At 47.4% G+C, this 72,089-nt stretch overlaps 2 protein-coding genes and 1 long non-coding RNA gene across 3 annotated transcripts; all 3 read left to right on the top strand.

Moving 5' to 3' along the window:
- The first annotated feature begins 32,295 nt into the window (after positions 1–32,295).
- On the top strand, positions 32,296–36,224 carry LOC114881624. The gene is made up of 6 exons (XM_046286372.1): positions 32,296–32,338; positions 32,412–32,705; positions 32,933–33,156; positions 33,226–33,906; positions 33,991–34,481; positions 34,733–36,224. The coding sequence occupies exons 1-6, from the start codon at positions 32,296–32,298 to the stop codon at positions 36,222–36,224; spliced, it is 3,225 nt and encodes a 1,074-aa protein (XP_046142328.1).
- A 1,455-nt stretch (positions 36,225–37,679) lies between these two features.
- On the top strand, positions 37,680–41,008 carry LOC114881267. The gene is made up of 4 exons (XM_029198005.2): positions 37,680–37,842; positions 40,239–40,442; positions 40,519–40,839; positions 40,925–41,008. The coding sequence occupies exons 2-4, from the start codon at positions 40,284–40,286 to the stop codon at positions 40,931–40,933; spliced, it is 489 nt and encodes a 162-aa protein (XP_029053838.1). The 5' UTR covers positions 37,680–37,842; positions 40,239–40,283; the 3' UTR covers positions 40,934–41,008.
- A 481-nt stretch (positions 41,009–41,489) lies between these two features.
- LOC114881268 lies at positions 41,490–42,492 on the top strand. Its single transcript, XR_006829552.1, has 3 exons — positions 41,490–41,561; positions 41,653–41,766; positions 41,872–42,492. It is a non-coding gene; the product is annotated as an uncharacterized LOC114881268 (long non-coding RNA).
- Positions 42,493–72,089: the final 29,597 nt, after the last annotated feature.

The raw sequence follows: 72,089 nt of genomic DNA, 5'->3' as shown, positions 1-72,089 counted from the left end.
CCACTCCCCGGCGCAACATTGGCGCAGTCGGTAGGACGATAAGAACTCGATCTTCAGCCGGGGACCAGGGTTCTCCGGAGACTTTGGAGACGCTTTTCGAGGGCTTGCAGAGGAGCATCTCGACGCAGTTTAGGGAGCAGCAGCGCGCATTTAACTCTCGATGGGAAAAGGAGCGCTCTCGCGCGGAAGAGAAACAGCAAGAGGAGAGAACGGCTTCTTCAGCGATCCAGAAGGTCTTGGAAAGGCGGATGACAGCGATGGAGAACAATTATCAGGTGCTATCGTCCAATTTCCAACTATTTTTAGAAAAGTTTTCGGCCACGGCAGTCCGTGATGAGGATCGCGAAGCCCTTCTTGTTAGTCCTTCCACTTCTGCTGGTCTCGCGATACCCCAGCCCTCACCTCCGGTCTCTCAACAGGAAATGTCTGGTGTGTCGCGGAACGTTTCCAATTTAGGCTACGTTCTGAAACCACCAAAGTTTGATGGTAAAACTAACTGGGAGGAGTTTAAACTCCAGTTTGAGGCGATTGCAGGGGCGAATCGTTGGGATGAGCCAAGAAAGGCCTTGGCCTTGGTTACATCACTCGAGAGACCGGCGCGGAGTGTTTTGACTTCTCTTTCCGTTGAAAAACAGACTGATTTTCCTGTGTTAATTTCGGCCCTTGCGTTCCGTTATGGAACGAAAAATTTTGAGAACCTCAATTATGTTAAGTTTCAAAACAACGGAAAGGGGAATCTATTTCCGATTTAGCCACGGAGATTGAGAGGCTAGCACAGGCCGCTTTTTGCGAATGCCCTTTAGAAATTAGAGACAAGCTTGCTGCCTCAGAATTTGTTTCCTCGCTGGCTAATGAGGAAATGAAACGGATGCTGAGGCTCGGAGGTTTCACATCTCTCAGGGCTGCTGTTATCAGGGCTCTAGAGATTGAAGCAGTCGAGTCAATGGCTAATGCGCCCGTTACAAAAAAAGAAACATTTACTAAACCGGTTTATTCTTCGGAGAGGGATTCCGGAAGGAGAGAAATGAGAAGACCGGTAAAACGGAAGCTTGAAAGACAGGAGATGGAATGCTGGAATTGCAAGGAGAAGGGTCATATGTGGCGGAATTGTCCGAAAAAAAGAAAAGAAGAATTTTCAACGAAGAAGGGAAACGGGAAGAAGTCGGCGTAGAGGGGCACCCTCCGGCTTCACCTTTGTTCGCCCCCGTCGTACGAAGAGTTGCCGGAAATGTTTTGTCCTGCGTCGAGGGATTCGTCGCAGAAAAGGAGTGCCCCATAATACTTGACACGGGCTCAAGTTTAAATTTACTGGATGTAAAGAAATTTGGAAGTAATAACAAATTTGGCACGGCGGGAACGGAAAAACTCTATAGTCCCCAAATTTTCTCCATCTCTGGGGAGAAATTACCGATTTATGGAAAACAGCGATCCTTGGTAACAATCGGTACTTTGAACTCCGAAGAAGAGTTCCTCCTTATTGATATGGCGGAACAGTGTATTCTGGGAACAAATTTCCTCAAAAAGCATTCTTGTCAGCTGGACTTTAACTTGGGGAAGCTTTGTATAGAACACCATGGAGAAGTTGATTTTCTAAAAAGAAATTTGATGAAGAAACCGTTGGCATTTAGCACAAGAGAGGAAGAGGATTCCGTTCCGGAGTATCTTCAAGAACTGTACATACGCAGTGGAAAAGATTTGAATGAAGAACAACGGTTTGCATTCAGGAATCTGCTTCTTGAATTTAAAGACATATTTGCCAAAAATTCGGAGGAAGTAGGAAAATGTAGTGTAGTCCAGCATAAAATAGACACGGGAACTTGTTCGCCGATTAAACAACCCCCACGACGTTTACCGTTGCACCGCCGAGACGAAGTTGAGGAACTTCTTATGAAAATGGAACGGCAAGGGGTGATTGAAAAGTCAAAGAGTCCATGGTCTTCGCCAATTGTCCTGGTCAAAAAGAAGGATGGAAGTACCAGGTTTTGTGTGGATTATCGTCGTCTCAACGAGGTTACGAAGAAGGATTCTTATCCGTTGCCAAGGATCGAGGACACTCTGGATGCGGTGGCCGGTTCAACGTGGTTCACGACGCTAGATTTACAGAGTGGATATTGGCAGATTTTAGTTGATGATGAAGACAAGGAGAAAACCGCCTTCTGCGTTGGCACAGGACTGTGGCAATTTAAAGTCATGCCCTTCGGACTTTGTAACGCTCCAGCCACCTTCGAGCGTCTGATGGACAATGTTTTACAAGGATTGAACTGGAAGATTTGTCTTGTTTACTTGGATGACGTAATCGTTTTTGCGAAAAGCTTCGATCAAGAGATTGAGCATATAAGAGCTGTATTCTCCCGTTTGCGCGACGCCAAACTTCTACTGAGCCCGAAGAAATGTAATTTCTTTTGCCGGGAAGTCAGGTATTTGGGGCACATAGTTTCTGAGGATGTAGTGAAGACGGATCCAGAGAAGATTTCAGCGGTGCAGAATTGGCCGATCCCGAAGAACAGGACTGAGCTGCGAAGTTTCCTGGGTCTCTGCACCTACTATAGGAAATTCGTGAAGGGTTTCTCTTCCATTGCGAAACCTTTGCATCGTCTTACTGAGGACAAAGTGCTTTTCCGTTGGTCAGAAGAATGCCAAGGTGCTTTTGAAGAATTGAAGAGACATCTTGTAGAAGCTCCAGTTCTGGCCTACCCTCAACATGAGATGGATTTTATTCTTGATACGGATGCTTCGAATGTTGCAATTGGAGCAGTCCTATCTCAATTCCAGGAAGGACAAGAGAAGGTTATAGCCTTTTTCTCTAAAACGTTGGGAAAGGCTGAGAGGAATTATTGTGTGACTAGAAGAGAGTTGTTGGCTATTGTAAAATCCATAGAGCACTTCCATCATTATCTTTATGGACGAAGGTTTCTGATAAGAACTGATCACGCTTCTTTGAGATGGCTGTTCTCATTCAAGAATCCAGAGGGGCAGACTGCGAGGTGGATTGAGCGTTTGCAAGAGTATGATTTTGAAATTAAGCATCGAGAGGGAAAGAATCACGGGAATGCGGACAGTCTTTCGAGAAGATCCTGTGAAACTTCGCAATGCAAACCTTGTACTCGTCTGGAAGAAAAGGATCAGAAAAAGGGAAATCACATCCTCAGGACGGTTTGTAAACCCGAAAATTTTGAAGAATGGATAGAAGATCAACGGAAAGACGAGGAAATTGGTTTTATCTACGAAAGAAAGAGAGAAGGACATAAACCAGATTGGCAAGAGGTTTCCGCTCTTTCTTCTGGGGCAAAGCTTCTCTGGGCACCCTTTGAGAGGATCGCGCTCGACGTTGTTGGTCCCTTACCAAGGTCTTCTTCTGGAAACAAGTACGCGCTGGTTGTGGTGGATTATTTCACGAAGTGGCCAGAGGTGGTTCCGCTTCCGAACCAGCAGGCGACGACAATTTCCACGGCCCTGATGAGGGAGGTGATAAGTCGGCATGGAGTACTGTTGGAGCTTCATTTTGATCAGGGTCGCAGTTTTGAGTCGACTGTCTTTAAAGAGTTGATGAAGATTTTGGGGATAAAGAAAACGAAAACTACTCCCTTGCACCCTCAGTCAGATGAACTCGTAGAACGGTTGATACGGACCTTGATGCAGTATTTATCCCAATTTGTGGCGGAACATCAAAAGGATTGGGATGAGTGGATTCCGACGTTTTTATTGGCCTATCGTTCTTCTCGACATGAAATTACTCAAAATAGTCCTTCAATGCTTCTGATGGGACGAGAGTTACGTTTGCCTTTGGATCTGCTCAGAGGAACTATTGCCTCGGAACATAAAGAAGAAACTGTTTACATCGAGGAAACCAGAAAGAAGATTGAAGAGATTCACAAATTCGTTCGTCATCGTATGCGAATTTGTGAGGAAAAGACAAAATCCTGATATGATTCTTTTGCAAGGCCAATTTCCTTTATTCCTGGGGACAAGGTGTGGTTTTACAATCCCCGAAGAACGAAGGGAAAATGTCCTAAACTCCAGTTTGATTGGGAAGGACCGTATGAAGTGATGAACCGGTTAAATGACTTAATCTACCGCATATTTCGCTCCCCAAAATCTAAACCGAAGGTGGTTCACGTGAATCGTTTGCCTCCATATGAACATTCACGGGGAAGAAACACCTAAATAGGGAAGGATCAAGAATAGGAGACTGAGGAGGGTGTTTCTGACGTCCTCGACCTAGAAGAAGACGCTTCGTCGCACAAAGCCAGGGTGAAGTTTCTTTCGGCCACGGTAAACTTGCTGGCTACGCGTGTCTAAACGATGGAGGAAGTGTTGTTCTCTTCGGAGGAAGAGGGCATCCCCTCAGCCGGTGTCCCGTTTATTTTGATTTTTGTATTCGGGGTTCTGGTCATCGGACTGCGTAGTTGTGGTGTGCTCCGGACCACCAGTCCATCGAGGAAAGATTTTGCTTGATGGCTGGGGAGCATCCCCCGGTAGAGTGGACCCGTTGGACTGGAATTTCTTCATCCGAGAAGACTTCGAGAGGAAGGCGTGAAGGCCCAGGAATCAAGAGGAAGGGCGAGGAACTGTCGGGACTTCCTCGAAGAAAGAAGAGTGCTAAGAAGAATTGGAAATCGAAGAAAGAAGAATAGGAAATTGGAGCGGTTTCTAAGTTGACTTGTTAGCACTGAACTGGCGTCTTGCTCAGGGTTTTTGAGTGGTTTTCCCCTGGGACGAAGGACGAATGTCAAGACGTTAGCTGCCTGAGAGGGCCACTTAGGTAACTGTTACGCTTTTGCTTTTAACCTCCTTTCAGGCAGAGGTATTAAAGAAGAGGTTAGCATCTATGGAAGACTGACAGCCCGAGGTTAGAGACTATGACTTGATTTGGCTTATTGATCGGCCTATGTGAAGATGGTTACAAGTATGAAGATGCCCGCGGTCGGGTCGACCGCTTATTGAAGGAGGGGAGCAATGTTGCGACGGCGAGAAGTTCCCGCTCTTTCGACGCATCGACCGCTTCTTGATGTATCGAAAGAGCCATCGACTGCCCCGTCCGAAGCTGTCGTCGAGTCATAACGTGAAGCTATCCCTTGTTTCGAGCGGAAACACGTCACCGGATGCTTGAGGTCTCTTAGACAACCGCGCGTCTTTTTAAATATCAGATTGTATCGGGAAGCCGAACTGTACGGATCTATTGCTAAACCAATTGTGTAACTGAAATATAGACAGTCTAGTTTGCTCCTGGTGTATTCATTTAACTATGGAAAGCGCGAGCTCCACTCCCCGGCGCAACATTGGCGCAGTCGGTAGGACGATAAGAACTCGATCTTCAGCCGGGGACCAGGGTTCTCCGGAGACTTTGGAGACGCTTTTCGAGGGCTTGCAGAGGAGCATCTCGACGCAGTTTAGGGAGCAGCAGCGCGCATTTAACTCTCGATGGGAAAAGGAGCGCTCTCGCGCGGAAGAGAAACAGCAAGAGGAGAGAACGGCTTCTTCAGCGATCCAGAAGGTCTTGGAAGAGCGGATGACAGCGATGGAGAACAATTATCAGGTGCTATCGTCCAATTTCCAACTATTTTTAGAAAAGTTTTCGGCCACGGCAGTCCGTGATGAGGATCGCGAAGCCCTTCTTGTTAGTCCTTCCACTTCTGCTGGTCTCGCGATACCCCAGCCCTCACCTCCGGTCTCTCAACAGGAAATGTCTGGTGTGTCGCGGAACGTTTCCAATTTAGGCTACGTTCTGAAACCACCAAAGTTTGATGGTAAAACTAACTGGGAGGAGTTTAAACTCCAGTTTGAGGCGATTGCAGGGGCGAATCGTTGGGATGAGCCAAGAAAGGCCTTGGCCTTGGTTACATCACTCGAGAGACCGGCGCGGAGTGTTTTGACTTCTCTTTCCGTTGAAAAACAGACTGATTTTCCTGTGTTAATTTCGGCCCTTGCGTTCCGTTATGGAACGAAAAATTTTGAGAACCTCAATTATGTTAAGTTTCAAAACAACGGAAAGGGGAATCTATTTCCGATTTAGCCACGGAGATTGAGAGGCTAGCACAGGCCGCTTTTTGCGAATGCCCTTTAGAAATTAGAGACAAGCTTGCTGCCTCAGAATTTGTTTCCTCGCTGGCTAATGAGGAAATGAAACGGATGCTGAGGCTCGGAGGTTTCACATCTCTCAGGGCTGCTGTTATCAGGGCTCTGGAGATTGAAGCAGTCGAGTCAATGGCTAATGCGCCCGTTACAAAAAAAGAAACATTTACTAAACCGGTTTATTCTTCGGAGAGGGATTCCGGAAGGAGAGAAATGAGAAGACCGGTAAAACGGAAGCTTGAAAGACAGGAGATGGAATGCTGGAATTGCAAGGAGAAGGGTCATATGTGGCGGAATTGTCCGAAAAAGAGAAAAGAAGAATTTTCAACGAAGAAGGGAAACGGGAAGAAGTCGGCGTAGAGGGGCACCCTCCGGCTTCACCTTTGTTCGCCCCCGTCGTACGAAGAGTTGCCGGAAATGTTTTGTCCTGCGTCGAGGGATTCGTCGCAGAAAAGGAGTGCCCCATAATACTTGACACGGGCTCAAGTTTAAATTTACTGGATGTAAAGAAATTTGGAAGTAATAACAAATTTGGCACGGCGGGAACGGAAAAACTCTATAGTCCCCAAATTTTCTCCATCTCTGGGGAGAAATTACCGATTTATGGAAAACAGCGATCCTTGGTAACAATCGGTACTTTGAACTCCGAAGAAGAGTTCCTCCTTATTGATATGGCGGAACAGTGTATTCTGGGAACAAATTTCCTCAAAAAGCATTCTTGTCAGCTGGACTTTAACTTGGGGAAGCTTTGTATAGAACACCATGGAGAAGTTGATTTTCTAAAAAGAAATTTGATGAAGAAACCGTTGGCATTTAGCACAAGAGAGGAAGAGGATTCCGTTCCGGAGTATCTTCAAGAACTGTACATACGCAGTGGAAAAGATTTGAATGAAGAACAACGGTTTGCATTCAGGAATCTGCTTCTTGAATTTAAAGACATATTTGCCAAAAATTCGGAGGAAGTAGGAAAATGTAGTGTAGTCCAGCATAAAATAGACACGGGAACTTGTTCGCCGATTAAACAACCCCCACGACGTTTACCGTTGCACCGCCGAGACGAAGTTGAGGAACTTCTTATGAAAATGGAACGGCAAGGGGTGATTGAAAAGTCAAAGAGTCCATGGTCTTCGCCAATTGTCCTGGTCAAAAAGAAGGACGGAAGTACCAGGTTTTGTGTGGATTATCGTCGTCTCAACGAGGTTACGAAGAAGGATTCTTATCCGTTGCCAAGGATCGAGGACACTCTGGATGCGGTGGCCGGTTCAACGTGGTTCACGACGCTAGATTTACAGAGTGGATATTGGCAGATTTTAGTTGATGATGAAGACAAGGAGAAAACCGCCTTCTGCGTTGGCACAGGACTGTGGCAATTTAAAGTCATGCCCTTCGGACTTTGTAACGCTCCAGCCACCTTCGAGCGTCTGATGGACAATGTTTTACAAGGATTGAACTGGAAGATTTGTCTTGTTTACTTGGATGACGTAATCGTTTTTGCGAAAAGCTTCGATCAAGAGATTGAGCATATAAGAGCTGTATTCTCCCGTTTGCGCGACGCCAAACTTCTACTGAGCCCGAAGAAATGTAATTTCTTTTGCCGGGAAGTCAGGTATTTGGGGCACATAGTTTCTGAGGATGGAGTGAAGACGGATCCAGAGAAGATTTCAGCGGTGCAGAATTGGCCGATCCCGAAGAACAGGACTGAGCTGCGAAGTTTCCTGGGTCTCTGCACCTACTATAGGAAATTCGTGAAGGGTTTCTCTTCCATTGCGAAACCTTTGCATCGTCTTACTGAGGACAAAGTGCTTTTCCGTTGGTCAGAAGAATGCCAAGGTGCTTTTGAAGAATTGAAGAGACATCTTGTAGAAGCTCCAGTTCTGGCCTACCCTCAACATGAGATGGATTTTATTCTTGATACGGATGCTTCGAATGTTGCAATTGGAGCAGTCCTATCTCAATTCCAGGAAGGACAAGAGAAGGTTATAGCCTTTTTCTCTAAAACGTTGGGAAAGGCTGAGAGGAATTATTGTGTGACTAGAAGAGAGTTGTTGGCTATTGTAAAATCCATAGAGCACTTCCATCATTATCTTTATGGACGAAGGTTTCTGATAAGAACTGATCACGCTTCTTTGAGATGGCTGCTCTCATTCAAGAATCCAGAGGGGCAGACTGCGAGGTGGATTGAGCGTTTGCAAGAGTATGATTTTGAAATTAAGCATCGAGAGGGAAAGAATCACGGGAATGCGGACAGTCTTTCGAGAAGATCCTGTGAAACTTCGCAATGCAAACCTTGTACTCGTCTGGAAGAAAAGGATCAGAAAAAGGGAAATCACATCCTCAGGACGGTTTGTAAACCCGAAAATTTTGAAGAATGGATAGAAGATCAACGGAAAGACGAGGAAATTGGTTTTATCTACGAAAGAAAGAGAGAAGGACATAAACCAGATTGGCAAGAGGTTTCCGCTCTTTCTTCTGGGGCAAAGCTTCTCTGGGCACCCTTTGAGAGGATCGCGCTCGACGTTGTTGGTCCCTTACCAAGGTCTTCTTCTGGAAACAAGTACGCGCTGGTTGTGGTGGATTATTTCACGAAGTGGCCAGAGGTGGTTCCGCTTCCGAACCAGCAGGCGACGACAATTTCCACGGCCCTGATGAGGGAGGTGATAAGTCGGCATGGAGTACTGTTGGAGCTTCATTTTGATCAGGGTCGCAGTTTTGAGTCGACTGTCTTTAAAGAGTTGATGAAGATTTTGGGGATAAAGAAAACGAAAACTACTCCCTTGCACCCTCAGTCAGATGAACTCGTAGAACGGTTGATACGGACCTTGATGCAGTATTTATCCCAATTTGTGGCGGAACATCAAAAGGATTGGGATGAGTGGATTCCGACGTTTTTATTGGCCTATCGTTCTTCTCGACATGAAATTACTCAAAATAGTCCTTCAATGCTTCTGATGGGACGAGAGTTACGTTTGCCTTTGGATCTGCTCAGAGGAACTATTGCCTCGGAACATAAAGAAGAAACTGTTTACATCGAGGAAACCAGAAAGAAGATTGAAGAGATTCACAAATTCGTTCGTCATCGTATGCGAATTTGTGCGGAAAAGACAAAATCCTGGTATGATTCTTTTGCAAGGCCAATTTCCTTTATTCCTGGGGACAAGGTGTGGTTTTACAATCCCCGAAGAACGAAGGGAAAATGTCCTAAACTCCAGTTTGATTGGGAAGGACCGTATGAAGTGATGAACCGGTTAAATGACTTAATCTACCGCATATTTCGCTCCCCAAAATCTAAACCGAAGGTGGTTCACGTGAATCGTTTGGCTCCATATGAACATTCACGGGGAAGAAACACCTAAATAGGGAAGGATCAAGAATAGGAGACTGAGGAGGGTGTTTCTGACGTCCTCGACCTAGAAGAAGACGCTTCGTCGCACAAAGCCAGGGTGAAGTTTCTTTCGGCCACGGTAAACTTGCTGGCTACGCGTGTCTAAACGATGGAGGAAGTGTTGTTCTCTTCGGAGGAAGAGGGCATCCCCTCAGCCGGTGTCCCGTTTATTTTGATTTTTGTATTCGGGGTTCTGGTCATCGGACTGCGTAGTTGTGGTGTGCTCCGGACCACCAGTCCATCGAGGAAAGATTTTGCTTGATGGCTGGGGAGCATCCCCCGGTAGAGTGGACCCGTTGGACTGGAATTTCTTCATCCGAGAAGACTTCGAGAGGAAGGCGTGAAGGCCCAGGAATCAAGAGGAAGGGCGAGGAACTGTCGGGACTTCCTCGAAGAAAGAAGAGTGCTAAGAAGAATTGGAAATCGAAGAAAGAAGAATAGGAAATTGGAGCGGTTTCTAAGTTGACTTGTTAGCACTGAACTGGCGTCTTGCTCAGGGTTTTTAAGTGGTTTTCCCCTGGGACGAAGGACGAATGTCAAGACGTTAGCTGCCTGAGAGGGCCACTTAGGTAACTGTTACGCTTTTGCTTTTAACCTCCTTTCAGGCAGAGGTATTAAAGAAGAGGTTAACATCTATGGAAGACTGACAGCCCGAGGTTAGAGACTATGACTTGATTTGGCTTATTGATCGGCCTACGTGAAGATGGTTACAAGTATGAAGATGCCCGCGGTCGGGTCGACCGCTTATTGAAGGAGGGGAGCAATGTTGCGACGGCGAGAAGTTCCCGCTCTTTCGACGCATAGACCGCTTCTTGATGTATCGAAAAAGCCATCGACTGCCCCGTCCGAAGCTGTCGTCGAGTCATAACGTGAAGCTATCCCTTGTTTCGAGCGGAAACACGTCACCGGATGCTTGAGGTCTCGTAGACAACCGCGCGTCTTTTTAAATATCAGATTGTATCGGGAAGCCAAACTGTACGGATCTATTGCTAAACCAATTGTGTAACTGAAATATAGACAGTCTAGTTTGCTCCTGGTGTATTCATTTAACTATGGAAAGCGCGAGCTCCACTCCCCGGCGCAACAATATTATATTATATTATATTATGGGTAATTATGCAGATGATTGACGATTTTGATGACCTTGAAATATATTGTCAAGGTAATCGAAATCCGTGAGGTTGTCAATCATCCACATAATTGCCTATATTTCTTGGAGCGGGAGGCCCCTGCCTTAGAGTACGAAAATAATTATTTAAAAATAAATTGGTATTAGTTAGGGTAGTTGTCACGGGGGGTCTGGGGGCGCAGCCCCCCAGTCAGCAAAACGAATTTAATATGTTACTGTTCAAGTCGTGAATGACGGCAGTAAAATTATTTTTGCGAATATCGGGAAAATGAAGAAGTCTAAAGTGAAAATGAGCGATGAGGAGCGGTCAACTGAAATTGATGAAACGGATGAAAACTTTGCGTAAAAATTAATATTTTATATCTTTCCGCGGATTAGTTTTTTGAATAAAATTCATTTTGAATCTAGGTTTATTGATTTCATTCGTAAAAATCGCCATTTTGTTGTGGGGGATAAACTTAAGTTATTCCATTTTCAAGAACAATTCCGGTTACGATAACGAGAGGCGGCCCCACGAGACCGTTGGTCTTGGATGTTTTCCCCCTGGGACCGTTTCCTCTCACTGCGTACTAATTGTTCACCGAAATCCCCGCTCGAATCATCTTAAAATTCTGTGTCTTACGATTCAATAGATTTCATTATTACCTAATTTCACTTATCTTGTTAATATATATATAATTTTCATTTTTCTGTATTTTCAAAAGCTCGTACTCACTGTCAACCAAACCATTTTTATTGTTATGCTTTTCTTTTTTTTGAGGTTATACTTTCTGTTACACATAACTAGTTTCACATTCATTTTTGGTTCACACACACTTTCTTCCTATACGTTCACGTCTACCTTCTTCGGACAAATTCGCACGAGGGGCCCGTATGGGACCAGAGCATTGACGGACTCAATAAATAATCTTTTTATAATCTATCTCAATAATATTGATTCTTTTTAAATTGTTCCAATCGTTACCGACCTAACATCCTCGAGCACGATTGGAACTGGTGGCAGCGATAATACCGTTCTCAACCGCGGATTAATCACTCAGAAAGTAAAAGAGATAATAATATAAATAAATATCAGTTTCTTTTCTTTTTATATTTTGTACGTCGCGCGCCGTATCACGCTCGCGACGTAACATGTATATTACATATCTAATGTAGATATAGTAACAATGATATTGTTACTAAATGTATAGTACATTATATCTAATGTAGATATAGCCATAGTGATATTGTTATTAAATGTATATTACATATCTGATGCAGATATAGTAATAATGACATTGTGATTAAATGTATGTCACATCTTTTGTAGATATGGTAATAATGATATTGTTATTAAATGCATCTTAGATTATTCCTGATATGCAAAATCTTGTAAGGACGTAAGTGCCACGAGACCCGTCTATTGTATACACCCCCTTATCCGTTTCCCTTTTTCGATTTTGATCGCCACGAAAAGTGGCTGGCGCCCAACGCATTGTGATCGCGATTTGTATTTGTATAGAAAGTGAATAAAGTGCACCCACGAATAACTGGTCACAAATTTAGGCCCAACGTGGGGCCTGGAAAATTATAAAATTCAAAAACTCTTGTGTAGAGGAAAATTATTTGCGATTCCGCCGTTAAATTTCGAACATTCCCGAAACTACGATGCGGAAGGTGCCCGTTGCCGAGAGCCTCCTGTTGTCGTTTTTTTCTTCAAGTGTCGCCGGTCGAACCCGGCGTGGTGTTTGAAATTGGATCCTCGAACGTCCTAGAGGACAATAAACACTTATCAAACCGAACCGTTCCTGTTATTGAAATTGGTGAAACGGAATTATTATCTGTGCCGAAAACATCATTCTATTGTGTGTCCTCCCAAATTCAAAAGTTTTGCTCGCGGTTTGCCGTTATTGAGGGCCCGGCCGTGCCTTTGCCGACCGTGAGCACTCTATCGAGCCTTTTTCGATTTCAGATCTTTCTTTTTTTTCAGTCCCATTTTTTTTCAGATCCGATCGCCGAATACCGTATTTTGGGTTTTCAAAAAATTTGTTGCAATAAAGCCGGAGAATGTTGTGTTGAATTGCCTTGTTTTCTTCCCATTGTATCCCTCTTTTTTTTCTTTCAGGATCCTTAAACCTTTTTGCTTTTCTCCCCCGTTTTTGGTATCGTTGCTTCCGTGAGACGCGTTACAAGAACCGCAAAAATGGAGTCAGAGGAAGCTTGCGTAATGCGAGAGCATATCTGCGAGCTTGACATGGTGGAGCTGATCCAACTCATGGATGACGCGCGGTTAAATATTCGGGGAAAGTTAGAGGATCTCCGAGACCGGTACGTTCGCGCGGAAGGACGGCGCATATACGGCCCGGACGCCGCGCCATGGGATGTGACGCTCGATGCAACCGGGGATCGCCTTCCGTTTACCCTTTTCACGGCATGGGCGACCCCGACCGTCGATGATTCCCCTGCACATCCCATCGCCGATCCTCCTTCCCGCCATCCGGACGAACCTGAAACCGAAACGACCGATCCACCAGCTCCCGAAACCTCCCACCGATCTTTTTCCGAAATACGACCCCAACCTTACATCCCTAGTCGCGCTACCCTGACCTCAACCACTACTCCGACCACGACTGTCACCGTAACCTCAGTTTCCCGTCCAACTCCCGCTCCACCCTTACTGATTGATCTCAATCAGTCCCCTTCTGTCGGGGAACGGCGCGAAAAGGTTACCTTCGCGCCCGATCCAAGTCCCGGCGAACAATCCACTCTCCTACCTACACCTCCCTTTAATCCTTTTGACCATCCTCCAATGATACCAGTATCCCAGTGTCCGCCCCTTAACCCTCTTCCCAATCTTTCAAGTACATGTAATCCATACCGTAATAATCCAGAAGTAGTTCCGCCTTTCCTTAGTAGCACCCACATCCCACGACGAGTACCCGAACCACAGTATCTTTTCCTCCCACCACGGCCGATCTTTGTACCGGCACAGCCTCCCAATCCCTTGGATTACACTTACCCCCTTCCACACCCATCCCCACGTCTATACTGTCCTCCATCTTTCCCCTCTTTCTCCGAGCTGCCCCCGCGTTTTGTCGAACCTTTTCTCTCCCGAACAAACCCTTATTACCCCCTAGTAAACCTCTCCCAATCCTCCCATTTTCCTGCCGCAGGAGAGGGTCGCGCCGCGGAGCTTTTCAGAAAGTGGAAAATTTCCTTCTCAGAAGCTCCCGGGGAAGACGGGGAGGAATTCCTCGAAATCTTGTCCGACTTCGCTGTGGCACAGAACCTTCCCGAATCCGAAATGCTCCGAGCTATTCCCTTTATCTTAACCGACGAGGCGCGGGGGCAGGCCCAAACTTGGGCCAATTATGGCGAATTTTTACGCAAGTTCCGCGTATGTTACACTCCTAGCAATTACCAAAATCGCCTAAAGAGAGATCTGACAACCCGCACCCAAGGGGAACGGGAACCCCTTTCCACGTACCTCTCCAAATTACAGCTGATATTCCGACGCCTAGAACCTCCTTTACCCGCATCCGAACAGTTAGAAATAACCATCTGAAACCTCCATCCCCGCTACAAATTACTAGTTGACTTTCACCCTCCCAATTCCTTCCATGATTTAATCCGTCTGGGAAGGTGGGTGGAAGAGACCCAGCGGAGCAGCGAGGAGTATCGCGGCCCTCCGACGACGGGGAGCCTCACGATACCCAGATCGGCGTACGTGCCCCCGGCGGAAGGACCGCGATCAAAACTCGGGGCAGCCGCTGGGTACCCCCGACCTTCCTCACCACCCCAATCCACGCCGAAAACTACGAGAAATGTTCAAAGACCGAACAGCCCTCGAACCTCGACCTCCTATCGTCCCGTTACACCTCCTCCTCCCCTCACCATTACAGAAATCCCCAATTTAATGTCCCTTCCTATGGTACCACCCTCTGCCGGATACCGAATCCCAAGATCCACGTATGCAACAACCCCCAACCGCCCTGCTTCCTACGCCCAAGCAACTTCCGTTTCCCGACAACCACCTCCGTGTCCCGCGGTTCCATCCGCCCAATTCTCCCTTCCCGGCCAATGTTGGAATTGCGGTCAAGCGGGGCATTGGTTCGGCGTTTGCCAGCAGCCGAGAAGGAATTTCTGCTTCCGGTGCGGTAAGTTCGACGTAATCGCACCGGAATGCCCGAACTGTTTGTCGGGAACGCTTGCAGAGGTCGGCGGTAAGGGTTGACGCAACCTCCCCGAAAAAACCGATCCAACCTCCCGGATCCCGCGTCCAGAAACCCCCAAAAATTCCTCCAATCTCCCCTATCCCCACTCCAAGGAAATCCCTTCTGCTAGAGTCCCGTACAGAACCCTATCCCGGCGATAATCGCATTTTCCTCCCCTTACAACACGGTAAATATATTTTCCAAGCCCTGCTCGACACCGGCGCAACCCATTCTTATGCAGGTCCCAAAATTGCTCAATTATTCCGACCCCACGTAGCCTCTTCCTAAGCCTGCATGATCCTAGCCAACAACGTGAAAGAGAGAATCCACGGAGAAGAATCCTCGCGATCCAGATCGATGACGAGTCATTGGGGTATGAGGTCGCCCTAGGAATGGATTCTATTGCTCCATTTGGCGTAACCATAGACGGAGATCTAAGATCGTGGCGGACTCTGGACGGACCTCTTCACCCCTTTAACCCTGAATCCTCTCCCAACCCCTTTCCCATGAACCCCGCTTGCGCAGGACTTTCCGAAGCAACTCCCGAGAAAATCTCGGGAATTCAAACCCTTCTTGATCACCTCATTCCACCCCGATCCTCCACCTTAGGAACCACCCATCTTGTTACCCATTCCATAGATGTTCAAGGTCACCCTCCTATCAAACAACGTCCCCGTCGTATAACTCCCCGTGTTTTAGAAGCCGCCCAAAAAGAAGTGGATTCCATGCTCCAAGCCGGTATAATTGAACCCTCCTCTAGTGCTTGGTGCAGCCGTCCCGTCCTCATTCCCAAACCTAATGGCTCCTATAGATTTTGTATCGATTACCGTGACGTTAATAAAGTCACTAAAAAAGATGCCTATCCCCTCCCGAGTATGGATCGTATTCTTGACAGCCTCCGAACTGCCCGTTATATTTCCAAGTTAGACCTTAGTCAAGCATACTTCCAAGTCCCCCTCGATCCCTCCAGTAAAGAAATTACCGCTTTTGCAGTCCCCGGTAGAGGCCTTTTCCAATTCATCCGCATGCCCTACGGCCTCACCAACGCTCCCGCAACCTTCCCACGTATCATGGACAAATTAATCACCCCCGATTGGGAGCCGCGTATTTTCGCGTACTTAGACGATGTAGTAATCGCGACCGATACGTACGACGAACATTTAGAATGGCTCGCGAAAGTTTTGACTCGATTAAGAGAAGCGAATTTAGAGATTAACCTTGAAAAAAGTGAATTTTGTTGTTCCGAGGTCCGATATCTCGGCTTTCTAATAAATAAAAACGGCATGATAGCCGATCCCGAAAAAATAGAACCCATCCTTTCCTACCCTCCTCCCACAACCCTCAAACAACTCCGACGTTTCCTGGGAATGGTCAAATGGTATTCCCGATTCTTGAAAGATGTTTCCAAAGACCAAACTCCCCTCACCCGCCTCCTACAAAAAGATGTTGCTTGGGAATGGGGTAAAATTTTGTAATATTTCTCTAGAAAGCGTAGAGAGTACGGTACAGCGAGATACCGAGGAGGATCTGTGAGATTTCCGGAGAGTGTTGGTGCAAGTATGGTGTGCAACACCGGTGAGCTACCCCAATTATTATAAAAATTGTATCGTCCGAGTATTGGCAACGGCTACTCCCTTCTCGTTTCGACCCCGAATACTACGCGTAACGTAGAGACCCCCGCGAGAACCCATCCCGACCATGCACCTTCCTGTCCTCCACTATTTCCTCCTCGCGTACTCCCCCGCGAAACTGTGCGGACGAAAGTGCCCAAAAACCCTTCCATTGTTAACGCCCCATATCCCTTTCCCTTTTTCGATTCTGATTGCCACAGCGTGGCTGGCGCCCAACCAAATTTGTATTACGAACGCCCCCAGTATAGAGTGAACCCCCGAAAGAGTCACAAAATATAAAAAATGAAAATTAAAAATAGTATTATAAATTAAAGAAGAGTATAAAGCTTAAAATTAAAATAATGTAAAGTAATATTTATTGGGAGCGCCCCTACCGCCGCCCATACCACCGCCCCTACTGCCACCGCTCCCGCCCCGCGGCCATCTTCCGCGGTAGGCACTGCGCTTTTTTCCAGCAGCCGTTCCTCTTTGTGTAACGTAAAATGATAAATATCGTTCACCCATTTAACAATTAATTTTGTTTATTACTTCAGACGGAAATGTGTTAACTATTTTTTCTATTATATCTGTAAAACTCACTTCGCTGCGGCTTCACATCCACCTCACTTTCTTCAGGTTCTTCTTTCTTCGGCTGCTGCGGCGTCTGGTGCTGCAGCGGTTGTTGCTGCTGCGGCGGTTGTTGCTACTGCGGCGGTGTTTGCCGCTGCAGCATTTGCTGTTGCTGCAGCAGCTGCTGCAGCAACGCAACCTCTCTGTCCCTCTCCTGCTGCCTAGTCTGCATGTGCTGCAGCTGTTGCTGCAGTTGCAGCAATGCGTTTATAATTGCGTTGTCTGAAAGAAAAAGGAGGTATGTAACATGCATGTTTCTGAATCATGTAGTATATTACTTTTTCACTGAAGTTGGAATTATACTTACGTTCATTTGTTTCAACCATGATGTCTTTCATATTTCTGTGAAGAAAAAAAGAAGTTTCATGAATATAAAAAGAAAATAATCCGTTCGCATTTGTGGATGAAGTTCGGAAAAGTAATTACCCCCCATTTCTTTAAAATTCAGTAATCGTACGTCTTTTATGCGCTGATTACGAATATTGTAGACAATGCTATCCAACTGTGTTTACGAGCTGTTAACGGTTACATGTAAGTTTTGAATATATGATATTGAACAAATATCATAGTGAAATTTGGCGACAAATTGATTTTCATTGTAAATAAAAAAGAATTAAATTTGTTTACGTTTATCTCATTGAATACAACTGCTTCTCAGAAACGGAAGCAGTACTGCCGCAAAATGGCAAATCCTAATATCCTGAAGTAATTGAATAAACGAATGTACGTTTATCTTGTCGCGTCGCCGCCACAAGAATTTGGAAGTAATAATGTTGTTGAAAGAATGTATTATTTTTCGCGTAAGCGGTGCCGGCCGCCTTACGATGGCCCAATAGTCGCTAATTTTTCGCTATGATATTCGTAATCAGTGTATCAACAAACGTAAGAATACATTTTTTTTTAAATCCAAAAAATGGGGGGTGAGTGGTTTTCCGAACTACACCCACCCAAACCACGAATCATTAACGATGAAATTAATATATGTTATATGTTGCAACCCTTTCACGGGTTCACTCTATAAGGGGGTGTCGCGAAATACAAAACTTTGTTGAGCGCCAGCCACTCTGTGGCAATCGAAATCAAGAAAAGGGGAGAAGGGGGTATTGGGGAATTTACATCGGAGGGGTCTCGGGCACTTTCGTCCGCACAGTTTCGCGGGGGAGTACGCGAGGAGGTAATAGCGGGGGACAGGAAGGTGCAGGGTCGGGATGGGTTCTCGCGGGGTCTCTACGTTACGCGTAGCTTTCAAAAGCAGGGGTCGAAACGAGAAAGGGGTAGCCGTTGCCAAATCTCGGACAATGAAGCACTAATATAATCGTTATTATGGAAAGGGCTTACCAAAACGCCTCGCGTTCTGCATACACACACTCACAACTCAGCCCGCTTTACAAAATCGCTTTCTTAATGCTGTCGATACGCTTTTCGAAAAATCTCTAAACTCTCTACATGCTAGCCTCAGGCTCATTGCCGGCTCGCAGCGGCGACGACGAGATCGTCGCGGGATATTTTAGGGAGGGGATGGGGTTTTGGAAGGGGGCCTCTTCCGGCCCGAGATAGATTGATTATCGATTTTTGATACACCGGTGATCGGGGTCGATGGGACTGACGGACTTCCCGCATCGATGGGTGGGCTGAGGTCTTCGGGCTCGGCGACAGATGGCTCCGGGTGGACGTTTTGTACTCCTTTGGGTCGCTTCATCGGAATTGCTTGGGAGTCCCACGTTGCTCCGTGTTTGTTGAAGGGGTGGGTCTGTCGCCGGCCTCGAAGCTCCTGTTGAGGGTGGTCCTCGTTGTCTGTCCGTCGCCTCCATAGGCCCGACACCGGTGGGCAGGGAGAAAGGGGGTGATGTGAAGGAAGGGTTACGGGTTATCGTTAGGTGGGTGTGTGGGTGGGAGAAGCGCAGCGATTGTAACGGCGGGGCACAGGTGTCACCACGTTACAATGTATAATATAAATTATATAAAGAAATGAAATAGTGCTTGTTATTTGGTACTTACGTCTGAACAGCAGCTCGTTTGGATTGAAAATGAACAAAATCTGTGTCTTCTAAAGGAAGACAGTTGGTGGGGCACATTCCATGATCGCATACACAAACAATTTTCGCTGTTGCGTCGTATAGATGCACAAATATCATCTAGTTCCTACATTGTTTGAAGTTTGCCGACTGCTTCGAACGTAAAGAAGGACAGGGATTGAAAAAGAGGACGGAGCGAAAACAATCGACTGTATGTCTGTCAAATAATACTAATGCAACGACGAAAATTTTTTATTTATAATTTTTTTGGTTTAAAAGTTGTTCGGGATTAGGCGCGCGTTAATCTAAATTAGGCAGTTATGTCAAACGCCGAAAACCTTTCGGCTTTGTCATCGTGCTCACGATGATAAAAACCGCGACACGGCGACGAGCGGCCTACTCGTTCGCTATTCACGACGATAAAATAATTTTTAATAAAAAAAAAATCCGACTTCAAAATGCACTAAAAAGTATAAAATAATTTCCATTTCATTTATATCTCTATTCCACAGCTATTAATACAATCTACTTAATCATTAAATAGGATACTAAATATATTTCAAAGTTTTCGAAGGCGGCGCAAAATTAAAAACTTTTCCTCTACTAGGAAGATCCTAGTTCAGGTGTCGGCAACCAGTGACAAATGACCCATTTGATAATTTCAAGTAAACAATATTCAATGGGAATCAATATATCCATTACGAATTAACTATACTGCAGTTCACGAGTGACCGCACTTAACTCGCGCAGCTAGTGACCTACTGAGGTCTAGGGAGATTTTTAATAGTGCGTGTGATTCTCCTTTACAGCTTGCTTCTTACTTTGCGTTCACATCATTTTTTTCCGGAAAATAATAGAATTTTCATTGCATCGTGAAACTTTACAATATCATCACCGGTTTTCAGTTATCGTACGTCATATATTTCTGCCCACCATTTATATGATCGCAAAGTATAATAAGAAGCAAGCTGGAGAGGGGAATAACACACGTCATTTAAAATCTCTCTAGACCTAGTGAGCGGCGCGAGTTAAGTATGGTCTCTTGTAAACTGCAGTATAGTGCATGTCCATCAGGAGTGCTGACAATTTCTCATACAATCGTTACAATTACAAATGTTTTCAACCGGACCTATAATTTTTCTCTTACGGCTTATTAATTATCAAGTTTGCCATACCACAATCAAATCGTTATAGGCAGCACCGTTTGTACGGGTATTTTTTTAATTTTGCGCCGTCTCCGAAAACATTGAAATATATTTAGTATCCTATTTAATGAATAAGTAGATTGTATTAATAGCTGTGGAATACAGATATAAATGAAATGGAAATTATTTTATACTTTTTAGTGCATTTTGAAGTCGGATTTTTTTTGTGTTAAAAATTATTTTATTTCACACTTTTTAGTGGAACGAGCAGTATTCGAAGTTTACTTGCCGAGACAAGTTTGAAAAATCGCGATCGGTATATTCCTTGGAGGGTAACTCTAAAGAATAGGCTTTTTATTATAATAACAATAGTTATTAACAATAAGAAGTTACATAAATTTTGGGAAATCGGATCATCGCGGAATGATCTACGAAATGTGAAATCTTTCATCGCAATCGGTGCATTCCTTGAACCAGAACGTATTTTGCAATAATGAAAACCGTTCGAAATAAAAAAATGCGAAATGTTTTTATAACGGGACCAATCGGAAGACATATCCTATAAGGCGCAAAAGATTTCATTCCGATTGGTCCATCCGTCTCGGAGTAATCAGCGAACGCACATTTAGAAAAAAAAGTCGTTAGGAATAAAAAAATGCAAAATATTTTTTTTACGGGACCAATGGGGAATTGTACTGTACAAGATGCAAGAAGTTTCATTCCGATTGATCCATCCGTATCAGAATAATCGGTGAACATACACCGCACGTACATGAAATAGTACGTTTTTTGCAATAAAAACCATTCGGAATGAAAAAATATAGAATGTTTTTCTAACTGGACCAATCGGGGGAGATACTTTAGAAGATGCAAAAGGTTTCGTTCCAATTGATCGATCCGTCTCGGAATAATCGGCGAACAAAGGCAGAAAAAATAACAATAGTTTTTCACGAATGTCTCGAAAACTAAAGGTTTCCGTTAATTATGCATAATGAAAAAGTTGTTCAGAATCATGCCCCCGACAACATATTAAAAGGTCATTGAAATCGTCCAATCTTGACATTAAAAACTTCCTGTATTTTGCAATAACAATGAAAAAATGAAAAATTTTTTTTCAATGGGACCAACCAGAAGACATACCCTACAAGATGTAAAAGGTTTCGTTCCGATTGGTACATCCATCTCGGAGTAATCGGTGAACACACACAAAAAAAAAATATACATACTGATCGAATTGAGTAACCTCCTCCTTTTCGAAGTCGGTTAAATAGAACAAACGGACACGGAAAATAGAAATAAAAGAATTAATGAAATCAAAGAGGAAGAGCGTGAAACTACAAAACGAAGTTGGCAGAAGAGGTGGAACAATATTAATAAAGGAAGGTGGACAAAATAAAAAAAAATGGAAAACAGTCATGGGGACTGTCGACAGAAGTGAAAACTTAAAACTATGAAATAACAGTGGCTTTTTTTGAATTTTCAAATTAATTGTAGTACTAAAAATTAAAACTTCATAACTTGTAAATTAAGATTATTAACATTAGTCTGGTTCTCGCATCTATCGGCACTACGAGCAACAATTATATACATTTTTTTTCTAAAATGGATACAATAGGCTTATGGTAACTGAAATAAGAAACAAAAATGTTTGATTGAAATTTATATAAATATCGTGTAAATTTTGAACAATTTTTTCCTATACATCTAACCGCCGCTGAACCTTAGTTTTTGAGATATTTTCGAAAAACTGCCGAAACGAATGCATTGAATTCTGCCTGTTCGTGTGCGTCCGTGTTACATCTTACGCATTAGTGTGTGATCGTCGCTTTTCTACTGTTTCTGCAGGCAACAGAATGACGACTGATGATCAACATATACTTTGTGTACTTTTTTTTTGTTTGACAGAGAGGAAATACATTTACGTACGCAGACCACCTCCTGGTTAGGGAGTAGGCCCGGGCAGTGTGGGACTCACGAGGTGCTTACCAACCGAATTCTAAAAAAAAGCGAATTCTGGTTTGGATCGTTACAGCACCCCACAATATTGTTACGTCCCTAGTTATAACCCATTTTCGTCTTTCGCCATTCCAAAGAGGTCTTGCTCTGGAATCCGCGAACTATCAGCGTTTTCTCGCTTAGCAACGCTTGCGATACGAAATCAGGGAACTCGCGGAATGCGATGGCAAAAACCCTTTGCTTGCAGGTTTTCGCAAGCAAGGAGCGTGACCTACTCCCCTTTTGGGAGTATAAGTTATCGGCGCAACGCAGGTACGCCAGTTCCGTGATAGCGTAAAGCAAAGACCGAAGTTCTGTCCGTTCGCGACCCGCAGCAGATCCGCGTGCAAGGCTACTCGAAACCAGGAAGTTCATCAACGACGTGCTCGGCCGACGGTTCAACACGAGTGTATCGCCGTGGTCTGAGATAACAGACCCATAATTGGACCAAGCCCAGGAGTGCACCCGTGTGCTGTGCAGGACCACCGCCAACCGCTTGTATCTCCAAGGTCGAGTCGTAGCCACGCGCCGCGAGTCTAGTGTATCGTTCGAACCGCGAAGCAAGTGTAAAACGAGACCTCTAGTGTGAATGAACATTAAGCGAATACGAGAACGAACGAGTGACGCACAACACCTGAAGTCAGCAAAGGGTATGTAACCACAGAAAGAGAATATATAATTATTAAAGACCCATATACGTGTATAAACAGTTACTGAACGCTCCATCCTGCATCCTACATTACCCGCAAGGAAGGTCAAGGTACGCTTTAGCGTTTAAATCGGCAGAACCCAAAAAACGTAGTAACAGGAAGATAACCACCTGTAAGGTGGGACGTAACAATACCCACTAAAACCTCTCTCCGCACCGGCCACCGACACCTCCAGCGAACTCAGGGGCCCATATCAGAGAATGTCGGTGTAAGCCACGACGATGCTTCCCTCTCGCCCCAACGGTCTCGGATGGCCTAAAGGCGTTCAGCCATCCGCGAAATTTGTGCATCCACATCGCCGCACCTCCGCTTTAACGGTAGGCTATTTTCAAAAACCGACGGCGCTTCGTCTCATTTAGCCACATACCGATTTTGAATGACCCGAAGATCATCCTCGAGAGGTTGTGCATCCACGTCGCCGGACCTCAGAGAGGACTTTTATCCGACTTGTTTGGTCAAGCTTTTTCTTCGGGACGTGAGTCCAATTCTCAATTATCTTCATCAATTATTGCTGAGTGCTGCAGGAACTGTGCTTTATCCTTGCAGAATCCGTTTCTAACGCTGCGGCCTATAGATGAGCGCCGATTTCCTGAAAGTAAGACGTACGCTACCGAGTTTTAGGAGAGCCACCTCTGACTACGAGCGAATATGTGAACGCGAGGTAGAAGTTCCGAAATTGTTGGCTTAGAGAAGAGAAAACCTATGCTGCAAGTGAGATAGATAGATCTATACTCCCACGATGATGTAGGAGTACCACGCTCAGAATGGCACGGGAAGCGCGTGTACGAGAGAGAAAGGGAAATTTGTTTTGGTCGTTTCAAGTTTCGGGCTAGCCTGGAAGATTCTGCACACCAGCAGCGCATCCGCACTTTTGGGCAATCTCATCACTCGGTGCACAGATATTAAGCTAGGAACGGTGCGGGAAGCATATACGCGAGAGGATAGATGCGTTTGGGACGCAAGTTAGACTCGCCAAGCAGGGCGACTGAGAATTATGAATTAAAATTAAAATTGAAGATTAGGGGTGGAAAATTAGGTCCGAAAATTCAAGTTTCGGCTTTGACGTCTGACAATTTGCATGGTAAATCTTGGAATTGGATCGAGTTCAAAGATCAAGTTGCAATTAAAGTTGTTGAATTAAATTAGAATTACTTTCTTGAATTAAATAGGATTTCATTTAGTTTCTTAATTTTTGGGGGTTAGTAAAAGGTGAGGCGTCCGTAGACCATATTGAGGGTCGAAGTATTTACAATTCAAAATTGAGAATTGGAAGACCGTAATTTAATACTTGATTATCGGGGTCGAGCTTCCAAATTTAAGAATTAATAAATTAACTAACAATCACATGTGAGGAAGGAATTAGGGGTCCGAATTGAACAAAGTCTCCCTTCGCGGGATCGTGATCGGGGATCTGTGGCGGGCCTGAGAGAGGGTGTCAGAAGGGGTAATAGGCAGGCAGGTAGAAGACTTGCCTATCGCGAGGTGCGCGTGCGCGGAACCTCTTTAGTCGCCTCTTACGACAAGCCGAGGACGCTGGAGATGTATTCTACTGTCCCCATCTCTAGGGAGGGTTGGGTTAGTGTTAGTCATGGGAAAAGAAAAAAAAGGCAGGCAAACACCTATATAATTAAATTAAATAAATAGATCTATTAAAGTAAACTGATTCCAAGCTGATGTCTTCCGTGCCGGATGTCTGTCGGGTTGGCTGATTAAGGCGCTCCGTCCTGGTTTCATCGCGGGCCCGCGATATCGCGTGGTGCTTCATAATAGCGTCCGCTCGTGCATATTGGCTATCTCTTTCCCGCATCTTCTGTCCCTGTCCCACTCCCTCCAGTCCTACCGGTGCCTGCCTGCCTATTGCTGCCTGTCCCTCCATGACAGCGACCGGCTTAGGGGTCGCATCCCCCCTTTTTCTTTTTCCATCTTTCTTCTTTCTTCACTTTTCCTCTCTCTCATTCTCTTCATCTTCCTTCTGAGTTCTAGCCGTTCGTTCCCTGGCCATCTTGCCCTCGTCCTTTTTCCCGTTCTAGGTCACTGAGTTTGTAGCTGAGGCCGCCATTTTGAATATGAGCAAGGCGTCCCTTTCGCTGCCGCGGAACCAACACCTGCCCGATTCACAAATTGCAATCCTATTTCTGTCCTACTTGCATTAAACGCAAGTCTAATTAATCTGCTTTATTTCTTGGGCCCCGGCACCGCCCATTATGTCATAATAAACTATCGGAAGCCGTAGATATGGACGAACAACACACAGAGGCACTGTACAACACGCCGATAGCTATCGCTGATTAATTACGCGAAACAATCCGATGCCTGCACTTAATCTGTACACGTGACTGCTATTAACCGTGAAATCGCAACAATTCCGACAAAAAACGCATGCAAAACACGTAAAAAACGAATACATTTGCGGAGTGCACACGCAGCACGTTCGTTCACTTCGAAGGCCCGCTCGAGTCCTATACCTTGTGTACTTCTGCACTTCAACGTGTCGTAGCTAGATAATACAAAATGAAATTATACGAATATTTAAACATTTTTTATTTCGAATGGTGTGTGCTGGCTGCCTGACGGCAGCCGGGAATTTAATATAGCCTAACCTGACCAAATCTAATCTACCTAATCAGTGAATTAAGTTAGATTAGACTGAAGCGATATTCTGGTCGCCTCACGGCGACCAGACGCACATGGTGCGATTTGAAATCATTAAACCATTCGCTGCGAAGACGAGTAAACTCGTCCTTGGCAGGGTGTCATGCATTGCCAACGACAAGTATACTCATCTTTGGTATTATGCTTGTAAATGATTATGTATGATAATATATGTGCTCTTACCAAGAAATAACAGAGTTTTGATAAACAATAACACTCAAAATATAAATGGCAATGAGAATGACTTCATATAATTTAGGCTTGGCAGCGAATGGGTTAAAATTGGTTAAATTTAATTTTTAATCCCACCCGTTATATATGAATATACAGTGTGTCCCGCGTAACTGGAAACACTCCATTATTTCTTAAACTATTAAAGATACAAGAAATTGCTTTAGTGGTCATTGCACGATAAGAGGGAGCAACATTTTGACGTAGACGAATTTTTTTTGCATTATTATTTTCAAAAATATAATGGCAAAGTTTGGTTTTTTAAAGGGAACTATATATTTTTCTTTCGATCATTTGATAGTGTGTTTGAAGTGGAATTCATTAAGCTTGCATGTATACACTTGTTTTTCATTTGTTTCCGAGATATTGCGCTAACAAATTTGGAGATTTTTCACGGGATAAATTCACTTCAGTGGGAAATATCAGCAGGGGTCCTGTTCGCGCGTGAAGTGCCACGTGTGAAGCAATACCGTTTGAAATGAATACCACGAGCAGCCAGCGGGACTGCAGGCCCAAAGGCACTTGTGAAGCAAGTGCAACACAAAGAAGAAGTGGTCCGGGGGCCACGCGTGGTAAGGACCCCTACGGGGGCGGATCAGGGGCATCGTAGCAGACCTCTGACTGTCGATAGGGCTACTAGCCCTATCGACTTTAACAACAATATTTCTAGTCAATGTTCTTGTGATTGTCCTAGATTAAGTGTAACCGCCAGCAGCGCGACTAATTGCCCCGGGTCAAACCGGGGCTCTGTTTTTAGATCAAGCAACGGGCAGAACAGGAGGGGCCGAGGGGACACCAATAATAACGCAAGTACAAGATCCCGCGAAACAATAGATCGAAGAGTACCCCCGAGAGGTCGGGCCCCACAATCGCCCGCGACGCACCGGCGAAGGAGGGTGACGCCCTCGACTTCGCCTGAGCGCCGGGGATCCCGGAGAGGGCGCGACTCGCGTCGGAACACACGGCTCCCTGATGCCGTCCCACCCGCCGACCGACCCGACAAACCGACCCCCGACAGCGACCAACCCGAAGGGCTCCGTAGAAGCACGAGGGCAGCGATAGGTGTCGAAAGGGCAGGTCTCGTTGAGGAAGCCGAAACGGTGATGACGCTTCAGGCGGTGGAGGACTTCGCTGCGAAAGTGGCGGAGTCCTTCGTTAAGCATCGGGCCGTGGATATCGAACGGGCCGCAAATCCAGCCACCAGTGGGAGGGGTGGCCGGCCACGACCGGCTGCGAGGAGGGAAGGTGAGTCTCACCATCCGAGGGACAGTTCGACGACGACCGGTACTCCTGCCAACCGCGAGGAATATGTTCGGGAGGCGACGCGCATTCAGCGCTTGTTCCGTGCGAACCGGAAGCGTGCGGTGCGAGAGGTCCTGAAAGGGTCCTCTCCACACTGTGAGGTGTCGAAGGACGTAGTCCAGATATGTATGCTCTCCGGGATCGTGCGGGGCTCCTTCCGACTATCCATTACGAGACAGCACAGGGGAGTGACGCTCTGGTGTCGACATGTACGGCTACCGCGGTGAGCCGCCGCCTGGACCGGAAGAAGGAATCTTCTCCGGGTCCCAACGGCGTAACCTACGGTGATTTGCGCGATGTCGACCCAGGCGCCACGCTCCTAACGGCGCTATTCAACGCCTGTCTCACGATGGAGCATATTCCGCGCGTTTGGAAGGAGTGAAACACCGTTCTTATTTATAAGAATGGTGACCGGGATGACATGTCCAACTGGAGACCACTCGCGATGGGTGATACTGTGCCGAAACTCTTCGCCGCTGTAATGGCCGACCGCCTCACCCACTGGGCCGTACAAAACCGACGGCTCTCACGAGGCCAGAAGGGCTTCCTGCCGTACGAGGGGTGCCTTGAGGACAACTTCGTGCTGCAGGAATGCATCGCCGACGCCCGGAGGAAGTCCGTGGTGGTGGCGTGGCTGGATCTTTCCAATGCTTTTGGATCGATCCCGCACGCCACTATCTTGGAGTCGCTCTCCAACGCCAGGGTGCCGCGGGTGATGACAAATACCGTCGCCAGTATGTATACAGACTGCGCGACGAGGGTCCGTACCGCTGAGGGGTACACAGATAGAATCCCAATAAGATCGGGAGTAAAGCAAGGTTGCGCCCTTAGCCCTATCCTGATTAATCTAGCGCTAGAACCGGTCGTCCGCGCAGCCGAAGACTCCACTACAGGTTACAACATCGCGGGAGAAAGGATTGTGAAGCTAGCCTACGCGGACGACATCGCGCTGCTGGCGGAGAGCGAAGAGGAAATCAGGAGGCTACTGCGTGATATCGAGATCATTGCGGCCAGCTTGGGCCTTGCCTTCAACCCAGAGAAATGCGCGACACTTCATCTACGAGGCCGGGACGACGTACTGGACACCGTGTACTGCATCCAGGAGGAACCCGTTCCGGCTCTGGGAAAAGGTGAGCCCTACCAGCATCTAGGGGTCCCAACCGGGGTTCAGCTCGATCAGACGCCCTACACCACGATCCGTGGCGTGTTAGAGGACCTGAGCGCGGTGGACCAGTCACTCCTCGCCCCCTGGCAGAAGATTGAGACGGTGGCGACATTCATTGTCCCGCGTCTCGATTTCCTGCTCAGGGGAGCCTATATACGACGAATGGCCCTGTCGGAGCTCGACAAAGCTATTAAGCGGACGGTCAAGCTGTGGCTTCACCTGCCCCAGCGGGCTAGCCCGGACGTGGTCCACATTCCCCCGTCACTGGGAGGATGTGGACTCCCTCCGATAGCCGACCTCGCGGAGGTTACGGCCGTGGCTCACGCATTCAAGATGCTGAATGCGGGTGACGCGGTCGTGGCTAATATCGCGAGGTATTCGCTGGAAGCTGCCGCGAGCGAGAAGCTTCGCCGGGCACCGACTGGTCGGGATCATGCCCAGTACCTGTCAGGCTCTTTGGCCGGGGACTGGTCAAGACCAACGACGGGTCGTGCGTCGTTTTGGTCGAGGGTGCGGTTCGTCGCGCTGAGGTCCGGAGCGCGTCTCGGTTTTCGCTGGGAGTGGTGCGATGATCGAGCTGAACTCGCGATTGTAATGGAATCCCGAAACGGATGTCGGGTAGTCGTGCCGCCTCTTGCCAAGGCAAATGTCATCACCAGGATGAGGGCCGTAGTGACGGAGCACTATTTGTCCTCGCTTCTTCGGAAGCCGGGCCAAGGAAAGGTTTTCCAGGCAACCACCCAACATGCGGCGAGCAATCGCTTCATGCGGGGTGGCGCGTTTATCCGCTTTGCTGATTGGAGGTTTATCCACCGCGTCCGCCTCGACGTGCTCCCGTTAAACGGAGCCCGTCGATGGGGGAGCGAGGATAAGCGCTGCAGGCGATGCGGATACACGCTGGAAAGCCTTCCACATGTGCTCTGCCACTGCGGTCCTCATTCTGCCGCCAGGCAGAGGCGGCACGACAACCTCGTCCTGAGGTTGAGTAAGGCGATCCGGCTCCCTGGTGAGATCCGGATCAACAGGCGTGTTCCCGGGGCGACAGGAGAGTCCTCGGCGCCTCCCCCGGACATTGTCGTCATGCACGAGGCGTCAAGGACTGTAGTGCTGGTCGATGTAACCGTACCCTTCGAAAATACGATGCAGGCCATCGCAGACGCGCGCCTAGAAAAAATTAACAAGTACAAAGATCTAGCGGATTCTTTACAAGGGCGCGGTTACAAAGTCTATCTAGATGCTTTCTTTGTGGGCGCTCTGGGTGCCTGGGACCCGGGGAACAAGTTCCTCCTGGAACTGCTACGTATTTCACCGCGCTACGCGTCCCTAATGCGTAAGCTCATGATAGCAGAAACCATGAGAGGCCTTCAGTTGCGCACAATACGATTGTGCACTGTCGCATTGCGCACAGCTCCTTTGGACACGTTATTATTGCGCACAGTGGGAATTGGGCACAGCTCTATTGCGCAGGTGTACAATATCGCACAGTACAGTTGGGCACCGTAAAAATTGCGCACAGTATCAATTGGACACAGAATTAAATTTGCGCGCCCTTTTCCCTTCTTACGTCGTGATTTATTTCAGGTTATGCGTGTTCCGTCTGACGTGGGTAAATCTATATTTATTTTATTAACCATGTCTACTTTCATAAAAATAGTGTTCGGTATTTAATATTATAATTGTAACGTGTTGAAGTTGATTATTATTAAATTTTGTCATAAAGTCTTATCAAATTATGTCATTCACTGATTACAATTGTTGGCGAAATTCCCCAAATTGGTCGCAGAACACGAAGTTGGCAACGAAAGTATTTCGTTGGTGCGTCGTTACCGATAGCGGCAGCACCTCTCGGGCCCACTTTGTCCACGCGGTCCCCTCTCCACGCGGAACCGGCACGATCGACGCCATGATCGATTCTTTTTCTTCTTGTTTCGACGCTTGTCGTGAGAGCACGTGTCTCAGACCACGCTAGTAGTTAAAGCAAGTACGCCATTTTTGAACTCGCGATTCGGTGTGAATCTCTCTGTCCACGCTCATTTATGTATCACGCTTAATCGAATTGTGAATAGTGTAAATAAACTCAATTATTAATCTAGTAAGGTGCGTGTTTCACTCTCCGCCCTCGCAGACCACGCTTTTCGGAAACATTTTGGTCCTCCGAGCCGGATGAAACACGCCCTTCGCGTAACGGTTCGGGCAACGCAGTTGTGAACGCGATTCCGTTGAATGCTCTTCAGTTCGTTAGTGTTAAGTGAGCTCGCAGACTCTTTAATTTAAGTGACTTTGAGACAGTGACTGTTTAGTCTTTTTTGTGACATTTTTTTTTTGGTTTGTGACATTTTAGTTTATAATGGACTCGCAGTGCTACGTTAGTTTAGTGCCCAGAGACGCTTAATTCAAACTAACTATGCCAAAATCACGCGACCCGTCACCCGCGTCGCAGGACGGTTCCGTCCGCTCGAACAAGGCGGATGAGGAAGCGCCTGCCGCGCCGCCATTGCTGGAGGTGCCGGAGGAGGCCACGCAGCCCACGCAGGTCACGCAGGTCACTCGAACACGCTCGCCCGCTCGGCTCTCGTCCGAGCTCCAAGTCCGCGCTAGAGTCCAGGAGGAACGCCTGGACACGACGCTCTCGATCGTAGAGGATCTCGAGGCCTCTGCTGCCAAGGAACCGCTGGAGATTCTGAGCTCTGAAATCGAGATCACGAAGACCACGCTTATGGAAATGCACTTGATGTTCCATCAGGAGCATCAGGCGCTGAGCCGCCTCTGGCCTGTCTCTCAGCTGGACCACGGATCCTACAAATCCAAGGTGGCCTCGCAGGAGGACAAGGTAGTTCTGACGGCGAGAAAATTGATTGCTCAGCTGGAGCACCATCTGAGCCCGCCGCCAACCACGCAGCCCGCGACGCCCACGCAACCGCCCACGACACGCCGCTCACGTCTGCCGGAGATCGCACTCCCCAAGTTTGAGGGGGGTACAGTCGGTGGCACCAGTTCAAGGCCACCTTCGACTCCGTGATTACAGCCCGCGACGACCTCACTGACCTGGACCGGTTCCACTACCTCAAGGGAGCCGTGTCGGGTAACGCCGCTCAGCTGATTGAGCATCTGCCCACGACCGAAGAGACCTTCTCCCAAGCTTGGAAGCTCCTAGACGAGCGGTTTGAAAACAAGCGTCTCAATATCCAGACCCATATGGACTGGATTTATAATTTAAGACCAATGAAGGTCCGGAAGGCGGCCTCGCTAACCAAGATGGCGAATATTATGGGCGAGACGCTCGAAGCCCTGAAGAGCTTCGGGCTTTATGACGAGCACAATTGTTATTTGATCACCGCACTCGTCCGCCTCTTGGATCCCGATACACAAGAAACCTGGGAGACAACGCTGTCCACGCAGACGGAGTTTTCGACAATGGAACAGCTCTCCAAGTGTTTGGTGGCCCGCGCGCGCATGCTCGAGCAGCTCGAGCCTCACCCTGACGCCAGGCCTACGCAGACCACGCAGACTGCCACCAAGACTACTCAGCTCACGACGCAACGCTCTGGGCCTTCGAGGGTGGCCACGCACACAGCGTCAGCTCGAACCACGCCGCCCACGCCCGCCGCTCACGCTGGGTCCTCCACGCCGCAGAGCGCACGACAAACAGCGCTATACCCCTGCGTGTACTGTGCCAAGGACCACTTTCTGGCCACGTGTCCGGCATTTAGAAACCTCGCGGTGTCAGAGCGCCTTGGTGTCATCAAGGCTCACGCGCTCTGCATTAATTGTCTGGAGCACCACAACTTCCGGAGCTGCAGAACAATGCACCAGCGGTGCAAATTGTGTGACGAGCACCATCACACTACGCTCCACGGAGGAGAACTGAGCCGGGTAGTGGTGCCTGGATACCAGGCCTTGCAGGCAGCCGCAGCAGGGCCCTCGCAAGCCCCCGCTTCGACGCAGACCACGAAGAACACGCCGTCAACGTCAACCAACAATTGAGGGGTTGGTGCAGTCGTCGACGCCCACGCAGTCCACGCAGCTCACGCCTCTAAGGACCACGCAGCCCACGCAATCAGACCATGCAGACCACGGACCACACTTCTAGCAACGGCACTCGCCACAGTGCACACTGACCTCGCAACGCAGCAAGTAAGAATTCTGGTCGATTCAGGCTCTGAAGTTTCTCTTATTTCAGAGTCTTTAGTAAATCAGCTTAGACTCAGACGACAACGCTCCTCATTGGATGTTCACGGAGTTGGTGGAGCAAGGACCTCGCAGACGAATGGAGTGGTCAATATTACCCTCCATTCCAATTACAGACCGCTTGCGGTCACCGTGCACGCACACGTGCTCACGAAGGTAACCACTTGCTTGCCATCAGAACCACCAGCTCGTCCAACGCTGCCATCGCATCTGGAGAAAATGAACCTCGCAGATCCTCAATTTCTCACATCCAGACCAGTGGACATTCTCGGAGCAGACGCATACGGCAAGTCATCAAGTCAAATATTATTCGGCACACGTCATCACCGTTGATCGCTCAACTTTCGATCTTCGGTTGGCTCATAATCGGGCCCCTCGAGGGCACTCAGACAATTCGCAGGACTTCTCATCAAGTGACAGTCAATAATACTGATCGCCAATTGAGTGAGTTACTCAGCCGCTTCTGGACGCAGGAAGAGCCACCGCAGGACACGGCACCCTTGCTCACACCAGACGAGCAAGAGTGCGAAGATCATTTCAAGACCACGCATTCAAGAGACTCCGCAGGAAGATACATCGTGCGATTGCCGCTCAAACTCCACCCAAGAGCACTCGGCAATTCATATCAGACGGCGCACAGCTGTCTTCAGCGGATTCTCAGACGACTCAGCAAGGACGCTCAGTACAAACAGCTGTACACCAAGTTCATGCTCGAATACGAGCAACTTGGTCACATGGTAAGACTGAACAATGACTCAATAACTAGTCCGTTTCAGTACTTTCTTCCGCACTATGGCGTTCTGAAGTTGGGCAGTACGACCACCGCATTGCGTGTGGTTTTCAATGGTTCCAGTCCAACTTCTTCAGGATACTCGCTGAACGATCTTCTACACACTGGTCCAAATCTGATGCTGAACATTGCAGATCTGCTCATTTGGATACGCAGATACAAACATCTGCTTGCAACCACCGTCACGAAGATGTACCGGCAGATCAAGGTACATCCAGACGACTGGAGCTTGCAGCAGATACTTTGGCTTGATGACGCACAACAGGAAACGCAGTACCAGCTGACCACGGTCACGTACGGGACGAAAGCTGCTCCGTACTTGGCGGTTCGAACACTCCTGCAACTCGCTGAGGATGAAGGGTCGAAATATCCCCTTGCTGTTGAACCCATCAAAAACGGCAGGTATGTCGATGATATTTTTGGTGGTGCAGATACAGCAGAGCATCTACAGGACGTTGCAAATCAGCTGACGCAACTCTGTCAAGCTGGTGGATTTCCATTGGCAAAGTGGCATTCCACGAGCAAATCGTTGCTAGAAGACCTCGCACCAGATCAGAACAACGCTGCAATTTCATTCGACGACTGCGCAACCAAAATTCTCGGAATTAAATGGATTCCATATCAGGACACGCTGAACTTCTCGACCATATCAGCTACTCAACGCACGCAGTTCACGAAACGCCTCATTCTCTCCGAAGTAGCTTAACTCTTTGATCCACTCGGTTTTGTTGCACCTGTAGTTATCAGAGCCAAAATTCTCATTCAAGAGCTTTGGTTACAGGAACTCGGTTGGGACGACATTCTGCCTTCTCACATCACTCAACGATGGCTACTCATCAGGGAAGATCTAACCAGTCTGGCCAGACTTTCTATCCCACGATGGTTCAACACAACGACCACGTCTACAGTTGAACTTCACGGCTTCTCTGATGCATCAGTCCTCGCAATGGCAGCCGTCGTCTATCTCGTTGTCCACGCACCGTCCACGGGTACCCACACATCTCTGATCTGCTCGGAAATGAGAGTGACACCACTCAAACGTCTGACCATCCCGAGGTTGGAACTCACAGCAGTGCTGCTACTTTCGAAACTGATGCGGCATGTTCACGCTACTTTGAACTTGACCGTTTCTCAGACATTTATGTGGACGGACTCAGAAGTTACGCTGGCATGGATCAAGACTCACCCCTCCAAATGGAAGGATTGCGTACGCAACAGGGTAATCCAGATCCAGGAGATCACGCAGAACTATCACTGGAGTGATGGAGGCATGTACCAGGATCATCGAATCCAGCTGACTGCGCGTCAAGAGGCATGACGACAGAACAGCTTCAACAGCACTCGCTTTGGTGGACGGAACCACCGTGGCTTACGCAACCTCAGAACACGTGGCCCAAGCTGACCAGTGTCGACGCAGACGAGTTAGGCGCCCCTGAAGCTCGTGCTGTCGTCTCACTCCACACGGCAAACACTTGAAAGGAATATTCATGGGAATTACTCTTTAAATATTCTTGTGTTAACAGATTACTCAGAATCACCGTTCTTTGCCTCAAATTCGTGGACAAGCTGTGCAAACGACAGGACGCTTCGCCCACGCATTTCATCTCAGCAGCTGATATGGAGAGGGCCAGAATCTATTGGATTCAGGCCACGCAGTCCACCTACTTCAAGGAGGAACTCGCTGCACTCGCCAAAAAAGTTACGCTGCCGTCAACGCATCCATTCACGAGGCTCACCGCTTACCTTGACCATCAAGGGATCGCCAGAGTAGGCGGACCCCTCCAACACTCAGAGCTTTCGCACGACGGCAAACATCCTGTCATTTTGCCTCGTGATTCTAGATTCTCAGCACTTCTCATCGAACACGCACATCGTCAGACCATGCATGGAGGTACGCAATCCACCCTCGCTTTTCTCAGACAACGCTACTGGATTCTCGGTGGACGAGCTCCAGTGAAGACGCATATCCTGCGGTGTGTGAAGTGTGCTCGGCAGAGGGGGATCCGTGCCCATCAACTGATGGGCCTACTACCTCTTTGTCGAGTCACTCCATCACGCCCGTTCACCCACACTGGGGTGGACTATGCAGGACCGCTCACGCTGAAGACTTGGAAAGGCAGAGGAGCCAAGACGCAGAAAGGGTGGGTTTGTGTATTCGTCTGCTTCGCAACATCAGCTGTACACTTGGAAGTTGTCACCGATTACTCAGCCGACGCATTCATCGCAGCTTATCGCAGATTCGCAGCAAGGAGAGGAACTGCAGCTTCTCTCTACTCAGATTGCGGTACCAACTTCCAAGGAGCAGACGCCCAGTTGAAAAAGCAGTTCAAGGACAGCACACGCGAAAATCAGGACCTCGCAGCTCTACTCGCCAAGGATGGTACGCAGTGGCACTTCAACCCTCCTGCCGCTCCACACATGGGTGGAAAATGGGAGGTAGTTGTCAAGTCTCTCAAATTCCATCTGAAGAGGACGATTGGAGATGCTTTACTGACGTTCGAGGAATCAATAACATTGCTCGCGCAGATTGAAGCCATCCTCAATTCAAGACCGTTGGAACCACTCAGCGATGATCCAGACGACGTCTCAGCCCTCTCACCAGGGCACTTCCTGATCGGATCGCCGCTCAATACAGTGCCAGAGCCCACGCTTCTCGACGTCTCAGTCAACCGACTGTCAAGGTGGCAATTTCTGCAGCAGCGCCTCCAACAATTTTGGAGACTCTGGTCCACGCAGTACTTGCAGCGACTCCAGGCCATCTCTAAATGGCATCATCCGTCCAACGAGATCAAGGTAGGCTCTCTTGTTCTCATTACTGATGAACGCTTGCCCCCAGGGAAATGGCCCATGGCCAGGGTTCTCAGTCTGATGCCAGGAAAGGATGGACTGACCAGGGTCGTCCACCTCAAGACGGCCACCACGACGCTCACGCGGCCCATCGCCAAGCTGGCTCTGCTTCATCAGCCCTCTCAGGACAACGCGGACACGCAGACCACATCATCGACCAGTCGCTGATGGCCGGGGGGAAATGTTGGCGAAATTCCCCAAATTGGTCGCAGAACACGAAGTTGGCAACGAAAGTATTTCGTTGGTGCGTCGTTACCGATAGCGGCAGCACCTCTCGGGCCCACTTTGTCCACGCGGTCCCCTCTCCACGCGGAACCGGCACGATCGACGCCATGATCGATTCTTGTTCTTCTTGTTTCGACGCTTGTCGTGAGAGCACGTGTCTCAGACCACGCTAGTAGTTAAAGCAAGTACGCCATTTTTGAACTCGCGATTCGGTGTGAATCTCTCTGTCCACGCTCATTTATGTATCACGCTTAATCGAATTGTAAATAGTGTAAATAAACTCAATTATTAATCTAGTAAGGTGCGTGTTTCACTCTCCGCCCTCGCAGACCACGCTTTTCGGAAACAACAATTAAATGAAGTTCAACTTTTCTGAATTTTATAGCATCTGTATATAATATTTGTTCAAATGTCCGTGAAAGATTCGACACTTAAAATATGAAAATATCTTAAAATATGAAGTGCTGAAGGATGTTTGTTGTGACAGTTTTTAAGTGATCCTGTGTTCTGATTCGATACTTAAAATATGAAATGCTGATGGATGATGTTTGTTGTGACAGTTTTTAAGTAATTCTGTGTTCTTAATAATTCTTATATCGGTTGGAAAATACGAACTAAAAATGAAATTGAGATAAGTATTTTCTACCTATTAAAGGAATATATATATGTATAATAGGCGTGAGCGTTGTACTTTGTGGCTTCTTTAACGTATCTATTTCAAATGGATTAATCAGTGTTGAGCAGTTATCTACTTTAAGGTTATAGAAAGTCAAAACTGTTTTGTGGAAATTAGGAGACTTGTTTGCTATGTTAATCATGTAAGTATACGTCTAATTTGTGTAATACGTAAAATACTATACAAATAAACTGATTGGATGCAACCATTATCAAATGATATATATTTATCAATTCATTTTGCATGGATCAGCACATGATAGGCAATTGAGAACAAATTAACCCTGAAATGTTTTAGCTGTCAGAGTCATTTAAACATCAAACAATGTAATTAAATCTTAATTTCAAAACTTGTATTAAAGAACTTTTGTTCTGAACTAAGCGGGAAATGTGAAATAACAATAGATAAGGAAACAAAAATGAGAATCAAGTATGAAGTAAATAATCCATGTTAGGAGATTTGAATGTAGTCGAAGCGTTGGTTTTTTCTCTGTTATTCAAAATTGTTACTTATGGTTTACGTAAGAAATAAATGGTGGGTTGAAGAACATCATTTTTATTAAATTTAACATATAATAGATAAATTGATATATTACATACTTTATAACCACAGATTAGATTTTCTTTTACTGTTTAGTTTTATTTAGATTTCTACTGTTTAGATTTATCGATCGGGAGTCGCCCATCTAGGGAACGCGTGAGCAGGGGTCTTCTCGCCGGCTCGCGCTCAACGACGCCATTATTAATCATCGATCACCGCGAACGACACGTGCTCATCAGTTTTGTTCAGCAGTTTTCACAGTGCAGATCATAAACCAGGCTCAAGATCACATTCAAGAACAGCTCACAATCCGCAGCAACTGTGCAGTGCAACCGGATTGCTAAGGTACAGATCAATTACACTATAAATACAATGTACACGTGAGCCGCCAACCACGTGCCGATCACGCACACGTTCATGGGCATTATCACAGCAGCGGGCTGAATTAATATAATTAACGGCGCTGAGAAGCTCGCTGTTTGCAATTTGTAAAAGCATTGTTCAATTACCACCGACCGGGTGACAGATCAAGATAATAATCTATGTGTATCAATTCATGTAAAATCATTGTGTTGTTCATCGAGTTCAGACAATTCATTTTCTATGTATATCAAAATCCACAACGGATCATTGTAACGATCACACATTTGTATTTGTCTGCTCAGTGATTAACTGTCAGATCAGCGTGTTCATTTCATTTTATAATTGACTTGAATAAATCAATTTGTGAAACCCGAACCAGTAAGTGTCAATTCTTTGACCGGCGCAATCCTTCCAGGATTCCCATCAATCCTGAACAGGTATAAAAGAATTTTTTGAATAATGTATTTAATAATCTAATTCTTATATGACAGTATATATTATATAACATATAGTATTATACATTATGACCCGTTCGGGGGTTCAGTCTATAAAGGGGGGTGTCGCGAAACACAATATGTTGGGCGCCAGTCACTCTGTGGCAATCGAAATAAAAAAAAAGGGGAAAGGGGTATTGGGGAAATTCACAATAGGGGGGGATTCGGGCACTTTCGTCCGCACAGCTTCGCGGGGGGGTACGCGAGGAGGAAATAGTGGAGGACAGGAAGGTGCAGGGTCGGGATGGGTTCTCGTGGAGGTATATACGTTACGCGTGGTTTCCAAAAAAAACAGGGGTCGAAACGAGAAAGGGTAGCCGTTGCCAATACTCGGACTATACAATGTCTCAATAATTATCGAAAGGGCTTACCCTTAACGCCTCACTCAAAACTCACAAGCTCTCACTCTCCACAACAAACCCTGCTCCAGCTCTCTCAAAATCGCCGTACAAAATCTCTCAAAAAAAAATCTCTCTAAACGTTCGGATTCGTAGCCTTAGGCTCATCGGCGGCTTGTCGTCGCTGCTGCGACGACGAGACCGCCGCGGGATAATTTTGGGGAGGGGATGGGGTTTGTAGGGGGCCTCTTCCGGCACGGAATGGATCGATTATCGATCTTCGATACACCGGTTTTCGGGGTCGATGGGGCTGACGGACTTCCTGCGGTGACGGGTGGGCTGAGGTCTTCGGGCTCGGCGACAGATGGCTCCGGGTGGACGTTTTGTACTCCTTCGAGTCGCTTCGTCGGAATTTCTTGGGAGTCCCACGCTGCTCCGTTTTTGCTGGAGGGGTGGGTCTGTCGCCGGCCTCGAAGCTCCTGTTGAGGGTGGTCCTCGTTGTGGGTCAGTCCGTCGGCTCCATCGGTCCGACACCGATGGGCAGGGTGAAAGGGGTAAGGTGAGGGAAGGGTTAGGGGTTAACGTTAGGTGGGGGTATGGGTGGGGGAAGCGCAGCAATTGTAACGGGGGGGGGGGGGTACGGTTGTCACCACGTTACAACATATATAGTCTGTATACAATACAGAATTACGCAAATGCTGTTTTGAATAACGAATATTCGCGCGATTTTTTAGCGGGAATTTTTATGATGAAAAATTATTCGTTATTCAAGATAAAATTTACCAACTTCCGAACTCAATGGATTCGATACTATGTTTTATAAACGCATCAAGATAAAGAAGTTACAGTATTGCCTCGAAATAAGCAAGTGGTCTCGACTTCGAAATAAGCAAGTCGCTATCCCCTCTTCTTTGTTTGAAGTCGCCCGCAAAGTGAGAGGTACGAGAAATGAGTGAGAGGTCCATGAAAGCGCGAAGCCGATGTTTAGGGTAATAAATTTCACGCTCGACTGAGCAGTGACATCGGTTAGTAGAAGAAGGATGGAATATATGTATATATATTGCCGTTACCTCGGATCTCTCACTCGTTTCTCGCGTTCTCTATCGTCCCGTTCCGAGAACAAAGTCAAGCCGAATAGCTACCTCCCTCGAAATAAACAACGGTTCGGTCCCGAGCCACTTGCTTATTTCGTGGCAATACTGTACTTATACGTTACAATAAATAGCTGGGTATTATGAAAAATTATGTAGAAAAATAAAAAACTGGTTGGCAAATAAATTCACGAATTGTGTGTGTACGTTTTCTTAAGCAAAATTATTTCATAGATTCGAAAAAGGAACAAGAATAATACAAAAATATGAATTCCTCAAGGCAAAGATTACAAAGAAGAAATCGCACAAAGGCACGAATTTAGTTGTCAACTTAATACTTGGAAGATATAAATTAATTTTGTTTGTGCTTTGTAAAACGTTTTTAATTTTGAGTTAGGGAAACTTACTTTGCAACACCTCTTCTGTTTATACTTATAGAAGTTTTTTTTTCATAGGGAGTAGGTACAGTATTCATACTATGCGAAGTATTAACAAAGGCTATGTATACAGCAATATGGTGCAAGATAAAAGAATTAGCTCCAATGCTTCATAAGAATTTAAAATTTACAATTACGGATTATGAAACTGCAGCGATGGTTACATTGGAGCAACAGTTTCCTTCGAGCATTGTAAAGGGCTGCTGGTTTCACTATAATCAGGTTTATATAATTTTATAGAGAATAAATTTATTACTCATAAAAAAATACAGTTTTTAACGAATTATACGTTCTAAAGGCAGTACTACGAAAATGGCGCCATTTAGGTCTCACAGATGCACCAACTAAAGTATTGTCAATGGCAATGACTTTAGCCTTAGTTTCTACAGATCTTTTTGAACAACGTTTTCTTGAAATTGAACGTGAAGCAGCTTCTTTTATTTCTGAGTATGTTGCAATTAAAATTTTTATTGAATATATACGATCCACATGGCTACCAAAGGCAGACAAAGTTTCAGTAAACGATTGCCCCATGAGAACAAATAACATAACAGAATGTTATAATAATATTGTTTTACTGAAAATGGGAAAAGGCAAAAAGAACATTGGATATTTTTGGGTAATTCTTTTGTTATTTTTATTTTGTTTGTTTCTTATCATTTTTGTATAAACGAAATCAAAAAATGATTTCTCAAACCTTACAGAAAAACTAGAACAACTAATAATGGATGAAGAAATTAAAATAAAGAGATTAAATGAAGGACAATGGGTACGTCGTAAAAGCAACAAAAAAACTATAATAAGAAATAAAAGGATCGAAACAATACAGAAAGATCTTGCTAATAGAAGGTTAGTTCCTGCATCAATTGTTATAAATACTTAGGTTTCTTAAACTATATTTAATTGAAACTACATTTCATGATACTTATTACTATATAATTGTAATGTTATTGATATATTGATATATGGTGATTATGAAGGTAAAGTATGAAAATTATTGTTACTCCAGAAAAGTACTTGAGTACATCTCGAAATGTTAATAATCTAATCACGCGGAACCGACTGAAACTGTGCATAATGAGGGTTCTCACGAAAACTAGAAGCGATTTTTGTCATTATTTGTTGAAGCTGTAAAATTTTCAGGACTTTAATTATATGTACATGTTATTACGGGCAAATGTACTTATACACTATAAATTAATACTTAATACTTAGAATTTCTTTCATTATACAATATTACTTAAAAATCGATTTCTGTTATAGAAAATGAAATCATTGATAATGTTGCGCCTGATCATGCATCGTTACTAAACTTCGAGAGGCACAACAATAAAAATCAAAGTAAGTTAATATAAAATATATTTTATAAAAAACCGTTTAATTAAAACTTTATTACGATTGATAAACCTATATCTTCAGTAACTCCTTTTAGATTTTCCAGAAACATCCCAAGACAGTACGGCTCATTCAATGAATTTAATTGTAAGCAAAGAAAATGAAGAAGAAATAAGAGAAAAACGAAACAACCAAGAAGTAGAAGACAAAGGTACAATTTAAGTAGATTAAACTTATTATTATTTAATGTTATTTACATAAATGTAACTTAATGGTAGAAAAAAACTTATTTTACTGAATTGATTTCTTTTTACAGAAAATCTGAGTGGAAAAATAAATCAAGAATTATTACGCAAAAAATCTAAAGCCACAAACTTAAATGCTAGTACTTATGAGCCACGTATAATATTAGAAAGACTCAATATATAATAATAATGGGTAAAATGATGACGCAAAAACATGTACAATATAAAAGAAGTGTACAAACAAGGATACAAATTATCCAGAAAAGTCCCACGGAATGTTATGGTTCGCGCTTTTGAGGAGCGTTCCCCAACCTTACATATATTTAACAACAAACTTAACTTCATATATTTTCTGGTATCATGAAACTAAAAAAAGTATAAAGTCAAAGTAAAAAAACAGAAAAAGATACAAAAACAAAGTCATAAGCAAAATCCAAAACATAACAAAAAATCAAATCCTAAGTTGGTAAATCATAAATTCTACTGAAGGTCTTAACTTTTAGATAAATATTTAACAAGACTAAAACATAAACAAAACTAGACTGCGCTAAGCTAAACTAAACTAAACTTTTGTTTTGGTTTTTACCATTGATTGGCCTTAACTTTAACTTAAATTATACTTTGTATTTTCAGTCTTCTCTGTTGCTTGGTCCTCTCTCTTACTTTCTTTCCTTCCCTCTCAGGTTCTTCTTCTCGTTTCTTCCTCTTTCCTCTTCTTCTATATCTTCCTTACTGTATTTTCTACTTGCCTTTCTTTTCTTTCCATTTCAACTCCTCGCCGTCTACCCATACTTTCCTATTGCTATATTCCACTCTTCTCCCCTTTGCTCTTTCCTCTCTAGGTAAATTTATGATTGTATATTCATTATATCTTCAATATTTAATTTTAATGTCAATATAATTATATTAATTACATATAAGTAATGTCATAAATATTTTTTTTGGAATATGAAAAATGTTGTATGTATATTTATATATACTGTAACGTGGTGACACCCGTGCCCCCCCCCGTTACAATCGCTGCGCTTCCCCCACCCATACCCCCACCTAACGCTAACCTCTAACCCTTCCCACGCCTTACCCCTTTCCTCCCGCCCACCGGTGTCGGGCCGATGGAGGCGACGGACAGGCCAACGAGGATCACCCTCACCAGGTGCTTCGAGGCCAGCGGCAGATCCACCCCTTCAACAAACACAGAACACCGAGGAGTTTTCCTGGAATCATGATGAAGCGGCCCAAACTGACGCAAACGTCCACCCGGAGCCATCTGTCGCCGAGTCCGAAGACCTCAGCCCACTCGTCACAGCAGGAAGTCCGTCAGCCCCATCGACCCCGATCACCGGTGTATCGAAGATCGACAATCGATCCATCCCGGGCCGGAAGAGGCCCCCTTCCAAAACCCTATCCCCTCCCAAAAATATCCCGCGACGATCTCGTCGTCGCAGCGGCGACGAACCGGCATTGAGCCATAGGTTATCATTATACAGAGTGCGTATAGAGAAAGTATAGAGATTTCAGTAGGCAATTATAAGCGTGCATCGAGAGAGTATTGTGTGTTGGCGGGATTGTGAGTGGAGTAGAGTGTGAGAGTCTGAGTGAGGCGTGTGGGTAAGCCCTTTGATTACCATTTTTTCCGAAACTGTCCGAGATTGGCAACGTACCCCTTCTCGTTTTGAACCCCCGGATTTGTATTCAAGCTACGGGTAACGTAGAGACCCCCGCGAGAACCCATCCCCACCCTGTACCTTCCCGTCCCCCATTATCTCCTCCTCGCGCACTCCCCCGCGAAATTGTACGGACGAAAGTGCCCGAGACCCCTCCATTGTACAAGTCCCCTTTTCCCCTTTTTCCCCCTTTCGATTTCGGTTGCCACAATCAGTGGCTGGCGCCCAACAAAATCGTATCTTGCTACTCCTTTGTATAGAGTGAACCCTCCGAAAGGGTCACAATGTGTAGCAGCAGCATTCAGCAGAGACTAAATGTTACTTAAATATTTTCATGTCGATACTCTGTATTAGATTTATTATAATGATGTAATATAAAATGAATTTGAGTTGTGCTATATATAATACATTCTTTTTTCATCCTAACAAAAGATTAAATATTCAACTTCCAATTTTAAACTTACACTATTTTCATAACCGTCAGCACATGTAAAAATATAATATGATTAACATATTCTGTATTTGAGTTATATCTATATTTTGTAAAACTAAGATTACAGAAATTTTAAATTAAACTTACGTTTACAATTTATAACTAGTAACTTATTACCGTGTGCTTCATTACTTTTTTACGTTTTGTGATATAAGTTGTATTTTTATAATTTTTATAGATATTATCTGTGTCACGTCCTGTGACGCATTCTTTAAAACTTCTATTTCGCCACCCAAATTCTTTAAACTTCTATTTCGCCATCCAAATTCTTTGAACTTCTATTGCACCATCCAAATTCATCGTTCCGCAAAAATTCTGAGTGAGCAGCTCAACCGGGTCGTCGTACGACGAGAACGCTGACGATCCGGACGAGGTGGTTCACCCGAATTGCCAAATCAAAAGTCGACCTCGTTTATCAATATATAATAACGCGACCAAGCCGCCCGCGACCAGATCAATTATCGCGCAGAAACAGTACAGAAACAGTGTAGACAGAACAGTATAAACTTAGTGCAGACTCAGAATTCGTCGTGACCAGATCACTTCCGCAAAATTCGTTCAGAATCGGCCAGTCCGTCTAACGCAAATCCGGGATTCAATTCTAATACGCGTACCAAAATCCGCGAAGCACGACTCTGCTACGGAACTCAGAGATCCGACAGAGCAAATCCCATTTGTAAAACGCGCGCACGTTAAGGATTGTACTCGAACCAAATAAACATTTGTTGTGATCGGAAGTGCGTGAACTTCACTCGAGCATCTACCCTACCGTTCCAATACCTGGACGACTCGCCATTACAGGTATCCTCGCCCAGCAAAAGGTAAGTGAGAACCTCTACCTAACCAACAACTTAGATTCAATTATATAAAGTACGCAGAGGGCTCACTGAGAGAGAGAACTCCGCGACATTACAATCTGTATTAATAGATGCACAACAGTCTTCAGTAGTTAAATTGATCCATAGTTGTTTTAGTGAAGGGTTTGCTAATTTCTTTATTGACACTGAGGGTTTGCTAATTTCCTGATTGACACTGGTTCTCAACTAAATTTAATAAAGTGTCAAGCTATCATTCCTAGTGTTAAAGTAAATACAGAAGTTATCTATAATCTCACTGGAATTAGTTCAAGAAAAGTACTTACTTGTGGTGAAATTAACATTTAAGTTCGTAATGTCAATGTAAAATTCTAACTTGTTCAAGATGACTTTCCTATCGCTGAAGTAGGAATTTTAGGGATGCCATTTTTTAGAAAATCAGAATGTGATATTGACATTTGAGATTTGAAGAAGATAAGCCAAATAGTCTTCAGCTTGATGATGAATTATTCCTTCTCTCGTCATTTTCTTTTAAATTACCTCCTCGCACGATAACGCTAAGAACAATTCCAGTAAAGAACCTGAAATTAAAGAAGGATATATTAGGAAAATAATAATGGAATCAGGTGTATATACATATAGGAGAGGCTTTGGTTATTCAGCAAAACGTGATTTTTCGTAGTGTAGCGGTTGTGGCGGCGTACAGAGTACCTAGTTTACCGACGCGGAAAGTGCATTTCCGATAAGGTTGCACAGGACGAAAGGAGCCACATACTTCCGGGGCGCGCAAGACTTTTCCAGAAAAAGGAAAATGCTTTCTTCCCACGCGAACCGTCGAAGTGGATACATCGAGGATTTTTGTAATCTTTATAAGTGCGCATAGTTCCACTGTGTTAATTTGTACCAAGTCAAATCCTTAATACTAATTAAGTTCATTTATAGTTCGAGTTATTTAGAGCAACTAGTTTAAAGAATTAGCAGCTAGTGCACTCAAAATAAAGCAGTTAAAACTTTACCCTGTAGATTCTTTTTCCCTCGACGGGTAAGACAGTTTGGTTACGCGTGAGAGTGTAGTTTAACGCTACAATTGGTGACCCCGATAAAAGGAACAGTTTCTTTTACATTCCACGGAAAGGAAGAAAAAGGAGAATTTCGGCATAGAATGCCGCTACCACGCTCGCCTACAAGGGAAATGCCCAATATGGCGGATCAGCCTGAAGACGCTCGGCCCCTTGCAGGAGACCCCGCGTTGGATGCGACCATCGCGGCAGCCACGTTGAAGAAGTTGCCTCCTTTTTGGCAGGAGAATCCAGGGGTGTGGTTCATCCAGGTGGAGTCGATGTTCAACATAGCACGCATTACTGGGGATGATACAAAATATCACCATATTATTGCGCAATTGGACCAGTCGGTGCTTCCGTTTGTGGCGGATTTGTTGACGTCTCCTCCAGCCCGGGGGAAGTACGACGCCATTAAGGAAAGGCTCATCAATTCTTTTGATGAGTCTGCAGAAGCGAAGCTACGACGTGTTCTTCGGAGCAGCCATTTGGGAGACGAAAAACCCTCTCATTATTTGCAGAAGCTTCGGAATTTGGCTGGAAATCAGATCAGCGAAGTTGTACTTCGTTCTCTCTTTTTGGAGCAGCTTCCGGAAAATATAAGAAGCATATTAGTTATCAGCGACACGAGTCTGGCCAATTTGGCGTTGCAGGCGGATAAAATTCAGGAGATGCATTCCGTTACAATCGCGGCGGCGTCACGCACTTCAAGTTCAGCGCCATTACACAGGGACGGTGGCGGCAGCACCAGTACCATGCAGAACCAGATTGACAGGCTGGCCAAGATGGTGGAGGCGCTGACGGTTCATCAGTCCCGCCAGGCGGAGCAGCAGCCGCGTTCATCATGGCGGCGCAGGTCTCGCTCAAGGGTGGAACGGTCCCCTCAACGCCCGAGGTCACGTGAGGGTAGAAGCGACCTCTGTTTCTACCATAGGCGCTTCGCGGAAAGGGCCCATCGGTGCGTTATTCCGTGCGGTTGGACTGGGACACCGCCTGTTGGTCCACCAACTTCATCCAACCATCTTCAGGGAAACTAGATGTCAACCCCCGAGTCGAGACGGCATCGGACGGCTGCATTATGAAATGTCGTCTCATTATAAATGACCGAAATAGCGGATTAAGGTTTTTGGTAGATACAGGGGCGGATATTTCGGTATTGCCGCTGCGATCGGCAAGAGGAAATTCCATTCCTACTAATTTTAAGATCTTCGCGGCTAACGGTACCCCGATTGATACGTACGGATCATGTACCCGTGTTTTAAATTTAGGTCTGCGGCGTCCTTTTGCCTGGGAGTTTGTCGTCGCGAAGGTGCAGCAGCCCATAATTGGGGCAGATTTTTTGAAACACTACGGTCTTCTGGTGGACCTCCGTAACAAACGATTGGTTGACAGACTGACTGACTTACGGACAATAGGTGACGTTAAGACTGTTACGCAACCATCCGCGACGACGATTGACGTGAACAGTCCATACAAGCAGATTTTACAAGAGTTTATAGACGTGACGCGGACAGTTCAGCGGCAGGAGAATCCTCCTCATCAGGTACGTCATCACATAGTTACTAGTGGAATCCCCATCGCGGAGCGGGCACGTAGGTTGCCCCCGGATAAATTGAAAGCAGCGAAAGCTGAGATCGATAATTTAATAGCTCACGGAATTTGTCAGCCTTCGAGCAGCCCATGGGCTAGCCCGTTACACATGGTGCAAAAGAAAAATGGGGACTGGCGGCTATGTGGTGACTACCGTAGACTTAATAATATTACAATTCCAGATAAATACCCGGTACCACATATACAGGATTTTGCGTACAGATTAGACGGGACATCAATTTTCACGAAACTCGACTTATCAAGGGCATACCATCAAATTCCTATCGCGCCAGAAGACCGTGCAAAAACGGCGATTATCACGCCATTCGGGTTATTTGAATATAACGTAATGACTTTTGGCCTTAAGAACGCGGCGCAAACTTTCCAGCGCTTTATGGACGTCGTTCTCCGTGGTCTGGATTTCGTATTTTGTTATATCGATGATATTCTAATCGCTTCTGTCAATGAATCACAGCATAGAGACCATCTTCGACAGGTATTTCAGAGACTGCAGGAGTTTGGAATTTCCATTAACTCAGCCAAGTGTGTTTTTGGATCGCACTGGGTAGAGTATTTGGGTTACCTTATTGATAAGAAGGGAGCCAAACCTCTACCGGAAAAGGTTGAGGCATTGAGAAACTTTAAAAAGCCAAATACCATCGCTGAGTTACGGCGTTTCTTAGGTATGTTGAATTTTTATAGGCGTTTTATTAAACATGCAGCTTCTATTCAGGCTCCGTTACACGGATATTTAGAGGGAGCTAAGAAAAAGGACAAGCGTGTGATTCATTGGACTACGGAGACGGAACAGGCATTTGACGCCTGTAAGAATTCTTTGGCGGATGCAACGTTGCTGGTACATCCAAGAGATAGCTCACCGTTGATTTTAGCAACGGATGCGTCAGACACAGCCATGGGTGCAGTGCTACAGCAAGAGGTGAATGGAGTGTGGGAGCCATTGGGTTTTTTCTCCAAAAAGTTTACGCCTCAGGAACTACGGTACAGTACATACGACAGAGAACTAACGGCCATTTTTAAATCCGTGAAACATTTTAAGCATTTACTGGAAGGACGTAACTTTACAATACAGACTGACCATAAACCGTTGATTTACGCGTATATTCAAAAGTCAGATAAAGCCTCACCTAGACAGTTACGCCAACTTGACTATATTGGACAATTCACGACGCATATAACCCACACTCCAGGAACCAGTAACGAAGTGGCTGATGCGTTGTCGCGGTTGGATGTGATAAATATGCCAGTTGTGATAAGCACGCAAGAAGTGGCCGAGCATCAGAAAACTGATGCAGAGCTGATGCGTTTGTTAGAGGGTAGTTCAGCCTTAAAACTTAGACAGTTAAAATTAGACAATTCAGATCACGTAGTTTATTGTGACGTGTCTGCAAGTAGTATTAGGCCTTATATCCCAGCAACGTTGAGGAAGCAAGTTTTTGACGTGGTACATGGTCTTTCGCACCCTAGTGGCAGGGCAACTAAAAAATTAATTAGTGGTAGGTTCGTATGGCCCAGGATGAATCGAGACATTCTGGAATGGGCCAGAACTTGTGTTCAATGCCAGCGGAGTAAGGTAGCACGACATACGGTCAATCTTCCGCAAAATATAGCGATTCCACATGGCCGTTTTGAGCATGTTCATTTAGATCTGGTTGGACCACTTCCTCCAGTTAACGGTTTAAAATATTGCCTAACGATGATTGATAGGTTCTCCAGGTGGCCTGAAGCAATTCCTATTAAGGATGCCACTGCTGAGATCGTTGCTTCAGAGTTCTATGCCACATGGGTAGCCAGATTTGGGGCTCCGGTTACGATCACTACGGATCGAGGGGTCCAGTTCGAAGCCCGTCTTTTTAACGCGTTAACTTCGCTAATCGGGTGTAGGAGAATTAGGACCACGGCGTATCATCCGGCATCGAACGGAATGATAGAGAGATGGCATAGATCTCTGAAGGCAGCGATAATGTGCCATGAATCGCACGATTGGGTCGCGGTGCTCCCTACAGTATTATTAGGTTTAAGATGTAGTTTTAAGGAAGATCTTGGGGCATCTGCGGCGGAGATGGTGTACGGGGCACCACTCAGATTGCCTGGAGAATTTTTTGTGGATACGGATAGATGCCATGATTTCGTTTTAGATAGATTTCGCGATGCGATGCGTCGGATTAGACCGAAACCGACGGTGCATCATTGTAGGAAGTCCCATTTTGTGTCAAAGGATTTGCATACGTGTACTCATGTATTCGTGCGTGTAGATGCTGTTAGAAAACCTTTTGAACAGCCGTATGAGGGTCCATATCGCGTAGTCGAGCGTATCTCGGATAGTGCGTATTTGATCGGGTACCGTGGTTCCGAACAGGTAATTTCAACGGAACGTTTAAAGCCTGCATTTATTGAGACAGCAGATGAAATTGTACAGCCTAGGAGAACGTATGCTAGGGTATCGTCTACTCTCCCTGACGGGTCGCGTGACTCGGAGGGGGGTAGTGTGGCGGCGTACAGAGTACCTAGTTTACCGACGCGGAAAGTGCATTTCCGATAAGGTTGCACAGGACGAAAGGAGCCACATACTTCCGGGGCGCGCAAGACTTTTCCAGAAAAAGGAAAATGCTTTCTTCCCACGCGAACCGTCGAAGTGGATACATCGAGGATTTTTGTAATCTTTATAAGTGCGCATAGTTCCACTGTGTTAATTTGTACCAAGTCAAATCCTTAATACTAATTAAGTTCATTTATAGTTCGAGTTATTTAGAGCAACTAGTTTAAAGAATTAGCAGCTAGTGCACTCAAAATAAAGCAGTTAAAACTTTACCCTGTAGATTCTTTTTCCCTCGACGGGTAAGACAGTTTGGTTACGCGTGAGAGTGTAGTTTAACGCTACACGGTACTGTAGAGTGGTGCCACCTGGAGCAGGCAAAGCGTTGTCGACTCCAGGCGGACTGTTTCGATACATCAAAACCCTTTCGCGCCGTATCCGATTCCGGTGCGGCTTTGCTCGCGTTTGTTTTGTTTTGATTCTGTATTTAGCTGTTATCCGTGAGAACGCTGGTCGTTTAAACTGATAACAGCTGTTGTCCCACTAACCGAACTACCGAAATCCGCTTTTTGCTGTAGTTTTTGTGCTCCCGTATAGGCTAAATATAGACATTTAGACCGTTACGGGTAGACTTTATTCTATTACTCTAGCTATTTAGCTAGAAATTTTTCTATTTGCAGTAGATTAATTAATCTTTTTCCGATTAATTATCGAGGTACACGGGTCCCTTTACAACTTGTGTAACTCGATATTAACAGTTCAGTCCCCTGTGTGCGATAATTTGCAGATTTAATTTGCAAATTATCACGAAGAGCGACTCGCACGGTCGTCTTTTCGTTTCGTTTCAGCTTTTTTCTATTCATAACTCTAATCTAGTCACTAGGTTAAGACTTTTATTTTATTTTATTTTATTTTATTATTTTGATTTATTTATTTTACTTCTATTTATTTTCGTATATTTATTTCTTTTATTTTTATTTCCGCGACGTATATACCATAGGTATTGTAACGTGGTGATACCCGTGTCCCCCGTTACAATCGCTGCGCTTCTCCCACCTCGCACGCCCACATCAAGATACCCCTTAACCCTTCCCTCACATCACACCATTCTCCCTGCCCACCGGTGTCGGGCCGATGGAGGCGACCGACTGACCATTGAGGACCACCCTCAACAGGGGTTTCGAGGCCGGCGACAGACAGTCAACCCCTCCATGAGAAAGGAGCAACGTTGGACTTCGGAAAACTAGACGAAGCTGCCCAGAAGATTGCGAAAACATCCACCCAGAGCCATCTGTCGCCGAGCTCGAAGACCTCAGCCCACCCGTCATTGAAGGATGTCCGTCAGTCCCATCGGCCCCGATCACCAGTATATCGAAGATCGATAATCGATCCATCCCGTTGCCGGAAGAGGCCCCCTTCCTAGACCCATCCCCTCCCCATAATATCCCGCGAAGGATTGAGCCCTAGGCTATCGTTGTGTAGAAAGAGTACAGAGAGTAAAGAAAGCATTCAGAAAGCGTATAGAGCGAGTTAGTGCAATTTCGAGAAGTGTGATTGTGTGAGGTGTTTTGGGTGAGCCCTTTTGATTATACACGATTGTAAACCGATATTGTTTGAGTCCGGCAGCGGACACCTTCTCGTCCGCGTACTTCGTCTTCCGTGTCCGGTATTCTGCGCCTTCGCGACAGCCCTTTCCCTGCCCTCAAAATTCCCTTCTGTGTTCCTCCCTACGCGTAACGTAACAAACCTCCAATGAACCTTTCCGCCATGAGATCTCCCCTCCCCTACTAGTCCTCCCAGCGTACTCCCCCGCGATATTGTACGGACGTAAGTGCCACGAGTCCCATCCCCTGTAAAGTATCCACGATTACCCCCTTTCCTTTTTCTGATTTCAATCGCCACAGCGAGTGGCTGGCGTCCAGCGAGTTTGTATTTAAAGTATAGAGTGCACCCACGAATAACGGGTCACAGTATATATACCCGTTTTATTGAAGTGAAAACTTCTTTAGGCGCGTTGAGCGATTTTCGGTAGGGGAAAATCTTATGGGTTCGCGTCACCGACATGCTCGAAATGACAATCTACTACTTTGGTACCAGACTGGCACACGCGCTATAAGGGTAACGTGTCGTGCAACATTAGTGCTGTGTATATCTATACAAGTAAAGTTAAATTGACTACGTGGAAAGTATCAATATTTGTATTTAAAAATTTGATATTATTTATTTTTTAGTTTTTTAATATTTAACCGGTAATGGTATACTTCCGAAAGGCCCCATCACCCCAGGACAACCAAACTTCGGATTTATAGTAATTGAGCGACGAGAAATCGAATGAGACCATTTTCAGAATTGGCAAATAAATCGCTCTTAGGGTTAGGGTTAGAATTATGGTTAGGTTAGCCATTTTGCGCAAAAGTGCGTTCTTTTCGAGATAATAGGAAGGTCCAACACTTTTCGAATACTCTGTATAAAATATACTTAGATTCGGCCTGAAAATCAGACTGTGAGGTAGTGGGGCTGCGCAATCGCGGGTATACTTCCGAAAGGCCCCATCACCCCAGGCCAACCAAACTTCGGATTTATAGTAATTGAGGGACGAAAAATCGAATAAGACCATTTTCAGAACTGGCAAATAAACCGTTCTCGAGATATACAGGGTACTCTAAAAGTGCGGAAACCCCCTATTATCTTGATAAGAACGCATTTCCACGCAAAATGACTAACCCTAACCCTAACCCTAACCCTAACCCTAACCTAGGTTAGGTTAGTCATTTTCCGTAAAAATGCGTTCTTATCGAGGGCCTTTCGGAAGTTTCCCCCCGGTAATTATTTAGATTACGGACAGTTACTCCGATTTCGATGATTTTTAAAAATGTTGTAGAAATCAACATTTTGAACAACTTTTTACTATACATATAACCGCCGCTCGGCCTTAGTTTTCGAGATATTTTCGAAAAACTGTCCAAACTAATACATTGAATTCTGCTTGTCGTGTGTATCAGTGTACTTCTTACGCGTCAGTGTGCGATCACCGCTTTTCTATTGTTTTTGCAGGCAGCAGCACGGTGACCGACACCAATATACATATACATATATATTCATATATAACGGGTGGGTTTAAAGATTACATTTAACTAATTTTAATGATTTTAAATTGCACTTAATTTACAAATTATGAAATTTTAATTTTTGATACAATTAATTTGAAAATTCAAAAAAAGCCACTGTTATTTCATAGTTTTAAGTTTTCAGTTCTGTCGACAGTCCCCATGACTGTTTTCGATTTTTTTTTTGATTCTATTTTCTTTTCTTTTTATTTTATTTCCTTCATTTTATTTTATTTATTTATCCTCTTAGTTGTAAGTTTTAAGTAATGACTGGGGTGTCCCTACGCTTTTTCTTTTACCAAATAACTTGTGACCCTTTGAAGTGGGTACACTCTATACTGGGTGGGCTTTTCGGTGGTACAAATTTGTTGGGCGCCAGCTACTTACCGTGGCGGTCAAAATCAAAAAAAGGAAAAGGGGTATTGGGGGAAGGGAGGTTGCAGGGTTGGGAGGGTTCGCACGGGGTTCATTACGTTACGCATAGATTTACATAAAAGGAACGGGGATCTCGTAATGGAGTCGGGCGAGAACGGGGTCGTTGCCTCCCTCAATATCGGTTTACAATTGTAGGTGATCGAAAGGGCTTACCAAAATTGTGCACTCCACACACATAGAAACTATTCGGCTATATCGCTCACTCAACTCACGGAAACTCTCTATCCGCTTTTCGTAAATTGCTGCTAAACTCTCAAAATTGCTCGTATACTAAGATAACCTAGGGCTCAATGCCGGCTCGTCGTCGCAGCGGCGACGACGAGACCATCGCGGGGTATTTTGGGGAAGGAGATGGGAATAGGAACGGGGCCTCTTCCGGCAACGGGATAGATCGATTATCGATCTTCGATATACCGGTGGTCGGGGTCGATGGGGCTGACGGATCCTTCGATGACGGGTGGGCTGAGGTCTTCAGGCTCGGCGACAGATAGCTCCGGGTGGACGTTTTCGTAAGCCTTTGGGCAGCTTCATCGGAGTTTCTTGGAAATCCCACGTTGCTCCTTGTTCGCTGGAGGGGTGGGTCTGTCGCCGGCCTCGAAGCTCCTGTTGAGGGTAGTCCTCGCTGGTTCAGTCCGTCGCCTCCATCGGCCCGACACCGGCGGGCAGGGAGAAAGGGGTAAGGCGAGGGAAGGGTTACGGGTTAGCGTTACGTGGGCGTATGAGTGGGGGAAGCGCAGCGATTTTAAGGGGGGGGGGGGGGGGGGGCACGGGTGTCACCACGTTACAAACTATCGATTTATTTTATATATTTATTTATCTATTCATTTTATTTTATTCATTGTCTATTTATTTAATATGAATTCTACGACGAGCTCTCAGCCGAGCTGCACTGCCAGGGGAAATGATGTAGTTATAACGTTTCCCTTCCCCGAGATATTCCCCTGCCCCTTTTGCAACGGGGGGGGGGCGTGTACCAGCGGCACGAGGCCTTTGGGAAGCACTTGCGCATCCATCACCCTGGCGCAAGCAGGAAGTGGGTCTGCGGGGTGTGTTCCTTCACGGACAACAGTGCCTATTAACTGAAGAAAGTGAGGAAGCACCACGCAGACTCACATAAAAGTAGTGCAGAGCCTCGTGCCGCAGGGACGCGGCCGTCGGTCAGCGCAAGCAGTACAAGCAGTAGTAGTGGAAAGAGAAACGCGATGATTAATCAAAGCGACCTCCGAACGTAACCGTGTCGATATAATTTTACCGCATCGCAGCGTTTTGGTATTTGTTTCTTATTGGCTCGAACCCGAGATTTTCGTGTTTTATGTCATATTTATGGTATTATATCTCTCGTTTTGTATAATTTTTGGTCCGAGCTCAATAAACTTTTACCGCTTTATCAATGATCCAATCTATGGTTTTCTCGTGTATTTTAACTTGTTAATGATCCTTCTGCAGGTTCACCTATGGAAACCTTGTTACGATTTTTACTTCCTCTAAATAATCGAGTTTGGTCATCTTCCCGGTAACATCAGCAATGCCGAGACATTGCCGCGCACCAGTCCGAAGACCTCGCTAAATCATTCAATCGGTGGTAGCGGCGGGCGGTATGTACAAAGGGCAGGGACGTAATCATCGCGAGCTTATGACTCGCGCTTACTGGGAATTCCTCGTTCATGGGGAATAATTGCAAGCCCCAATTCCTAGCACGAAGGAGGTTCAGCGGGTTATTTCCTTCCTCCAACGTTGTTTCCTTCAGTGTAGGGCACGTGCGGCCCAGAACATCTAAATGCACCACAGACCTGTTATTGCTCAATCTCGTGCGGCAAGAAGCCGCCTGACCCTCTAAGAAAATTTGTTTGTACGTTGGTAGTAAAAACCCACCGACCGAAGTCGGGGGCCTTCGAAATACCATAAGTTACGTCTATTTAACAGGCTAAAATCTCGTTCGTTATCGGAATTAACTAGACAAATCGCTCCACCAACTAAGAACGGCCATGCACCACCACCCACCGAATCAAGAAAGAGCTATCAATCTGTCAATCCTTCCGGTGTCCGCGTCTGGTGAGGTTTCCCGCGTTGAGTCAAGTTAAGCCGCAGGCTCCACTCCTGGTGGTGCCCTTCCGTCCATTCCTTTAAGTTTCAGCTTTGCGACCATACTTCCCCCGGAACCCAAAAGCTTTGGTTTCCCGAGTCATCGGAGGAACTTCGGCGGATCGCTAGCTGGCATCGTTTATGGTCAGAACTAGGACGATATCTTGTGACGGGTTACCGCCGGGGTTTGCCGGCTCAGTCGGTAAGTCTGGGGTTCAGGCGAACGAATGAATAAAAGTCGGTGGTTAGTGGGTAAAATAATAATTATATTTCCGTAACTGCAGGTACAAGCTAACTTAAGACCACGGCCCTGGGGTCCTATCAATTTAAGCGGCTTAACGGCTACGGCGGCGCGGTACTTATAACTACGGTTCCTTATGTCTATGGTTACGGCGCGGTACTTAATCCTACGGTAATATTATCGGCGGTCGCGAGACGGTTACGGCGCGGCACGGTCGCGGTCGCGAGACGGGATGTTGGTCATCGGGTTTTCTACGTTTCGGAGCGGCGGAGGTAGCTGGATGTGCTGGGTAGGTCGTTCGATGCCTTCATGGGTGGACGGCCATAGACATAACCCGTCCTGTACCCAGGCAGTAAGAAGACCGTGATTCGGTGGATGCCGTAGAGACGTATACGCCCGGTCCGGCGGTCGGGAAGCCGCCGAGAGAGAACTCTCGGCCGCGGCAAAAGAGACAGCGGACTGTATCGGAGGACAGCCGTAGACACAACCCGTCCTGCCGAACGCTGCTGGAGGACTGTTCGGATTCCAAAAATGAAGTTGATCGTACCTTGTTGTCGCTTGCCTTAGAGACTCGCTTCGGAGAGTAGATCTGGCGGCTGTCGCGTCGCGGCCCGGTATATCAACACTCGCGAGGCCGTCCGCCTCGCGAGTTCGCAGTGCGCGCGGTCGCCACCGGTCGGCGGCGCTGGTACTATCGCGCGCCGGCGGGGCCCGTGGTTTCGCGGCCTCGTACTCCTCACAATCTGATCGCTTTCGATCCTCTAACTTTCGTTCTTGATTAATGACATCATTTTTGGCAAATGCTTTCGCTTCTGTCCGTCTTGCGACGATCCAAGAATTTCACCTCTAACGTCGCAATACGAATGCCCCGATCTGTCTCTATTAATCATTACCTCGGGGCTCCGAAAACCAAGAAAATAGAACCGAGGTCCTATTTCATTATTCCATGCACAGAGTATTCAGGCGAAGGTAGCCTGCTTTGAGCACTTTAATTTGTTCAAAGTAAACGTACCGGCCCAGGGCACCCAGAGCACCGCGATGGGATATTAGTTGGACCGCCCGCGAGGAGCTAAGCCCACCGGTAGGGCGTACCACATAATGCCAGTTAAACACCGCGAGCGGTGAACCGACACTGTGACACACAGGTTCAACTACGAGCTTTTTAACCGCAACAACTTTAATATACGCTATTGGAGCTGGAATTACCGCGGCTGCTGGCACTATACTTGCCCTCCAATGGATCCTCGTTAAAGGATTTAAAGTGTACTCATTCCGATTACGGGACCTCGGATGCGTCCCGTATCGTTATTTTTCGTCACTACCTTCCCGTGCCGGGAGTGGGTAATTTGCGCGCCTGCTGCCTTCCTTGGATGTGGTAACCGTTTCTCAAGCTCCCTCTCCGGAATCGAACCCTGATTCCCCGTTACCCGTTACAACCATGGTAGGCGTAGAACCTACCATCGACAGTTGATAAGGCAGACATTTGAAAGATCCGTCGTCGGTGCTAGAAGACCATACGATCAGCACAACGTTATTCAGAGTGACCAAAGCCGACGATGGACGAACGGACAAGCCGTCCGCCACCGATTGGTTTTGATCTAATAAAAGCATTCCTCCCATCTCTGGGTGGAATTCTGGTTTGCATGTATTAGCTTTAGAATTACCACAGTTATCCAAGTAATATGTTGTACGATCTAAGAAACCAAAACTGATTTAATGAGCCATTCGCGGTTTAACCTTAATTCGGAATGTACTTATACATGCATGGCTTAATCTTTGAGACAAGCATATGACTACTGGCAGGATCAACCAGGGAACTTAGTTATTATTGTAAATTTAAATTTTCGTCGACGGCTCCTCCCCAAAAGATCGATCGACGTTAAGACATTTCTCTTTTGATACACATATTTCATACATTTTTTACCTCTTAGAGAGGCAAAATATTCTCCTCCGCTCATCTTTCTCTCATAAAGCACGAAAATCACTTTCACGCCGTGTATCCATCGTGCAAGCACGTAAACCACACACGCTGGACAATATAATAAAAGACAGCTTGAACAGTGGCATGCTAGACAAACCGATAAAGCGCGTACAGGGATCGTGCTGGTCATTTTGCCACCAAATTTTATAATCTTTATCAGACAGGGCCCACCAACGTCGTCTCTGTACTTTATATATTTCTCCTCCATCTCCACACACCTCTTTAAACATTAACAGAGAGAGTTCCGCGGCCTTGCTGTGAATATACAGGCTGTCATGTAACGTATTTTCACCTTCCTAGATGGTGGAAGGGGGGGTGATTCTGAACAACTTTTTCCTTTGCGAAAAAGTGGTATGAAGCTTCCTTTTTGAATTATTAAGCAAAAACTTATAACGCGCGGGCTCAGGGACGGCAGCGTCGGCTACGAAGCGGGGCTCGACGTAGGTCGCGAACGAACGGCTCGGCACCCCGTGACTGTATGTTAAAGACATTCGGTCTTGAGCCTGAGACAGTTGAAGAAACTTTTTTCTACATACCACGACGTTTTTCAATAAAAAAGTTCAGCTGTACGTTGTAACGTGGTGACACCTCTGCCCCCCCCCCCCCCCCGTTACAATCGCTACGCTTCTCCCACCTCACATCCCACCTAAAAATGACACTTACCCCTTTCCCCTGCCCACCGGTGCCGGGCCGATGGAGGCGACGGACGGAAGGCAACAAGGACCACCCGCAAAAAGGAGCTCCGAGGCCGGCGACAGATCTTCAACCCTTCCAGGAAGGAAAAGCAACGCGGGTCTTCGGAAAAATAGACGAAGCGGCCCAGAAGCTGATACAAACGTCCACCCGGAGCCATCTGTCGCCGAGCCCGAAGACCTCAGTCCACCCGCCACAGCAGGAGATCCGCCAGCCCCATCGACCCCGAACAGCGGCAGATCGACAATCGATAACCGATCTATTCCGTTGCCAGAAGAGGCCCCTTCCTATTCCCCATCCCCTCCCCACAAATCATCGCCGCGGCAGCAACGACGAGCCGTCATTGAGCCCGAGGCTCTCATTGTAGATAAAGCGATTTTGAGAGCGTTGCGAATAATAGCGAGTTGATAGAAGCGGTTTTGAGAAGTGTGTAAGGATATACATAGAGGCTGCGAACTCTCGAACCCCTGCGGGCCCGCAACCGTACCACCGCCGACGAGGCAATCGGCCTCGCGAGGATTTATATACCGCGGCGCGAGCCGACTAAAGCCAGATCGGTTCTCCGAGCGACATTCCACTTATGCGCCATAGCGAGACAGATCAAACCCGTTTTGGATTCCTTACACTCCTCCAGCAGTGTTCAGTGACGAGACGCGGTTGCGACCGCCACTGAAGGTATCACTGTTCCGCCAGCCACTGTCGGGGATACCCCAGACGGCTTCCTGACCGCTGGGCCGGACCATACGCTTGCCGGGTGTCCGCCGGAGCCACGGTCTTCCCACTGTCGGGACGAACGAGACGCGCATCGCGACCGTCCGCCCCAGATGTGACATCCACTCCGCAACTGACTAGCATTCCCGCTGTCACACCAGCCCGCCGGACCGTGACCGCGCCGAACCGGACCGCCGGACCGTGACCGCGCCGAACCGCGCCGAATCGCACCGCACCGCGCCGAACCGCGCCGGACCGTAGTTATAAGACCGTAGCCGTAAGCCGTAGGATAAGTCGCGTAGTGTTAAGAATAGTCGTAAACTGAGAGGACGCTCAGGGCCGTAGGTTACGTACCCTGTATACATACTTTTAAGCCTTTAGAATAAACAATTATTATTTACACATACACTCGCCTCACTCATTCTCAAGTCCCCCGGCCCACCGACTGAGTCGGCACCCACCGGCGGGAATAGACCGTCACATTGGCGCCCGAACAGGGACCGCTCGAGTAGAACCGAATGAGTAATGTGAGTTGGGTGTACGCCCTCCGCAAACCCGACCTAGTAAAGATCGCAGACGACTGGGGACTGGACTCCTGCGGGACGATCGACGACCTACGCCTCCGAGTAGCCGAACACCACCGAGCGATGCCGGCCAAGGAACCCGCCGGCGCCGAAGGCGCAGCACCAGCCCCGGCCAGCCCAGCCAGCCCGGCACCCGACCACCAGATCTGGGATAGCCTGCGGAAGAGCGGCGTCTCTTTCCATGGCCGAGATGCAGACGACTTCTTGGACCGACTGGAAGGTCTACGAGAGGGGTTGAGCTACACCTGGTAGCTCAACCGACGCCACGCCTGGTCCGATTGGCTCCAATTCGAGAAGGAATTTTTTGAGCAGTACCTGCCCGGCCAGGAGCCCGAGGACTTGATGGAGAAGATCATCCGCCGAGAAGAACAACCCGGAGAGTCGGCCAGGGACTACATCACCGCCCTCGAGATCCTGATGCGCCGCCACGGCGGCCTTACCGAGGCCGAGCGACTGAATCGGCTGCAGCGGAACCTCCGCCCGGAGTACCATCTCTATATCCACCGAAGTGACGTCCGCACCCGGTCGGACCTGTTCCGCCTCATCACCGACTTCGAGGAGATCCAGCGACGGCAAAAGCCACCGCCGCCACCAGCGACCGAGAGGCCCAGCCGGGCCCCCCGACACCAGGCAGCCGAGGCAGGGAGTAGCAGCTACGACCGGGAGACCTGCTGCTGGAGATGTGGCCAGAGAGGCCACCTCAGGACCGAGTGCCGCCGTCCAGGCCGCCTATTCTGCAGCTACTGCGGGACAGCCGGCATCCGCACCACCGACTGCCGCTGCCACCCGACGGGAAACCAACCCGGGGCCGGGCCGTCAGGCGCAGCCCGGCCAGGACCCGACCAGACGCCCACCGCCGAGAAGTGAGCGACGACGGCCGCATCTACCTGGAGTTCCTCGTCCACGGGCGGCGATACCGCGCCCTCGTGGACACCGGAGCCACCCGCTCATACATGAGGAGCGACTTAGCCGAGCTGTGCCGAAGAAGCGGGGACCCATGGCGGCACAGCCAACAGACTCTCCGAGTCGCCGACGGAGCCGAGACCGTCGAGCCGACCGGGCCCGCCGAGTACACGCCAGCTCAACAGCAGACCCTGCAGCAGCTCCTAGAGGAGGAGCTTCCAAAGTTCCAAACCCTGCGGCCCACCACCACCTGGACGACCCACCGACTCCGCGTGAAGGAGGGAGCGGAACCGACCAAGCACCGCTACACACCCCGCAATCCAGCCTGCAGGCCATTATCGACCAAGAGGTGGACAAGATGCTCGCCATCGGCATCATCGAGCCATCCCGAAGCCCGTGGAGCTCACCAGTGGTACTGGTGCGCAAAAAGAACGGGACGTACCGGTTCTGCGTGGACTACCGCCAGGTCAACCGGCTCACCGAGAAGGACGCCTACCCGCTACCCCAGGTCCAGGATACACTAGACAAGCTGCGGGAGGCACGGTTCATCTCGACCCTCGACCTCGCCAACGGGTACTGGCAGGTCCCGCTAGACACCGCCAGCCGACCGATCACCGCCTTTACCGTCCCCGGGAGAGGGCTCTTCCACTGCAAGGTCATGCCATTCGGGCTCCACTCCGCACCAAGCACCTTCCAGCGGCTACTGGACGAAGTAGTCGGCCCCAGTCTGGCACCCTGGTGCTTCGCCTACCTCGACGACATCATTGTGCTGGGGCGCACCTTCGAGGAGCACCTCGCCAACCTCCGGGAGGTCTTCCGACGCCTCCGCGCCGCAAACCTCCGGCTAAACCCGGAGAAATGCTGCTTCGGACGGACCGAGCTGAAATACCTCGGCCACGTCGTCACAAGCCAGGGAGTCCGTACGGACCCAGACAAGGTCCAGGCCATCAAGGGCATCCCGCCACCCAGGAACGCGAAGGAACTCCGCCGATTCCTGGGAACGGCCTCGTGGTACCGCCGATTCATACCACGATTTGCCGACCTCGCCGCGCCGTTGAACCGCCTACTCCAGAAACGCGCCCGCTGGCGCTGGGACGCCGAAGAAGACGCCGCATTCCACGAACTACGGCACCGGCTCGCCACCGCGCCAATCCTCGCATGCCCAGACTACACGCGAGAGTTTACGCTGCAGACCGACGCCAGCAACGAAGGCCTCGGTGCAGTGCTGACACAGGAATTCGAGGGCAACGAACACGTGGTCGCCTTCGCCAGCCGGTCACTCAACAAGGCCGAGCGGAACTACTCCACCACAGAGCGGGAATGCCTAGCGATCGTGTGGGGGATCCGCAAGATGCGGCCCTACCTAGAAGGCTACCACTTCGCGGTACTTACGGACCACCAAGCCCTCCGTTGGCTGCAGACGTTGGACAACCCATCGGGCCGCCTCGCCCGATGGAACATGGAGCTGCAGCACTACGACTTCTCCGTACGCTATCGAAAGGGAGAACACAACCTGGTGGTGGATGCACTGTCCCGCCATCAGGAGGACCCACCAGAAGAAGAAGCCGACGCACTCGACGAGCCTGACCCATGGTACGACCGGACCCGACAAGCCGTGGTGGACGATCCAACGCGTCACCCGGAATACCGCGTCCAGAACGCACGCCTCTACCGCCACATCCCAGACACTTCGGGACTTCGCCCCGACCTGGAATGGAAGGAGTGCGTACGGAAGGGCCGACGGAAAGACGTCCTGGCAGAGAACCACGACGCCCCAACCGCAGGACACTTGGGCATGCGCAAAACCAACACCCGGCTAGCCCAGCGATATTACTGGCCGGGGATGTTCCGGGACGCCGCCGCCACGTACGCAGCTGCCAGAGCTGCCTAGCACATAAAGTGCTCCAGCAGGCACCAGCCGGGGCCATGTATTCGACCCCAATCAACGGCCCATGGGAGGTAGTCACGGCCGACCTCGTGGGGCCCCTCCCACGGTCCAAGAAAGGCCACACCACACTCCTGGTCCTCCAAGACAAGTTCACGAAATGGGTCGAACTGCAGCCACTCCGCCAGGCCACCGCACCCGCCGTTACCCGGGCCATCCGAGAGAGAGTGGCCATGAGATTCGGACGGCCAAGACAAATCTTGACCGACAACGGGCGACAATTCACCAGCCGCGAATTCACGACCCTGCTCGCAACCTACGGAGTCGAGCACCGGAAGACACCGCCATACACTCCACAATGCAACCCAGTGGAGCGCACCAACAGGGTCCTGAAGACCATGATCGCCCAGGCCACGACGACCGGCCACCGTGACTGGGACGAATGGCTACCGGAGCTGGCCTTTGCCTGCAACACGGCCCGACACGAGGCGATAGAACAGACCCCGGCGTACCTCAATTACGGGCGAGAACTGGCCACCCCGGGGAGCAGCCACCTGCCCCTCCCGACGGGAGAGAACCGCACCGAAGCACTGGACCGGCTACAGGACGCGCTCGCGTTGGCCCAACGCGCACTGGCCAAAGCCCACCAAGCGAGAAAGAAGCATTACGACTTGCGAAGACGACCATGGGCTCCAAAGGTGGGGGACCGAGTCATGCGACGGGACCACCCGCTATCCGCCGCCGCAGACAACTTTAACGCCAAACTGGCCCCGAAATTCGCCGGACCCTTCACGGTCATCGAACGATTCGGCCCCACCGTATTGCGACTACAGGAAGCCCGGGGGAAAACCCGCACGGCACACGTACAAGACCTGAAGCCGTGCCCCATCACTGATGAGAGCGCGACAATAAACCGCGAGTCGCGAAACGGTCGCGGAAACCCGGCCACCAGAGGGCGAGCTCGCGGACCGCGAACTCGCGAGGCAAACCGCCCCGCGACACAATATAAAGCGGGCCGCGGACCCGCAGGACCAGACAAGTCAGTCAGCAGCAATGCCAATAGACGACGCACAGCGGCGAAAAGCGCCAGCCACCCCGCTGGGGAAGAGAGACCCGCGACCACCGGAGGCCAGGCCACGGATAACGCGGATCGAGGTGGGCACGTGGCCCGTCCGCATTGTGGGACCACCACCACGGGTCCAGGCGCCGCCACGACCCGAGCCCGGCCTGACGGCCGAAACCATCGGCCCATCCGCCGCACCACAGCCGATGGCACCTCCACCGCCGCCACCGGCAACCAACCCGCCGCCACGACGGGCACGTGTGGCTCGAGCACCGCCGGGCAGCCGGACCACCACCACCGCCGTCCGAAGCCGGCCGCAACCCCGACCGGCCCCGGCCAAGAAGGCCACCCGGCCGCCACGTCCACGGGGCGCAGCTGCGCCGCCGTCTGCGGCACCCGCCAGGCCAGCCCCGGCAGCAGCCGCACCGCCGACAGCACCGCCGGCAGCACCGCCGACAGCACCGCCGGCAGCGCCGCCGCCAGCACCAACAGCGCCGCCAGCAGCCGCGCAGCCGCCGCCAGCACCTCCAGCCACGCCAACAGTGGCCCCGACAACCGGGCCTGCGGCCCAGGAACCATCGCCAGCCTGGACGCCGCCACCGCCGATAACCGACCTCCGCCGGACACCGCCCTGTCAGGTCCTCACAAGGCCCGCCAGGTTTGCACCGACCGGGCGACCATCGCCCGCCCTAGCCAGGCCCACACGCCGGGACACCGCCATCCAGAGCCGTGCAGCCCGCCGCGACCACCCCGACACCAGCGGACCCCCGGTGACGCTCTCGGCTAGACCAGGGGAGGCCGTCTGCAGCACGGGCCGCCTCTCGAACCGTCGGCCCACGACCATTACGCTGGCCAACGGACTGGTCCTGTCCCTCCTACGACTGCGAGGGGACCGCATAAGGATCCGGGCAGACCCAGGACAAGCACCGCCGACCGGCCCACCGTGCACAACGGTGCAGGACACCAGCCCCGCACCACCTTAGGTTAAGTTTTGTTTTTTTCGTGTTTCCTTCTAGCAAGTAAGTCGCGCGCCTAGGACGTAAGATTAGATTAAGAGTAGACAAACCGTTCAGTTTCGTTTTTTTCAACACGCTGTTTCTTTTTTGTTTTCGTTCTCGCGTCCACGCTCGCAGGAGTTTTTCTCTTATTTTGTACACGCGTTAGCGAGCGTGCACCCCTTCCGTCACCGCTTCGCACAGAAGCCCTCTTTCAGGAGGTTCGCGTCCTAGAAGGGGGAGGGGGGAGTGTAAGGATATACATAGAGGCCGCGAACTCGCGAGCCCCTGCGGGCCCGCAACCGTACCACCGCCGACTCGCGCCTAGTGCCGACACCGGCACCAGGTGGCGACCGCGCGGATCGCGAACCCGCGGGGCAATCGGCCTCGCGAGGATTTATATACCGCGGCGCGAGCCGACTAAAGGCAGGTCGGTTCTCCGAGCGACATTCCACTTATGCGCCATAGCGAGACTGATCAAACCCGTTTTTGGATTCCTTACACTCCTCCAGCAGTGTTCAGTGACGAGACGCGTTTGCGACCGCCACTGAAGGTATCACTGTTCCGCCAGCCACTGTCGGGGATACCCCAGACGGCTTCCTGATCGCCGGGCCGGACCATACGCTTGCCGGGTGTCCGCCGGAGCCACGGTCTTCCCACTGTCGGGACGAACGAGACGCGCATCGCGACCGTTCGCCCCAGATGTGACATCCGCTCCGCAACTGACTAGCATTCCCGCTGTCACACCATCCCGCCGGACCGTGACCGCGCCGAACCGCGCCGAATCGCACCGCACCGCGCCGACCCGCGCCGAACCGCCCGGACCATAGTTATAAGACCGTAGCCGTAAGCCGTAGGATAAGTCGTGTAGTGTTAAGAATAGTCGTAAACTGAGAGGACGCTCAGGGCCGTAGGTTAAGTACCCTGTATATGTACTTTTAAGCCTTTAGAATAAACAACTATTATTTACACATACACTCGCCTCACTCATTCTCGAGTCCCCCGGCCCACCGACTGAGTCGGCACCCACCGGCGGGAATAGACCGTCACAAAATAGTATCTTATAAATTTCTTAATGACCTTTGATTTGCAATTGAGGCGAAATCGGGCTATTTTTCGTATACTGGACACCCCTTTTGCCACATTTGTCGCTTATTGCGCCGAAAAATTAACATATCATTGCAGATTGCGAATATTTACTGTGTTTTTGATATATATATTTATATTTTTGTGTGTTGCGATAATTGTTCGCCTTCAAAACTAAACAAATTTGGTAATTCATTGAACTCTGTTAAATATTCATTTATTGGTCTTATTTATTATTTAAATTATTTATTTCTACTTATTTATTTATTTCTATTTATTTTGTGTTTTGTTATTCGTTTTGTGTTTCTATTAATTTATTTGTGTTATATTCTATTTACTGAACGAACAATTATCGCATATTTTCGTTTTGAATACGTTGTGCCATTACTATTTGATTATTGTGTACAATTTTTGACATTATTTGTGTGCATTTATTTTTGTTTGATATATTTTTTTTTTTGAAATTTGAAATCTGAAAACTTGAAATTCGCAATATGCCTGATACGCCGACTAACGCGGGTGCTAGCGGAAGCACCTCGCAGACGGTCCGCGATGACGACGGCGATCTTTCGACTACGGTACTCGAGAGCTTCGCCGTACAGCAGGCCGCCCATTATGTTCCAATTTTTGACGGACGTAACATTCGTTTGAGGGATTTCATCGCGGAAATACAATATCACTCTGAGAGTTTATCAATGGCGAATAGATCGGTCTTCCTTCGCCTCGTGATTTCGAGATTAAGGGGGGAGGCGCGCGATAGTATTCAAGGAATGAGATTTCTCGTACTCGCAGATTTAATCAAACATCTGAAAATTCGATTTACGCCCGAGAGAACCTTTAACGATTATTATCAACAGATCGTGAACATCCGTATGAAACGCGATGAGTCGGCTTACGCATTTCACGATAGAATTAGGGCCCTGCTCGTCGGAATCGAAGATTTAATTAAAGTCAGGTCCGGTAACAATTACGCTCATCTGATGGACCCAGTCCGAGCTACGGCCTTGGAGTCTTTTAACTGGGGGCTACCGGATGATCTCGCGAAAGCGGTAGACGCTCGAGTACCAAAAACGTTGTCAGAAGCGGTAGAGATCGCTGATCAAATACAACATCGGTATCGAAACAGACCTGGATCGTCACGCGACTCGCGGCTGTCAGAATATGAATCGGGTTATCGTCGCGAATATGATCGCGAATATAGACCGCGATATGAGCATTACAGCCCTGAAAGAAGTTTTGCTAGACGTTATCCACGGTTCAATTCTTATTCTCCGGTAAGGAACGAGTCCCATTCGCCGGTTCGGCAAGGATCGTATTCGCCAGTAAGACCTCCACCGAGAGAATTTAATCGGGCTCCGAGCCCTGTTAGAGTTTTCGAGACTGAGTGGCGAAATGCGTCTCCACGACGGACATACCATTGTAAAGGTTGCAGTTGTAGGAGTCCATCATACACGCGACCAAACGTTCATTCGCGTTGATACCACGGGTTGAAACTTCGCGAACACGAGGCGATTATAGACCGCGCTCTCCATCTTTGGAGCGGCCAGTAGCGGGACCTTCCACCTCGTCCCGTCGATCTCCGTCTCCGCCCTCAACTGCGATGGAGGAACGTTTAAACTCCGACAGGACTCGCCGTGTCGACGCGACGACGAGTCAAAAGTCGCCCGAGCGTCACTTAAACACGAAAGTAAAATTTCAGAAAAAATTCTAGCAATCGAGACGAAACGCGACACCCCGATCGTTAAAATTCCGTCGGAAGACTTAGAGGATGGGTCCGCTAACTTTCTCGTTGATACGGGCGCAGAAATTAATTTAATCAAGCTTAATTTATTACGTAGTAACGTGCAAATCGCAACGCATGAAGCCACTATAATATCTGGGATAACCCCGCAAAAAGATCAGACTATTGGTACTTCTATTTTGCATATACAGGGGAAACCCGTGCGCTTCCATGTAGTAAGATCAAATTTTCCGCTAAGAACGGACGGTATCCTCGGTCAAGAATATCTGCGTCAAGAACAGGCTGAAATCTCGTTCGCTCAATATACCATGGTCACTCGAACTGACCCAATTAGACCGTATCGATTTCTAGACGAAAAATCTTTGGATTTCTCTGATCGTAAAATGCTAGAACCGCGAACTTATACCATCAAAGCGCGTTCCAAACAACCGATCGCGATCGACGTGGTTAATAACGTCCTGAAGGAAGGGTATCTGCCCTTATTGGAGACCGTGGGCGGACTGTTTGTCGGCGAGGCAGCCGTATCGGAGAAAGACCAGGGCGTGTGCCATGTCCTAGCCATAAACACCTTAGGACGCGACCTCGAGCTAGTGGTACCTCCACAAGAACTGGTACCGTTCGACTACCACTGTTTCCCTGAAGAGTCGGACGAGTCGTCGGGTTCGGATCGCGAAATATCAAACGCGAATTCTTTAGATCGGGTCTCTGAAGTAATGGACAAATTGCGGTTAGATCACTTAAACTCAGAAGAGCGTAAGCATGTCGAAGAAATTGTTGAAGAGTATCCGGACCGATTTCATCTTCCTACAGATAAACTGGAAGCTACCACGTTTATTAAGCATAATATCCCTACGGTAGATGAAATCCCGATAAACACACGTCAATATCGGTTTCCACCCATACATAAGGAGGAAATCGAGCGCCAAATATTAACAAAATTAGAGAGCGGTATAATAGTTCCGTCCAACTCTCCGTATAATTCTCCCCTGTGGATTGTCCCTAAGAAACCGAATTCTAAGGGCAACCCCAGGTGGAGAATGGTTATCGATTTTCGAAAGCTAAACGAGAAAACTATAGGTGATGCATATCCACTGCCAAATATGACCGAGATTTTAGATCTCATTGGCAGTGCCCAATATTTTTCAATTTTTGATCTCGCTAGCGGTTTCCAACAAATAGAAACCGATCCAAAAGATCAGCACAAAACGGCCTTTAGCACGCCGACCGGGCATTATGAATATATACGGATGCCTGAAGGGTTGAAAAATGCACCGGCAACTTTCCAACGGTTAATGAATAGTACACTCCGCGGTTTACAAGGTACAGAATTGTTCGTGTATTTGGATGATATCGTCATTTTCGCGCGTACGCTGGAGGAACATGGCAAAAAGGTTCGGCGTCTTTTTACGCGCCTGGCCGATGCCGGATTGACTCTCCAGCCGGACAAATGCGAGTTCCTGAGAACCGAAGTCGCGTACCTCGGGCACATTATAGGTCGGAAAGGAGTACGCCCTGATCGGAAGAAAATAAGCGCGGTTAAGAACTTCCCGCGGCCGAGGAACGCGAAGCACATACGCCAATTCTTGGGCCTAGCCGGTTACTATCGCCGATTTATCCGTAACTTCGCGGAGTTATCAAAACCCTTGTCCGATCTTTTAAAGAAAAATGCTGAATTTATCTGGGGTAAAGAGCAAAAGCGTAGTTTTGTCGCGTTAAGAAAAGCATTGTGCAAAGTTCCAGTTTTGCAGTATCCAAATTTTGAAAAACCGTTTACGCTTACTACCGACGCGTCAGATTATGCTATCGGAGCAGTTTTGAGTCACCAAGTCGACGGACACGATTTACCTGTCGCTTATCTCTCGCGCACTTTGACGAAATCGGAACGGAATTATTTCACGACGGAAAAAGAATGCCTCGCAGTTTGATATTCCATCTTACATTTTAGACCGTATTTGTATGGCCGAAAGTTCACCTTGGTCAGCGACCACGAGCCATTGCGTTGGATCAACTCTATTAAAGATCCTGGACAACGCTTGGTCCGGTGGCGATTAAAGCTTCGAGATTACGAGTACGATTTTGTACATAAAGCCGGGAAACTTAATGTCAACGCGGATGCTCTATCGCGAAACCCGGTCATCGAAGTGAATGCAAATAATTCGGATGATTTCACGTTAACGTCATCGGACGATGAAACGCAGCGCGAACCGAGCTCTGTAATAAAATTAATAGAACGATTTTTGCGCGTTTCTGAATCAATAAAAACTAGGAAAACGCGCCGTACTGCACGATCGGCAACCTTGATGCCGGTAACCGGGTCACTGCGCTCGTCCGACTCCGAACCGCCGGGAGACGTTGTTCGCAGGAGGCGAGGTCGTCCACCAGGGACTAGGTCAAATCCAAAACCGAGAGCAATAGATCCGGATGCTATTGCGACGCGAACTAGGCAACGATCAGCTGATCAGCCGGTAACACTTCCAAACCCATTACAGAAACCATCTATTGTGATTACATCCAATACACTGTTACGTTGCGCGTGCGACGGCGCAACGTAAAAGGATAATAGAAAAATGAAAGAAAGACTGCTGTTTCAACTAGAAGATTGAAAGGCAATTCCCTATAGTTTTTACCCTATTCTGAGCGCGATGGTTGGTATCGCTGCCACCAGTCTCGAGCGGGTTAACGCTCTCGACAAATTAAAAGACGAAAGACAATTATCAAGATGTTAGAGTTTAGAATTTAACTTTTTAATCTTTCGTTTGGGTTCGTTCAGCGCTTTAGGTCCCGTACGGGTCCCTCCTTGAATCTGTATGTAGTGGTAGGCGTGTATAACTAAAAGAAATGTGTTTGGTGTGTTTGAAATAAATTTGAAACTGGTTAACTGGTAAAACTGATTTAATTACGAATAAGAATCAAGAATATGAAATGAACAGAATTAATAGTCAAGAATTAACGGAGTTTAGAAAGTCAAAAATTGAAGATGTTTAAATTTTGAAACTCATTATTGAATAATACCAGTTTATACGTATCGATTAACAAGGGCAAAGATGATTTATAAAAGTAACAAAAATATAATGAGATGCACGCTCTGAGATTACACTTGAAGATTTACGCTTTATAACGATCGCGGGAGATGATTGTAGCGATCCCGTCTTCCCTTGTATTAATTTGAAATTTGGCGTATTTCCGCCGTGAGGATACACCCTAGCCGGAGATATTCTCGGCACCCCTGAAAGGGCAGGACTAAGGTGCCCCTTTTGATAGAATAAGAAATGAATTGTGAAAAACGGAATCGCAACACAATTTTAGTTGTACGTAATTATCGATATCTCAAACGATGGAACGATCTGACCGGAGAATTCTCGGAACCCCGAAGGGCTGGACAGATCGCCCGTTTTGCCAATAGGTAGTCGTCGTGTTCAAAAATGGTAAATGGATCGACTTACCGAAACGCTGTTTAATACAATACAAGATAACAAATTCGCGTGTAGAGATCTCTATGTTCGCTGGATATTCTGGAACACCAAAGAACGGTAAGGATTGTGAACACTGCACTTGTCGCGGCGATAATGAATTAAACGAAACGAGTACGTCGACGAAAGACAAACGAATACAACGGAAAAGAATATAATTATTTTATCACCCGAAATGAAGCTAATACGAAATCCTACGCGAGCAAACGATTTAAAATAAGAAAGAAAAGATAGAAATTTAGGAAGAAGGAAAATTTAACGTGCGCGTCTGTGAGTCCTTGTTAAGAATCCGACGATTTCAACTCGCACGGCACTCTGCCTCGCTACGCGGAGGACTTTACCGCAGAGGAAAACTGTCGCGATTTCCGAACAACTCTGTCTCTCGGACACACGGGCTCAAGATCACGTACCTCGACGATTGATCGATCAAGAGTGTCGAAATTTGCGCGAGATCGACGGGCGAAGGGCCCGTCGCGCGATCATCGTCCTTGGAGGGGACGGATTGACGAATCGTGGCACGTGCTTAGAAGTGTCGCGTGCCCGGTGATTGGCTAAGACGCGCGAGCTAGACGAAGATTCTTCATCCCCTTTCTTTGGTGTTCCTTTTTCTTTCTACTACGTCGCCATGATAGTTTCAACGGTTTTCTACAAACTACGCAGTATTTCCTTTAAATGTATTATTGCTAATTCACAGCTATTGATTTAATTTGATTTTCCAAATATTGAACTGTTAAATGATACTATTAATTTGACTGAAACATGAATGATCTTGAAATTGAGATATATAATTTAACAATTGAAACCGTTATCCGTTTATTTTCCCTTAGCAGGATCAGAATTATTTATCCTTCCTGATTTATAATAAGATCTTATCAGCGTAAAAGCGAACGATGCATTTACGATGATCGCAATGCTGATTATGCATTCACTTACAATGTTTCGCATAATTACTTCGGTGGAATCGGCATTTCATTAGCGATGAATTTAAACATTTCTACCAGAACGTTCCTTTGTTCAAAATTCGCCGTTGTCGCAAGGTAGTTCTTAGAATTTCGAACACAATAGTGTTTATTGCTTTGAACGACCCCTGATTTTCGAACAGCGGTCGAACGTTCGCGACGTTAAGCTTTGTAAGGGT

This window comes from Osmia bicornis, chromosome 7 (genome assembly GCF_907164935.1).
Source record: "Osmia bicornis bicornis chromosome 7, iOsmBic2.1, whole genome shotgun sequence".
Taxonomy (NCBI): Eukaryota; Metazoa; Arthropoda; class Insecta; order Hymenoptera; family Megachilidae; genus Osmia; species Osmia bicornis.
The sequence above is the reverse complement of the archived record's forward strand: the minus strand, read 5'-3'. Positions and strand labels throughout refer to the sequence as shown.

What these genes read in the sequence shown, in the direction of transcription:
- LOC114881267 (XM_029198005.2), top strand. Translation starts at nt 40,284, where the DNA reads ATGTATACAGCAATATGGTGCAAGATAAAAGAATTAGCTCCAATGCTT. An exon ending in GCTGGTTTCACTATAATCAG is followed by an intron (nt 40,443 to 40,518) that starts GTTTATATAATT and finishes TACGTTCTAAAG; the next exon opens with GCAGTACTACGAAAATGGCG.
- LOC114881624 (XM_046286372.1), top strand. Translation starts at nt 32,296, where the DNA reads ATGCAGACCACGGACCACACTTCTAGCAACGGCACTCGCCACA. An exon ending in TAGCAACGGCACTCGCCACA is followed by an intron (nt 32,339 to 32,411) that starts GTGCACACTGAC and finishes CTCTTATTTCAG; the next exon opens with AGTCTTTAGTAAATCAGCTT. An exon ending in ACGAGCAACTTGGTCACATG is followed by an intron (nt 33,157 to 33,225) that starts GTAAGACTGAAC and finishes GGCGTTCTGAAG; the next exon opens with TTGGGCAGTACGACCACCGC.